We start from the raw sequence: 68,842 nt of genomic DNA, 5'->3' as shown, positions 1-68,842 counted from the left end.
GAGCGATCTCACGGGCCGACCGGGAGAGGAAGGTGAGCATGAGACTCCACAGAGGTGCACCTGCCAATGTCTCATCCTCAGACCTCACTGGGCGGCAAGAGGTCTCCCGGATTTCAGCCTCACAGGTGAGCTACCTCTTGCCAAGCATCACTGGGACATAATGGATCTAGCTATTCCTGGTGTTGATCTGACTTTATGGTCCCTTTCCTCCCTTTATCTTATTACCCCGGAGCTAATTAGCCCTCTTTCGTTGAGCAAAGTGAGAAACTGAGGCTCAGAGAAATAACCCAGCCCAGGAAGCGGTAGCACTCACCACCAGGACCCAGTCTGGGTAGGCGATGGGGGCCTCAGGAACATGTCGCTTGCACTCCCTGCCATAGGGAAGCCCACAGGAATTCCCATCAGCACTGATACAGCCAGGGATGCCGGAGGGAGGCAGGTCCTGTGTGGTGGCCCCTTTTAATGGCCACATTTAGACTCAGATTGGAGGGAAAGGGGCTTGGCAGAGGTAGAGCTTTGGGAGATGAGCCTCTGTGGACCCAGACCTGGAGTTGAACCACCCTTGGCCTCCAGTTTGGGTGTGGCCTGCACTGTGGCTTTGCTATGAAGCCAGGGGCAGGAGCAGCCTCCGACCCCTGACCCCTGAGATTATCCAGCCTGCCTTCGGATTGAGTACTCTGCTGTAGTAGGTGGGCTCTAGGTGGGGAGAGCTTTGGGAAATCACTGTAACCAGCTGCCTAAGGAATTGACTGGATTCTCCCCCTTCCCCCCCTCTGGTCCCTCGTGAAGACAAGCGTGCCATTTGACCACCTCGGGAAGTGAGGGGAGCCACACAGACCAGTTTTTGCTTAGGTGAGTGCTGGTGTCCACTGGGGTCCCTGGGGGGAGGGAAACCAGTGGCACGTGGCACTATTCCGTGGCACTGTGGACCATGGCACTGTGGACCGCCCCTTCCTGCCATCCGGCTGTGGCTTCCTACAAGCCGTCCTGAATCTGTACATTAACACTAACGGGGAACCCATTTTCAGCCCTGTTTCTTCTGTCCCCTTGGCTCCTTGGAGAGACCAGGGTACCGGCCACACGTGGGGCTTCCAAGGCTTTGGCCTAATTCTGTCTTCTGGCTGTTACATAAGCTAATTTGTGCAAAGCCAAAAGGGGGCCAGAATGTGGAAAGGGCCTTGGTGCTTTTATACCGAGAAAAGGCCCTCTGGCCAATGTGAGTTAGACTTGGACTGTCTGAGGCTTGTATCTAGTAAAATATCCATTAGCTTGGTTTGGGAGAAGGGGCCACAGGCTCCTTTGGTACATATTGAGGGGGCTCCTTGGAGAAAGGGGGTGGCAGTAGGCAGCAGCTCAGGTTAGCCTCGAACTCACAGAGATCCGCCTGCCTCTGCCTCTGCGGGGATTAAAGGCATGTGCCACCACCGCCCCGGCATGGGCATGCAGCCCACCCTTTAAGGGACTGGCTTCCCAGCAGGTGGCCTTAAACCGGAGTGACTCTGCAGAAATTCTCCCCGGGACAGCTAGTCTGTCTGTTCAGGCTGTGGGGTGGCTGGGATGGTCACTCAGCCCACCAGGACAGAGCTTGTTTGGTTCTCCCTCTTGGGACAGTGGAGCACTGTGTGCTGGACCTGAAACCGGACTCTGGGCTCCAGGAGAGACAAGGAAGGGATCTGGTGTCGGGGTAGACTGAGGCAGCCGGGCCCCTGACCTGTGGTCTGTGTTTCCTTTCTAGTATCTTCACTGCATTTTCTTTAAAAGACAAAATAAAACAAAGGGACAGACAGAAAGAACCAACCACTCAAATGATCAAAAAGGAAAAAAAGAGAAAAAAAACAACACAACCCAGCACAAAGTCGACAATGGATTTTGTTTCTTTGATTTATTTTTCCAATGGTAAAAAGACAAGCTGTCCTGATCACTGGGGACTCTTGTCCCCTTGCCTCGTCCACTGCTCCCAACCTGAAGGCTGCCAACACTCCTCTAATGACACTGGGTCATGCTCCAGCCACCTGTCCCTACCACCACCCACCACGTGCCGGGCAGCCGTTGGAGGTACCGGAAGAGCTCGCATCGGGGAGTGGTTTGGCCAGTCACAGACAAGTCCCAGGAGATTTCGTGAGCCTCGGATCCAAGGAGACATGCACAGCTGCAGCCCCTTGGTGGCAACAGTGGACAGCTTCGTATTGGGCTTTCCCAGAGTCCCCCTGAGCATCCTGGTCCCCCTTCACCCCCGCCCCCTCCATCACCTCTCTGCAGAGACCTTGAGGGGGCGATGAGGTGGTGGCCATGATGTCGTGTGCATGTGTGAGTGTATGTGTGTGTATGTGAGTGCGTGAGTGTGAGTGTGTGAGAGACACCTGAATTTTCCAGAGCAGCAGGTGGCCTGCTGTGCCTGCCTGGCCAAGTTTCTGTTCTCATCCCCCTAAAGTCAAGGTGGGGTGGACAGTGACCTCCACATCCCTCAGGGCATAGAGTCCTCCCCACCACCTGTTCCCAGATGCCAGCGTGTGGCAACCCCATCTTCCATACCTGATCTTAGGACAAGTTCACGGAGTCTGCTCCCAGATGGCGTCGGCTCTGACTTACCAATTAGTTCCCTGGTCCTGACAGTCACCTGTGGTCACCCCTCTTCCCAGGCCTGACTTCTGAGTAGGACCCTGGGTCAGGGCTAAGTGTTGAATTTACCCTTCCTGGTTAACACCTGGTTTTTTTTTTTTTTTTTTTTTATTTTATTTTTGTTTGTTTTCTCGGTGTGTGTATTTCCTAATTTATTTACCTCTTTTTCCCTTTCTTTTTTTTAATTAAAGAGCAAAACTTTTTATTACTTTGTAATTTAAAAAACTGAAAAAAAAATTACTGAAGAACTTGGGGGGGAATTTTGTACTTTTTTCCTGTGTAAATATTGGACTTTTTTGAGCTTTATTGTGGTTGTTAATTTGAAGTAATAAAGTAGAAAAGGACTAAGTGATGTAGGCCATGCTTTGTCTGCCTCTGTGCTCTGGGGTTCTGTCGGGACAGCACATCAGAGAGAAGCCATCAGCCTCAGGCAGCTGTGGCCAGGCCTTTGGGGCCTGCTGTCTTACACATCTGGGGGCCTTTGAGAACTCAAAGTAGCACCTGGGGGTCTTATTGCAGCCTCTGAGTCCATGGCAATGGTGGTGTATTTAATCCCAGAACGCAGGAGGCAGAGGCAGGTGGATCTCTGAATTCGAGGCTAGCCAGAGCTTCATAGTGAGACCTTGAAGATATATTTAAGAATACATACATGGCCAAGTGGCAGTGGCGAGCCGCCTTTAATCCCAGCACTTGGGAGGCAGAGCCAGGCGGATCTCTGTGAGTTCGAGGCCAGCCTGGTCTACAGAGTGAGATCCAGGACAGGCACCAAAACAACACAGAGAAACCCTGTCTCGAAAAACAAAAGCAAAACAAAACAAAGAACACATATATCAAGTAAATAAGTTGATTTCCTTGTTCTTAGGATGTTTCTGGGTGTGTTGTCAGAGTACAGAGCTCAGACGTGACTTGAAGTCATCCATTGTGTGGCTGTCTCATCAATTTTAATGAGTTACTGTTCCACCTCCCAATTTGGCTTAATTTATCTGGAGGTGCAATGTTTATATATATGAAAGTCACGTTATTAAACAACAACCCTAGTCAAAGCAAGGTGTGTTCTGGTGACAGGTACACCATGGTATGAACCTGAGGTGCAGGTGAGGAGTCCCCTGTCTCCCCAAAACGCAGAAGCTTAGACCCCAGAAAAGTTACAGCAGTATCCGCCCCGTCTGAAGCACCCTGCTCCTCCCCAACCTTGTCCCTTCCTCTTCTGTGGACTTCGAGGGAAGGGGAAGGGGCTGATGGGAGGGAAGTGACATTAAGTTGAGGCCGGAAGACACCTCCACCATCCAGTTAATTATGCAGACCAAACACACAAGCAGGAAGTTTTACTCAGACTGAGGGCAGCCATACCACTGGTGATTCACTATCACTCAGGCAGCCAACATAATGGTGGGTCAGAGGTATGCTGGCGGAGGTGGAGCAGGGTGCCCCAGATGGATTCCAGAGAACCAGGTGGCCCGCTCTGTGACCCCAGACACCATCTGGTACCTCTTGTGCAAGGTGAGCTTGATGATATCCACTTGTAAGAACTGTTGGGACTAAAGAGTGTAGTTGGACACAGTTCACAGAGGGCACCTGTGCTGAGCCATGACCCCCCAGCAAGGATAGCTAGTGTCTCAATCTCCATTTTGTGGATATCTACCTTGATCTCTACTAAGGCAACGAAACAAGTTCCTGCCCCACAGCCCAGTCTCTGAACCTTTAGTGTAGCTAGGCACCTGCACATGCTGGTCGAGGGCAAAGACTCAGGTGAGGAAGTAGTTCATCCTGTGCTGGAACATGCTGGGGGCTGGGATGTGTCTCAGTGGTAGAGCTGCCCAGAATATATGAGGCCCTGGGTTCCATAGACAGCATGAGAATCCTGTGAGTGGCCCCAGGTCAAGCAGGGCCTAAAGAAGAGGAGGTATATGGTATAGAGGAGATGCTACAAAGATGCTTGCCCTGGGCCTTGAAATGGGAGAAGTTCGCAGGCATTGAGTGGGAAGCATTGTTCCCAGCAGAGGAACAAGTGGAAAAGAGGCCTAGAGGTTTAGTCTCACTTGACATTGGTGTGTGTGTGTGTGTGTGTGTGTGTGTGTGTGTGTGTGTGCACAAATGTGCAAGCAGTTAACATGCACATATGTATGAACTCGAGGAGGCTAGAAGTGTCTTCCTCTGTTGCTCTCTATTTTCTGTCTGTCACTCAACTTGGACCTTTCTGGATGGCTAGACTGACACCAGCCAGTCTCCACTTGCCCAGCACTGGTGTTATAGGTGTGTGCTGCCAGACCTGACTTGGTGCTGGCCATGGAACTATGGTCTTCACATTCAGGCAATATGGGCAGCCATCTCCTCCAACCCTTTTCTCTCTAAAATTTTTTTTTCAAAGTAATGTATACATTGGAGTGTATGTACATGTTCATGCAGGTGCCCATGGAGGCCAGACAGAGTGTTGGATCCCTTGGAGCTAGAGTTACAGTGTATCTTTCTTTGTCTTTGTTTCTTTCTTCTTCTTTTGAGACAGTGTCTCTTTTATTTGTTTTGTTTTTTTTTTTGTCTTGTTTTTTTCTTTTTTCTTTCTTTTTTTTTTTTTTTTTTCTTTTTTTTTGGTTTTTTGAGACAACGTTTCTCTGTATAACCTCTCTGGCTATCCTGGAGCTCTCTTTGTAGACCAGGCTGGCCTCGAACTCACAGAAGTCCACCTGCCTCTGTCTCCCAAGTGCTGGGATTAAAGGTAGTGTATACCACGTTTGCAGGCAGGTGCCCTTGGAGGCCAGAAGGAGGTGTCAGGTTCCCTGAAGCTGGAGAGGACACTGAGAACCAAGCCCAGATCCTCTGGAAGAGCAGAATGGACTCTTAACCATTGAGCCGGTTCTCCAGCCTCTTAACTTTTCTTCTAATGAAAGGCCCCACACAGCTGTGTGCCCGTACACCACAGGCTGGTGGGATGGGATGGGATCCCAGTTTTGTACACTGCCATCCACACAGGCAGGCCATGCTCAGCAAAGAGCAGTTGTGAGGATGTTACAGATTCACCCCTGGGGCTGCAGGGAAGAACACTGTCCCTTTAAGGAGGTCTCACTGGAAACCCTTTCATTGGTTCTGGTAGGCAGCATCTTGGCTCCCCTCTGCCCTTTGGAGAATGCTGCTTAGGTAATTATACCTCCCAGGGGTTCTCATCCAGCCTAGCACCTTCAAAGCAGCCTTGATTCCAGTGAGCCCCACCCTGGCCTTTGAAGTCAAATCGTTCAGGTTTACAAACCCTGGGCAGCCGGAAGGCCTAACGAATCAAGGCAACTCTAGACTTGGGACACCCAGGCATTCAAGACTAGCCCCTCAGCTCCCTAGGTAGTGTCCTGACCTACAGGGGGACCTTTCCTGTATTAGTTGCTTCTCTTCCTGTTGGGACAAAATCCCAGATACAGCTTAAGGAAGGGAAACTTGATTTGGGCTCATCTTGTAGGGGAATAGCCTGTCCTGGTGGGGGCATCACGCGATTGGGAGGGGAAAGAGGTTGTCTACACTGCGTCCACAGTCGGGAAGCTGAGAGAGATGAATGCTGGTACTCAGCTTGCTGGCTCTTCAGTCCAGAGGACAATGCTGCCCCCTTCAGTTGAAGCTTTCTGGAGACACACCCAGAGGTTCTAAATCCCTTCAAGGGATTAGCCATCCACTTCCTTTCCCAGGGCAGCTGCAGTCTGGGGTTGTGTAGAAGGTCCAACCCTGGACCTGCTTCCCCGTTAGCATGTCTGTCGGTGCTGACTGCTTTTGCAGAGGGCTTCACCTCTCTAGCATTGCAGGGTCAGGGATGGGTGCAGCTGGGAGTTCTCTGGGTCTCCAACGTAGGCTCACATCACTGATTCATTCACACATCCTCAGATGTTCCCCAGGAGCAGCCTTGTTTCTAATGACCATCTGTGTCCTAAATGTCACCACAAATGTCACCACTTCAACAAGAAGGGTAGCCTGGGGTTTTTCTTCCTGATTTTCACCACCTCAGGTGATGGGAAAGTGTCCTAGATTCATTTCACAAATAGCCATTAGGCTCACTGTGCGCACAGCCACTCGGGGTGACTTTTGCAAAGTAACACGGAGAATTTGCCAAGTGGCAGTTACTGCTGTTTGCTAAGCTAACACAGCTTTGTGAATCTGTAGCTCCACTTCCAGGGGATCTGATGCCCTTTTCTGAGTTCAAGTCCCAACATTCACAAAAGGCGGCTGACAGCTGCCTATACTATACAGTTCCAGAGGACCTGAACCCTGTGGCCTCTGCAGGCCACTGCACATACCCACACACAGACACATGCACACGCACACAATTCATAACATATTAAAAAAAATTTTTTTTCAGCAGGCAGATCTCTGGGAGTTTGAGGCCAGCCTGGTCTACAGAGTGAGTTTCAGGACAGCCAGGGATGTTACACTGTCTTGTTTGAGACAGTATCTCACTGTGTATCCTGGCTGGCCTGGAACTCACTATGCAAACCAGGCTGACATCGAATTCACCCAGATCTTCCTGCCACTGCCTCTGGAGCTCTGGGATTAAAGGTGTGCCCATAAAATATCTTAAAGAAAGAAACTGCCTACCCATTTTAAATCACGTACGAGTTCTCACAAATGAGATGTGTGTTTTTATGAATAACATTTTTCCTTTTGTTAAAAACAATATTTGTGTGTGTGTGTGTGTGTGTGTGTGTGTGATGTACACAGGTATGTGTGGAGGCCAAAAGAGGATGTCAGAGTCTCTAGAATTAGAATTACAGGTGGTCAGGTTTTTGAGAAAAGGGCTCGTGTACCTGAGGCTAGCCTTGAACTCGCTATGTATCCAAAGTTGGATTTGAATTCCTGATCCTTCTGCCTCTACTTCTCAAGTGCTGATGTTACAGGCATGCTTTCATTTAACCAGACTGAAGCACTGGCTTCTGGGACAGCCAGCCAAGGAAGCAGAGGTTTCTTGGGGCTTATGGACTTGCCTAAGGTTGTTTCACCTGCCAGTAACAGAGCTGGGGTTCAAATAAGGTGGTTTGACCACTGTACAGGCTACAGGCCTCCAAAGAGCCACCCCATCCTGATGGCTTTGCCCTACTTACAGTTTCTCTGCTCTGGGTGAGGTTGCACCTCAGCCCCACCCCGCTCTTTTCTGGGTGACCCTAGGAAAGCGGCCTCAACTTCTTGATCTGCCCCACCCCCCTCCACCAGGCAGTTTCTTCCCCAGTGGCTCCTTCTCCCTCCAGCTGAAATACAGACTTTCTTCAGGTACTCACCATATCCCTCCTGAGAGCTCAGCCCACCTACTGTCTCTCAGGGCGGGACCTTCATCCAGGCCCGGCCCCTCACACTCACGGCATTTCCTCTCTTCAATGATTGGCTCAGAGATGGGACTTATCACAAGCTGGGCCAATCAGGCAATCCTGGGACAGACTGGAATTCTTGGGAAAGAGGTGCCCTCTCAGTCAGTGGGGTTAAAGACCAGCTGGGAATTGGGCCAACACACACACACACACACACACACACACACACTGGGAGAGCAAGCAAAAGACAGAAGGAATAAAGCAAGGCATGCTGTTGACCCTGTACGAGCCCTCAGATCCTCCACCTTGAACTGAAGTGAGCCCACCGCCCCTGTGTTTAGTTTACTTTGCATTAGACGCCAGTCTGCTTCAACCGGAAGGTCTGATCTGACAGGGCTTGAGTTGGGGGTTTCAGCAGCCACTGCTCTGGACACAGTAGAAAAATACTGGCAGGTGGGGAAACTGAGGCCCAGAGAACAAAGGTCATTCTGCTGAGAACCACTTCTGCCTGCTATTCATAGTGACTGGGCACCCACCCGACTGGATCTCCTCCAGTGTACTTGGAGACCCGAGGATAACACAGAGGCTGTGGGGGAGCCGGGCCCCTCATCAGCATGCATGCCAGAGGCTGCTGCTCTTCCCTCCATACTTCCCTGTCAGAAGCCAGGAGTGGACTGGAAGGTGGGGTAACCTTACACTGGACTCCGGTCTCCTTCCCGGTATCCAGTATCAGGGTGGACTTTTGTCTGTTGCTATTTACTGAGCCGGGATGGGAGGCTACAGGGACAAACGGACCTGCATCCCCACCCCTCAGAGAGCCTCTGTCTCCCCTGCAGACAGATAAATTGTGATGCACAATGAGAAGAAAACACAGATGGGGATAACACATCACTTCTGAAAATAACTCTCTGCTAAGTTCGAAGATCTTACATGCTTTGGAAAACAAATTTTGGGGAAAAAAAAAAAAAAAAACCACTACTCATAACTCTGCCACTTAGGAGGATGCTCTGAGAGCCCATCTGCTGTAGCTCCTGCCAACCTTCCCCTTTCAGCACCTTTAAAAATAGTGTTCAAGCCAGGCTGCCCCACAAACTTCCCCCAGCCTTCATCATATATTAGTCCTCATAATAATTTCCCTCATAGCAAAACTAATCACGTTGACAGACTATGTTTTCTGATTGTGTAATTACACACACACACACACACACACACACACACACACACACACACGCATGCACGCACGCACACACGCACGCAAGCACACACATGAGTGCCATGCCATGCAAGCCACATCAGCGGTGCTGGGGACTGAATTCCTGTTCTCTGCAAGAGTGGTACATGCTTTTAACAACTGAGCCTTTCTCCAGCTGCATTAAGAGACAATTTTAAGGGGGTTGGAGAGATGGCTCAGTGGTTAAGAGCACTGGCTGCTATTTTCAGAGGACTTGAGTTCAATTCCCAGCACCCACATGGCAGCTCACAACCATCTGTAACTCCAGTTCCAGGGAACTTGACACCTTGTGAGGGTACCAGGGATGGACATGCAGGCAAGACACCCATACACAAACAAATAATAATAATAATGAGGCTGTTATCCCAGCAGCTTGTGATGGTGCATGTCTTTAATCCCAGCACTCAAGAGGCAGAGGCAGATGGATCTCTGTGAGTTCAAAGCCAGCCTGATCTACAATTTCCTAAACAGCCAGGGCTACACAGAGAAATCCTGTTTCAAAAAAAAAAAAAAAAAAAAAAGAGGCTGTTTGAATATCTACATTCAGTGGATCACTCAATTTCTTCAATTTCTTTAACCTCTCTTCAGTGGGTCAGCCAGGTTGTTCTTAGGTTTCCGTAGGGGAAAATGAATTGAAGAAGTACAGGGAGCTGTCTTTAACCCTGGGAGGCTAAGGAAAGAGCATCACCCTAAATAGAGCCCAGTGTGGGTGGGCTACATAGTAAATTCCAGGCTGAACTGAGCACAGAGGGAGGCCCAAAGACAAAACGGCATGGCATGGCTCAGCGGTACAGCAGTGTGCCCTGCATGCCGAGGTCCTGGGTTCTAGTCACTGCCGCAGAGTAAGTAAACAAGGATGGAAAGAAACCAGAAGCCGGTACCTGCTGTGGTCCCCAAGAAAGCTGGTGGTTCCCAGAATAGAAAGGAGGTGGAGCTGCGGGTGGGAAAAAAACGTCCCTCCGTCATTGATGGGCAGGTGTAGAGGAGAATAGCCTAGAGGTTGAAGCCGGCTGAAGCAGGGTGGTGGCCCACAGATGTGGAGAGAAGGCTGGCCCACAGCTTCTTGTTAGACAGCCCAAGTGTTGAGGGGAGCTTTTCTTCCAAAGAGGAGCAACCAGCCCTTCCCCCGCCTCCGCGTGCCACCTGCCAAAAGCTCTGTTACCAGGTCAGGTGACTTTCTGTTTTGGGGGGCCTTTTCTGGTAACTGGTGCCTAAAATACCCACCACCTGTCTGTGCCCCTGCCAGATAAGACTTCTGTAAATTGAGAGCCATGAGTACCCCTGGGGTGCAGGGATTAACAAGCTCTGGAAGGGGGCGGGGGCTATCAAAGTCAGTCTAGTTTGTAAGTGGTGTAGTTGGGGGCAAGGGCTTTGCCCTAGCTGGGTAGCAAGTCTGGAGGGGGAACCAGGAAGTTGTGAACAAATGGGTATTTCAAACCTGGGTTGGGAAGACGTCTTTCTTTCTCATTATTTATTTATTTATTTATCTCTTGGATTTTCTCTGTGTAGTCCTGGCTGTCCTGGAACTCACTCTGAAGAACCAGGCTGGCCTTGAACTAAGACATCCGCCTGCCTCTGCTTCTCAAGTGCTCAGATTAAAGGTGTGAGCCACCACCACCTGGCTTATTTATTTATTTATTTGAGCGACTGTCTCACCACTTTCTGTGGCTAGTCTAGAACTTGCTACAACCAGGCTGGTATCGACTCACAGAGATCCACTTGTTTCTGCTTCCCAAGTGATACAATTAAACGTGTGTGCTTCTATTCCTGGCTTTTTTCCCCCTTTGAAAAAAATTTATTTATTTAGTGTGTGTGTGTGTGTGTGTCACTGTGTGTGCACATAAGTTAGAGGACAACTTGTAGGAGCTGGTTTTTTCCTTCAGTCATGCAGGTCCTAGGGGTCAAACTAGGTTGTCAAGCACCATTACCCCCTGAGCCACCGTGCGTCCTGCACGGGGTTTTCCCCTTCGGACCTAACTATTATAGCTGCATACGTCCCAGATACTTTCTGCGCATCTTTGCCACGCCAACCCCCATGCTGAGTACTGGTTTATGTCAGGAAACCAAAAGTCAGACATCTTTGTCTTCGCTGCATGCACTTTCCCTGGGGAGATGTGAACGTCTACTTGTTCCAGGTAAGACACCAGCCACAGAACAAAGGAATGATTCTGCCCAGTCTAACTGGTGAACCAGGGACTTGATTACAGCTGCCTTTAGGAGCAAGCATGAAGGGTTGCTTACGGATGCATGGATGATTGAAAAAAAAAAGAGCCGTGCCACCAAAAGGTTGCAATCCAGCATGGTAATGATCTCCTTATAGCTCTATAAGAGTCCCCCTTCCTTTCATTTTCTACCTCCTAAATACTCCAACACTCCCAGAGGCCACATGCAGCAATGGGAGATGGACATAGGACAGCTGTCAGTCACTGCTCACCCATGTGGCCATAAGTAAGCCCAATAAACTCATGGGTTCATGGAGGGAGATTCATGTGGGATCGCTGGTCTGTTGTGGGCACCCTCCTACTTGTTTGTTCACATCCCCAGAGAACATGTTAATGCAACAGTCAGCTTATCTTCTCCTGGAGGCAGATGAATAAAATACAAAAAACGATGTGCTTACAGGAGACCAGGGCTCTGTCGAGGGGTTGAATGCGGAGCGCATGGATGGGAGGGGCTGAGCAATTTTCCGGTAGATCCTTGTCTCAGAACAACACTGCCTCGGTTTCCCTAGTGTAGACAGCAGAGCAAGCCTTTGCAAGCGTGTCTGGGGAAACTGGGATCCCAGCAGGTGCAAAGGCATGGAAGCTGAATGCCTTCACCTGGCTGAAGGGACAGCAAGAGGCCTGTGTCCAGGGAAAGGAGGAGATGAGGTCAGCATGCCTGGGGGACATGGGAAGATGTTGGCTTCTATTTGGAATTTAGTGAGGAACTAACTAGTTGAGGGTTTTGAGCAAAGTGCTATAGTTTAACTTGGGTTTTATTTATTTATCTATTTTATTTTATTGTCGTGGTGAAGCAAACCCAGGGTCTAATGAATGTTAAGCAAGTGCTCATCAGCTGTTTTTTGTTTTGTTTGCTTGTTTTTGTTTGTTTTTTCGAGACAGGGTTTCTCTGTGTAGCCTTGGCTGTCCTGGAATTCCCTCTGTAGACCAGACCTCAAACTCAGAGATCTGCCTGGCTCTGCCTCTGGAGTGCTGGGATTAAACGGCTTAGATCCAGGCTTTAAATTCCTTCTGATTTCCACTTTGACACAGACTGGCAGAGGACAAGGTTGGAAAATCCGGGGCTGTCTTAGTTCACAATACCTGGGCAGAGCCTGGATCACATGGCTGCAGTGGGGTGGGGTGGAGGAGGTCAGAGTCTAGGATACAGGATGTCTTGCCCAAGCGGATAGGGGGGATTCAGGGATGATTCCAGACCTTCTGACCTGGAAGCACGGGTGGGGGAATGCTGTTAGGAAACAGGCGTGGAAGAGGAGGCGACTGAGCCCTCTAAGTAAGAGGCGCCGGTAGACAGTTGGAGCTGGAGATAAAAATAAACTTGGTTGCATATTAAGCATTTCAGTTAACTGAGTAAGACGTGGGGACCTCGCAAATCAAAATGGGGTGGGGAGCTGGAACGACACTTGCAGAATTCAGTTACCTAGGCGGCTTGGAACGAGGTGGGGCAGGACCCACGGGAGCTGGATGGAGTGGAAAGAAAAAGCTTCTTTTGGTGCTTCGCAGTTTCATTTTGCACAACTGCACAAAACGCTCCGTGGAAGTCCGTTCCATAGTCCCACACCCACCCTCCACGTCGCAAACGGCCACTAGGTCTTCCACCTTCAGCGTAGGCGCAGAAAAGGCTTCAGAGAATTGAAGCGCTCGCCATCCCGCGGGTGTCCAAGGCAGAATCTGTACCCAGCGTGTCAGTCTGTGCATCCCAGGGTTGTGGTGGGTGGGACTCGGAAATCTGGACCTTAGGTGTCTCCCAGTGCGTTTGCGAGTTGCGAGAGGACAGAGCCGTCCTCCTGACCCGAGACCCGCTCACGCGGCTTCCCAGAGCGCGCGGCCCCTTTAAGGCTCGGCGAGTGACCTCAGCCGCGCGCTGCGGCCCCGCCCCCGCCAGCGGCGCTCCCAGTGCGCAGGCGCGCCGCGGCGGCAGTCGGCAGGGCTCGGGACGCGCCAGCGGCGGCGGAGGTACCGGGCTGCGGCGCCGCCTGCTCCGCCCGCAGTCGCCAGCGCCATGGGCTCCTGAGGTACCCGGGCGGCGGGATGCGCGGGATGAGCGGGGGCCCGGCGAGGGCTACGTCCCGGAGAGAGCCCCACGCTGGGGGCTCCCCGCGGGGAGGAAGGGACTCACAGGCCCCCGCGGGGCCCGTGGGTGTGCCCGCTCCGCCAACGTGGCGGGGCCCTGAGAGTAACCGGACCTGCCCGTGGGGGAGCAGGGGTGGGCGGCGCGGGGAGTGCTGCATCCAGCCTGGCACGGCCCACCGGGGCGGGGAGGCGTCGGTCCCCGGTCCCCGGTGCAGTGGCCTTGACCTGGCCAGGTAGTCGGCCCTCCAGCTGGTACAAGCATACATGGGGGAGTGTGAGCGCCTTGCACACAGGTCAATAGATTTGGAGGGGGACACATAGGAATGCCGGGGCCCTCAGGATGTTGGTGTTCAAAGGAACCCTGGAGATGGTTTTGAGTGTGTGCGTCCGACCTGTGTGTTGTGCCTATTTTCCTGGGCACGCCCTTGGACACCTTGCTTGGATAAGACTCCACTTCTAAGGGGCTCCAGGCAGTGGCAATGCAAGAGAGTCTGGGGAATGGGCCCGAGTTTCTAGTCGGTATCCTTTCTGGGGGACTGTATGAGATCCCGGGCATCTCATCCTTCCCTCCCTTGCAGGCAGTGGTGGGGCAAAGCAGGTGTCTGCCTGCCTGATACCTCTGTGTGAGGTGAGGGGCCATGTATTATTCATCTGACTGCCAGGTGCTGTATGTAAGGAGAGAAGTAGCAATCTGTGCCCTGGAGGCTAATGCAGGGCAGACTCTGCCAACACACACACACACACACACACACACACACACACCAGCTGGAGCAGCATCAGAGGTGCAGGTCTTAGAGGTCTGGATTTCTTTTTACTTTTGTTTATTTTGTTTTTAAAGACAGGGTTTCTCTGTGTAGCCCTGGCTGTCCTGGAACTCACTCTGTAGGCCAGGCTGGCCTCAAACTCAGAAATCCACCCGCCTCTGCCTCCTGCCTCCTGAGACCTGGGATCAAAGGTGTGTGCCACCACAGCTGAGGTCGCCTTCTACAGGCGTGGTCCTGAACAGTTGGGCTTGAAGATTCTGTGTTGATTGCCAGAGTTGGAAGGGTGTGGGAGCCCCAGAAGCCAGGCTGGTGTTCACCAGGACACAGATGCGATGATCTAGGCATCTGGGAACTCTCAAGTGGTTGGGTAGAATCAGACTTGGACATAAGTCACTACAGGGTTTCCAGAAGCACAAGACAAAGGCAGAGGAGTGCAGAGGTGGGTTTAGTGCTGGGTAGGGGAGGGGGAACAGGCCAGCAAAAAAGACTTCAGCACAAAGGGATGGTTGAGCCCAAGCTGGGTGACTGACATTCCTCAGGGGCGTTTTGCTTTCCATGTCTGTTTTCCTAGTTTGTTCTCACAGCAGCCATGTGAGCAAAGTATTGTGCATAGTTGTTGGATGAGGAAACTGAGGCAGCGAGGGGCTTAGTGACTCACTTGTCGGTGTGATACAAGTAGGCTCCGGGGGACTCCGTCATCCTTGAGTCAGGGACTGTCTTGTCAGGTTGCCTTGTAACTAACTGAGCATCTAGCATCTACTGTGTGCCAGGCTCAGGGCTGTCTCCAGTCCTGCTATGCTGATTCTCTCCTCGTGGTCCCTGGGGTAGAAGACGAAGGGACAGGACCTGCTGCCTGCCTCTAGTCTGCTGGGGAGGTGGACACAGATGGTGACCCCACTGGCTAGTGTGAGTGGAGAGGCTCTATCTACCTCCCAGGGGCTGACCTGGGTGCCCTTCTGCAGTCCTGGGGGATGGGTTCTAAGTTGCTCCCAGGGTAGTGGGGTTGTACGAGCAAAGCCTAGAAGAGCTTCTAGATGGGAAGGATGTGAGTAAGCAGCTTGTCCTAGTACAGGGCATCGGCTGAGTTCTGTGGACCTGGACTCTTGTCTGGGGGTTGCTTTCTCCCTTTCTCTCTCTCTCTCTTTTTTTTAAAGTCCTGTGCACTGAATCGGGGCTCAGGCCCTCCAGGCAGGCAGTGTGCCACCAAGCTATGTCCTCAGCTCCCTCCCGTTCTGTCTTTGAGGTTTTGCTCCTGTTTGCTGGCCGGCCTGCCCGGTCCTCTCCCCAAGAGGGCTCGGTGCTATTTCCAGTCCCTGTTGTGCTCATTTCTCTCCCTCTGTTCCCTGGAGTAGAGACTGCTAGGCAAGGCAGGTACAGCCCTTTATTGTTTTGAAAGCAAGTAGCAGCAAATGAGACTGGGGATTTGGTGCGAGTGCTGGGAGGCCTGGAGCCGGGCTCTCAGAGTTCTTTGTGGGGTCTGCCCCAGGACCTTGGCTGAGGCTTTTGGGGGGCAGCAAATACTTCCTGAATATCTCCTATGTGCCCTGAATTTGCTGGCCATCAGGGAAGTGTGGCCGGAGTCCTGGGTTGCCCCCCCTGTCAAAGGCTGTGCTTGGCTGAGGTAGCCCAGCATGTAACTAATACGTTTGAGACAGTGCTCTACCTGTGGTAGGAAGAGGGCTCTGATCGGGCCCAGAGGAAGAGAGACAGTGGCTTGTTTCTTGAGCACTTACTGTGTGCCGGGCCCAGTTCCAAGTGTTCTCATGAGTTATCTTTTCATCATCCATCGGCTGAGGTGGGGCTCACCTTTCAGATCACAGGTGAGCTTTGCGCGCTCTCTCTCTCTCTCTCTCTGATATGGGGTGTGCTGAATGCCTTCCTGGTCCTGAAGGACTGGGGGTTTGGTACTGAGGAGGAAGAGGAGAGCTCTAGGTAGCAGGAGCCCTGAGCAGATGTGGAGGCCTGTCATGCTTCCCCTCTCAGAGGGTTTTGATTTGATCCTGGTGTGGTCAACAAGGAGCCTTTGAAAGTTTGAGAGGAAGTGACCTGCACAGTCGAGTATCATGAGGCCATATTGTCAGCCTGCAACTTGCTTCCTTCGTTCTGGTGAAGAACTCCAAGATGACCCGCCTCCTTCCTGTTTGCTGCCCCTTTGGTGCCTGGTTTCTTCTTTAGTCTTTGCTTCTGTTTGTTTTTTGCATCTTCTGGGCTAAAGGTTCCTGTGCCCCAGGTCAGGCCTCTGGACCCTCCCTTAGAGTGTTGCCTGCTCTCCTGCTGGCCTCTGCTGATTTCTGTCATTCGGCTCCACTGAATGAAAACTTGTTTTTTTTTGAGCAGGGTCTCATGTATTTCAGGCAGAACTTGAATTCACTATGTGGCTGAGGATGACCTTGAACTTCTGATCCTCCAGCCTTTACCTCCCAATGCCTAGGATCACAGGCATGCCCATCTGCACAGTGTATGCACTACAGCGTATGCCGGGGAGGCATTTTATGTGCTGAGCCAGCCCTGAACTTGTTTTCTTAAGAATTGAACTCCTGATTCTCCTAGATCTCCTGGGGTCATAGCTTCTCAAGTCACAGATCTCAAGTGTCCTTGGGAGGTAAGGTCTGTCACCCACTGTCCATGCTTGGAGCACTCGACTCTGAACGCAGGCAGAAAGGAGCAGTGGATAGAGCCAGTATTGGGGCCAGGCAAGCTGGATGTAGCTGCAGGCTTTCCTCTGAGCTCTGTGAAGACATGCCTGCTCTACTTTGCCAGGGGCTTCCCTTCTCTGGTCAGCGGTTATGAGATTTACATACTCCACTAGGAGGTCTTTGCAGAATACTGCTGTGTGAGGAGGTGGGGGCTAATGGGCTGTGGGATGTGAGCATGAGAGTTGGGGGAGAATGCCCAGTTGAGTGCCCTAGGGTAGGCAGTTGAGAGTTCAGGAATCTAGGCCAGTGCGATGGCCCAGTGGGTAAAAGCACTTGCTGTGCAAGCCTGGTGACCTGGCTTTGATCCCCAGGGCCTATGGTGGAAGGAGAGAACCAGCTCCTGAAAGTTGTCCACTGACATCCACATGTGTGCTGTGGCATTCCTGTGTCCACATTCTCTCTCTCTCTCTCTCTCTCTCTCTCTCTCTCTCTCTCACACACACACACACACACACACACACACACACACACACACTAGTAATAATAAAACTGAAGTTTAAAATTAGAGACTTCGTAGGTGCATTGGAAATGGTCAGTGCGAGCAGGAGAGAGGGAGCTCATGAGCTGAGCCGTTCTGGCGACCTGGAAAGAGAATTAGGAATTGCAGGTCAAATCCCTGCTTTTATTAGCACCGTGTCCTTGGGCACGTTGCTTACCAGGTGTAACTCATGGTTTTTAAAATAAAGGTAGCCAGGCATGGTGGCACACACCTTTAATCCTAGCACTCTGGAGGCAGGGGCAAAGCAGATGGATCTCCAAGTTCTAGGCCAGCCTGGTCTACATAGCAAATTCCAGGACAGCCAGGCTGCATCGTGAGACTTTGTTTTATTGAGATGATGGTCTGTCTCAAACTAGAAAGCAATAAATTAGATAAATAAAGTTAAAGTGATAGTGTTATTACACATTAGGTAATCTTACTAGTTGGGAGGATGAGGTCAAGGCCAGCCTGGGGAAGGACAGGAGCTGCACTTTGCTTCACCTGTAGAGTACAAGTGCCAAAGCATAGGCATTAGAGGGCTGTCGTGACCCAGTGTTTGCATCAGTGCACGGCATGCACATGGGAGCTGGAGGTCAGCCTTGAGTGTTGCACCTCATCCACCTTGGTTTGTACCGCAGCTCTCTCTCGCTAGGACCTGGGCTCTCCAATCAGGTTAGGCAGGCTGGCAGGGAGCCCCCAAGGACTTGCCTGTCCCTGCCTCTCCAGTCTAGAATAACAAGTATTTTACGTAGGTGCTGGGGATCGAACTCAGATCCTCAGGCTTGTGTGGTTAGGACTTTACCAACCAGGCTATCTTTCCTGTTCTTACCAGATTTTGCTGTTTGCTTGCAGGCTGTTTAATTTCTTCAGGTATCCTGTGTGTCGGCAGTTTGTGGGGAGCTGCATCCAGCTAGGGAGAGAGACACCAGCTACAGGGCAATTATAATTGTCCTGGATGCTTTGAGGGTATATTCTTGCCTGGGCAGGTGCTTTTCTGATGAGGTGACAGTTAGGATGTCACTGTGTGGAAAGGTGAAGAAAGTAAGCTTCGGGCAGAAGGAGCCGCTTATCCAATGATCTGAATCGATGTCACAAAACCAACCCTGTGACCCTACAAATCGGCATAACCTTATAAATAAGTACCTAGCAGGACTGTCATTAATGTTCATTGAAGGTGATTTCTGCCTCAGAGAGACCAGAAAGGGGAGAAGCAGAGTTGGGAGCATCATGGAGGGGTCTGGGTGGGCCCCTGGTTTTAGGTTTTCTCCTGAATGCTCCTGTGCTGTTTCTGGTGTGTGGACTGTGGGATAGATGTCTTGCCCAACACACACTGAGAAATCACTGGCAGTGGTTTTTTTTTTTTTTTTTAAGATTTATTCATCTTTATTTTGTATGTATGAGTGTTTGCCTGCCTGTGTGCATGTGTACCACATACTCAGGGAGGTCAGAAACCAGTACTGGATCCCGAAGAACTGGAGTTACAGATAATAGTGAGCTTCCATCAGGGTGCTGGGAATGGAACCTGGGTCCTCTGCAAGAGCTCTTAATAATGAAGCTATCTCTCCAGCCTCTAACTGGCAGTATTCTCAACAGCCACTACTGGAACTCTGCTTTTTAAGGCCACATGTGGAGGGTGTTCAGGAGCTAGGCTTAGCCCCAGCACGCAGGCACCGTTTGCTCACATCCCTAGCTGCTGCTGGGATAGTGTGGTCCCCGCTGTGGCTTGAGAGCCACATAGCCAGCTGGCATGCAGCTTCCAGTGGGCATCTTCCTGCCTTCAGTTAACAGCAGGAAGCGTACACCCAGGAGGTTCTGAGATAGTTTTGAGTGAGCAAATGGGATAGTGGAAGGTTAAGGGCACTGCTGTTTGGGATTATCCTTGAAGTATGGTGGTTCCTCCATGGTGATCAGGACAGGGTTGTCCTGTTTGTTTCCTTGACTTACCTATATTTTGTTTATTTGTTTTGTTTTTTGAGATGGGTCTGTCTGCATAACCCTGGCTGGCCTGGAACTCTATATGACTAGGCTGGGCTTGAACTCACAGAGATCTACCTGTCTCTGCCTCCCAAGTGCTGGAATTAAAGGTGTATACCACCATATCTAGTTTGTTTCTTTCTTTGTTTGAGGCAAGGTAGCCCAGGCTGGCTCACCTTCTGAGTGCTAGTATGTACCACCATGTCCAGCTCAGAAAAGGTCTGTCTGTTAGGACTGAGGTTGCATCACTGGGGCGAGGGAGGTCTCAGGCTGGCGAGAAGGCAGGAAGCCCAGCAGACACCCCCCTTTCCTTCTCTGGAGTGGAAACCGGAGGGGAAGATCCCACCCAGAAAGCCTTTGTGCCTGACCCGCATCACTTCCGGTTCTCCTGTGTGTTAGAGTCACACACAAAGATAGAAACACCAACTTAGTGTGAAGGTCTGCCGTGTGAATCTGGTGCTGTAGCCTGTGCCCTGCTGGTGCTAGTGAGTAGCTCCTGCTGATTAAAGCCACCCTGGGCCACAGGAGACCCCAGTTTAACCCCTCCATACTTTCCCATAAAAGAAGGAATTGCCGTTGAGTTTGGTGTTGAGTTTGGTGTTCATTCTAAGTAGGAGCTTACACCGCCTCACTGTTTACCGAGTGTGGGGTCACAAGCATTTGCCTGGGTTGTTAGGAACAGGTAGAGAAGAGCAATGGCCCCGATGCTTTACTTGCAGTTCTGCGGGAAAGAAGAGGTCTCCCGCCTCCATCCTGGCCAGTGCTGTGGCCTGAATGATGGGCAGGGCATCGGCAGAGCTAGAAACTGGCGTGACCTTGGGCAGACCACTTGCTAGTCCTAAGCTTTACTTCACAGTGGGTTCTTAGCCCTCTGCCCACCTCCCTGTGCCAGGTAGGTTCCCAGGTCAAAAAGCCTGGTCACCGGGATAAGGATCACACATAATTTGGAGGGTTGACAGGTCACGTGATTGTGAAGAAGGGTGTACATATACCTGTTGTCTCTGTCACAACCTGAAGTCTGAACAGTGATCTTGTGAATGAAGACTCTGTTTCACAAGTCCTTCATGCTGGTGTCATGGCCTGTTCCAAGATGGCTATTCTCCTCTTTCCCTTCTTCATTGGGCTGATTGCATCTGTTACTCTGAAAGGGATTTCCAGATCAAACGGCTTCCCCACCCTGAGGATACAGCACCTGTATTCTTCTCCTGGTGAACACCTATGGGCAAGATCACCAGAAAGGGCCCAGTCCTATGGCAAATGGCTGAGGACTTCCACTCTGCAGGGTGCAGCTGTTCTCCAAGGCCCATGGGTCGTTTGTAGAAAAGCTCTGAAGGCGCTGCTGTAGCTTCTGGTTTGCATCTCTGTTTATCTCCTGTGAGCAGTAAGTGGAGGATCCCAGCAGCACCCACTGTGGGTGTCTGCACAGCACTGTGATGGGTGTTAGCAAAGGTGTGTGTGTGATCATTTATTGTAAATATTGCCATGTAATTACCCTAATTCCATCCTCAACATGATTTGTGTAGGGCCTTGCAAATTCCACTTCCCAGTGGCCTTGGCCCTGGGAATCATTTTTCTTATTATGTGGATGGAGAGGCTGAGATTCAGAGGGTGAATTGCCCGTGGTCCTAGGAAGGAAGCACCAGGCTTTCTAACTCTTCCTGGCCTGACCTGAGTGTCCACCAATGTTGCTGTCCCCCAGATAGCTTGCAGCCTCCTGGGAAAGCCTGGAATACCAAGTTGCTAGAGGTGGAAAACGGATAATGAGGTCCTGGTTGATCTGTGGGGACCCAGGAGGCAGCAGCAGTCCGCTCTGCCTAGGGTGGGCTGATGGTCAGTTGAGCCAGAACGGTAGCTAGTTGGAGAGGAAGGGAGGACCTTTGGATGGTGGGGCCATGAGGAGCACACACAGAGCTGGGACACAGCAGCTGACATAGCACTGAGGTGGAGTGAGCCTTCTTGTGTGGTTTGGGGTTCTGCCTCACCCCCAGGAAGGCACTGCGTGATGCATGAGTGTCACAGTGTGGTTTAAGGAGCAGGATGTGACAGTTGGGATTTGCCTCAGCTGAATCTTTGCTCTGTGAAGCAGCCACCCTGGTGCAGTTAGGGACCGTGGTGTTTGGAGGGGCTGGGTGTCTCTGTCCGGTGAGGGCCCGTGTATGGAGACAGGTGCACTCTCTGGCTCTCTCTAGAGGTCTCTCCCGCTCAGCTGGGGACAGGAGACCTTTCCTTTCATCCACACTTTCTAGTAGCTGGGCCTGTTTTAGGGAAGGGGAGGAAGCCCCGTCCTGCTGTAACACATCCTCGGTTGCCCTCATTCTCGGGGAGGATACTTGGATTCCTGCCTGAGACGGCCCCCACCCTCCATGACTGGCTGGCTGGAGAGCGATGCTTAGGAGGGTGGCTGTTGGGCACATGAGTTATGTAACAGGTAGTGATGGACCGGGGGTAGGGAGGAGGGTGAGTGTCATGTACTGTGAGTGTTCACATGACGGTAACGTCCCCACAGCTTTGGCAGGAGGTGTGACAAGAGGTGCTTTTCTCTCCCTTGGGGAGGCTAGACTGGCAGCTCGAGACCCTCGGTTCTGTCCCACCTGATACCCTGCTGCATACTGGGACCTTCATCCAGAGACATCAGTTATAGCTGTCCGTCAGGCCATCAGAGCTGGAGCTGGGAAGGGACGACAGTCCAGGTCTGGTCTTTTCATTCTTCCATTTTGGCAATGCTAGGGATGGACCCTGGAGCCTGTGCATTGCTAGGTAAGGGCTCTACCGCTGAGCTACACCCCCGGCCCTGGGTCTCCCCTTTTATGTGTAGGTGAGAAAAGCGAATACATAGGCAGAACATTGAGCAGGTTGAGTCTGATCTAGGCCCAATACCATCTCCGCACCCTTATTTGTTGAAAACTCAGCTTTTCTCTGCCATTTCTTCCCCCACCCCCCACCTCAAGTGTCATTCTCAACACCAAGATTTGTCTCTAGGTGAACTGAAGTGTGCTCCACCTCTGTCTGAAAGGTATGTTTCTGATCCTCCAGAAGCTACATGAGGAATTAGCCTACAGAAGTGTTACCATGAGAGAGTACATTAAAGGGGAGACCCAGGCCACCCCTTCATGGGCAGCCAGCCTCACTTAGGCCCCCCGACCTCATCCAGTAGAAATACACACCTGGTTTTCACAAAAGGGTCTGAGAAGGAGGATGTGGGGTTCCTTAGGAAATAGGACCTCCAGCTCCCCAACTGCTGTTGGTTGAGTTTAAATCCCTGCTTTGGTCAGCTAGCTTCTTCTGGAGCCTCCAGGGCTTTCCTCATGGGCAGCTAAAGCCCTGGGTGTCTCAGACCCCCCTCTAGTGGCCCCTTGAGCCATGCTTGCTTGAGAAGCTGCTTTTTGAACTCCTGTCCCTGGTGCCCCAACTCCATGCCTGTGCTCACGCAGCTCCTTGGCTACCCTCCTTCCCTCGGTAGCCACCCTAGGTTCCAGTTCAGTGTCTAGAGTGTCTGCTCTGCACTGCCCTCTGCCCTTCCCACAGCCATGTCTACTCCCTGCTGCTATCACATAGAACTTTGGACATTGTCTCAGGTACCCCATTCTTCCCTGGGCCCCCTTGTGGTCATTTACCCTCTCAGGTAAGAACTGCTCACAGCAGTTAACCTGGGGGTCATCTGCCTGGTTTGAGCATCTGGTGCCTGGCAGTGCAAGTCTCTGGCGCCTGGTTCTCCTCCCTCGTGTGTCAGGGAGGCCGTCCAGCTCTGTAGAACTGGCCTTTGTTCTTTTGTGCTGCTGTGGATGAGTCCTCCGGCTGAGTTTGAGGCCGTTTGTGTAGCATTCCCGTGCGGACAGGCAGCTGGCCTGGGACCTCTTCTGCTCTTGCCTTGAGCCCTGCGCACTCTGTTGTGTATGCACCAGTGTGGGTCGCCTGCTCCCTGCACATTGGTGAATGGCGTTTATTGGTTGGGCTTTGCCACCTTCTGATCCTGGACTGAAGTGAGGCTTCTGCTGACAGCATCTTAGGGAATGGGCGCCTGCATCCGTCTTTGTTTAGGCAGCCTGCTCCCAAAGGCTGTGGGCTGTCGGGGTTCAGGATTCTGCAGCCACATGCTCAGTACTAGATGGGGTATTAGCTAGCTTTCATTTTAGAGAGGCTCCAAAGCTCAGCCCTAGAGGCTGCACATGGATCTGCTTGTTCTCAGTGTGGAAGAGAACTGAGTAACCAGAACTCAGCCTGGTACTATTGAAAACAAAAACCAAAAGCACTGAGTTTGCTGGGCATGATGGTGCATGCCTTTAATCTTAGCGCTCTGGAGACAGAGGCAGGCATATCAGAAACAGCCTGCCTTGTCTACGTAGAGTTCTAGGTCAGCCAAGGCTGCATAGTGAGACCCTGTCTTAGAGAAACCAACAACAGAACCAAAAAACCCCACTGAATTTGGGGCTGGAGAGCTAACTCAGTGGTTTAGAGCACTGGCTGCTCTTGCAGAAGACCCAGATTCCATTCCCAGCACCCACAGGGTGCTCACAACCATCCTAACTCCAGTTCCAGGGCATCCATTTCCCTCTTCTGATCTCCACAGGCACTAGGTATGCATGTGGTACACAGACAGAACATGCAGAAGAAATATTCACATACACACAATCAAATACATTTTAAAAAGTAAACAAAACAACAGCAAAGACCCAAAGCAAAAGCACTGAATTCACGGCAGGCAGTTATAAGTAATCCCTTACTGAAGGACGTGATTCCAATCTTGTTGCCTTTCACTTCAACGTCCCCACTCCCCACCCCCCAGACCCCCCACCCCCACCACGCAAGCGGCAAACAGGCCCAGATTGGATAAGTTTTCCTCTCTGCTTCAGGGAATGTGGGCTGGGAGAAGGGGGTGTGGAGCCTCCACAGTGGACTGTCTGGGGGTGTTGATGGGGAATAGCATGTGGGAGAGGTGGACCCCTGTACTGTCGTGAGGCATGTGACCTTTTTCAGAAGGCTTGCCAGGCAAAGCTGCCAGCTGCTGGCCAGCCACTCTTTCCTCTAATCCCCTCTGGAGAAGGGCCAGCCTGTGGCTGTTGTCTGTCTCTGATGTGGGTCAGCCTCACTCCAAAGGCAGCCACTGGAGGTGATCAAGCTGAGCAGCTCCCGGAGGCCAAAGGGTTCTGCATTCCCAGGCTGTGGGCTCAGGAGCAGGGAGCCCCTATGGGGAGAGGACAAGGCGTGTAAAAATGGATGCTCCTCCAAGGGATAAAACAAAGAACCAAACTCTCTCTCAGGGTATGTGTATTCACATTCCAGAGAAGTGCCTGCCCACCTGTTGCCAGTACAGCCTGGCCTGTGGGCGGCAGCTGCCTGAGCGGGCATTCCAGGCTACAGCTCACAAGGGTTCAGATCTGAAAGGAATGAGCAGATATCTGGCTGGCTGTTGTGGCTCATGCTTAACCCAACATTCACGCTGAGGCAGGGGGATCAACCTGAGTTCAGGCCAGCTTGGGCTACAGTGAGACCTTGTCTCAAAAAAGAGGGCAGGGCTTGGTGGGTTAGAGTGCTTGCTGCATGTACACCCGTGAGGACCAGAGTTTGGATCCCAGCACCCACTTAGGCTGGCTGTGACCTCAACATGCAGTTGTGATCCCAGTGCTGGGGCGGGGGGGTCTGAGCCAGGAGGATTGGTGGGCTTTGCTGGCTGCAGCCATAGCCAAAACACATGAACTCCAGGTTTAGAGAGCGCGAGCTTTCCTCAGTGGAATACCTGACACCTAACTGTCTCTGTTTGCATGTGTGTAATACATACAAAGACAGCACACATGTACCGTATACATACATACACTACACACATACACCATATTCACATACCACACAACACACACACATATACCAGATACACCATAAACACACCATGTATACCACATAGACACCATATACATGTACACCATATATACATAGCCCACATATACCACATACACACACACCCTGGGCATATGCAATATATAGACACACACACACACACACACACACACACACACACACACACACACACGGGATTTGAATTTGAAGAAGACCAGTGACCAGAGGGCCAGCCTGGGCTCAGAGACTGATAGGAATATGACACCCCACCCCACCCCCATGATGGAGGATGTGGTGCAATGACACCAGTAATAGTAATGGTGGCAGCATGTGGTACCTGCATCTTGTTCTTTCCTGAAAGCTCCTCTGACTTGGGTGTGACTGTGCCCTTAGTGCCAAGCAGGGAGAGGTTGCATAATTTGTCTCTGACACACAGCAGACCTTGGAGCTCCAAGGCTCGGGGTTGAAGAAGGGCCAGGCAGTATGATGAGGGCAGTGTGGAGAGGGTGTCCTCACAGAGGGACCAGTGCCCTGTCTCTTCCTTGAGGAGGCTGCAGATAGGGATGTGTTGGTGGGGGGGTGTTCACTGAGTTGGTTTCAGGCTTTGACATAGTTCATTGGCCAGGGCCTGGTTGAATTTTATTCAGACCCTCCTTCCTGTTTCCCACCGAGTCTGTGCTCTCAAGCCTCTTCTGGCTCGGATCCAGCTGCCTCGGCCCTCTGATGAACGGTCGAGGGGACACTGTGCTGGCTCCACCTTGTTTTTGAGCTGGGTTTGCTCAAGCTCGCTTCCTCCTTCCCATTAGCCCCAGCACGAGCCCTGCCCTGTGTCATGGTGGTCCCTCAGGGGCTCTGCCCGGCACCCACGTCTGTCTGGGTGCTCTGGCCAGATGAGCTCTAGTCACATGTGGCTAGAATGCCATATGTGGCCTCTCACACTGCCTTGCACTGCCCGTGTGAGGCCTTCTTGCACAAGCCTGCTCAAAAATCAAGAGGACACAGGCTAGCTCCACTCCATTGTCCGTGCTGTGACCCCTACCCCCAAATCAGTGTTCAGCAGTTATTTCTAGCCCCCACACCCTTGCTGTCAGCCAGCCCTCAGGGCTATAGTCCCTGCTCTCATGGAGCTCCTCTCACTGAGAAGGCAGGTGTCGAGTGACCAGATAGCATCATAGTTGAAAAGACTGAGAGAAAAGACCAGGCCAGCAAAGATGTGACACCATGGATGTCATAGAGGGTGGCGATGTGCAGACAGTTGGGGACAGAGTTCTTCAGTAAAAATGGTAGAACATTCCAGTCCCCAAGGTAGGTGCTCTAAGACATGACCTTTGACCTCTCCCAGAAGGTTGCAGTGTTGTCGTGGAGAAGGCAGGAGGGAGCTCACCTGTGGTCAGTGTCCCTAACTCAAGGAACTTCCTTACTCCAAAAGGAACTAGCCCTTTGCTAGAGTGTTCACAGATTCACTGTCATGTGCCCTACCAGGCTGTAACAGTCCTTTGCTCTCCTTGGTGTGGCCTTTCCAGGCTGGAAGATGGGTGTGACTCAGCTTCCATCCTCTGCCCTCTCCATACCCTCCCTCCAGCCACACACTCGGGTGCTCAAGCCGGAAAGTGTCAGCAGTGCGGAGGGTCCTGGTGACAGCCCACAGAGCAGGCTCTCCGTTGCTCAGTTGCTCACACAATTGCCTTTTCCATGTCCCTACTGCATGCCTGGCATCATGGGCCTAGAGAAGTCGTGAATGTGGGAGACAGGAATCAGGCCTTTGCACTGAGCACAGCCAGGTTCCACTGGAGTGGGCTGGGCCTAGGGGTGGTGGTGATGTTTTTGGTGAGGTGAGAGTTGAGGTCTTGAGACCATGAGGACCAAGGCAGAGGAGAAATACACTCAGACGTGCTCACACATGTGGGGTGATAGGGTCTCTGTTGCTGGTGCTCAGATGGGAGGCTGGGAAGGAGGCCAGAGGCCTGGGCCGCTGAGGAGCCAAAGACTATGCAGTACTGAGTGGACATAGAAGTCAGTCCTTGTAGCTCCAGGGCTCCGCAGCCATGCCCCTTCTCCACCACGGCAGACTCTAGATCTTGCAGAAACCACAGATGTTCCTCCTCAGTCAGCAGCAGACTCATTTCCCAGCAAAAATCTGACCTGAATTGATGTGAGGCTAATTATAACCTTTAAAAAGATTGTACCCAGGTGGGTGAGCTACATTTTTCGCTGTGGGAGTACTATGCATGGGAGGTTTGGGGTTTGTCTAGACCCCTGTGTGAGTGTCAAACCACATGTAACACTATAACCTATTTATTTACTTACCTATTTAATTTTGTTGCAACAGTGTTACACACCTCAGACTGCCCTCAAACTCACTGTGTAGCCAACAGTACTGTTAAGTTCCACCTCCACCTCTAGCTCTGGGGTTACAGACATGAGCCACCATGTCTAGTATATAGTAGGGATGGAATCCAGGGTGCTGTGCACGCTCAGCAACCATTGTAACCACTGAGGTATGTCCCCAGCCCAAAGACCCTTTTAAAAGTGTCGATAATTCTGGTTTGCTAAGCTCATTGGCTCAGAGGCCATGGCAACAGGGCAGTACACACCTTTGCTCTGCTCCCAAGATAAGAGCCTGCTCACTTGTTCAGGTCTAGCTCAGGTGACAGCACAGATTCCATCCAGCTCAGCTACCCAGGACTCAGGATCTGGGACAAAGTCCCAGCTTGAGGCCTGGCCTCTTCCGAGTTGCAGGCTGGTGGGTGAGTGGTGGATAGTGGGGTGACATCACAGCTTGAGGCCTGGCCTCTTCAGAGTGGCAGGCTGGCAGGTGATATTGGGGTCCACAGAGGTTTCCTAGTGAAATCTGAGCTTGCTTTACACAGCAGGGCTGCATAAAGGGATGGAGTGCCCACATGCTTGGTTACCAGGTGTTTGGAAAGGTCTACACTTGCCTGTGCCATGCCATGTTCTTTGATCTAGCAAGGGGAGGTCTTTTGCTCCACCCCTTGGGCATTCCTTTAAAAGCCCTTTAGCAGAGACAGAGGGCACCGGTGGGTTTTGACCCATACCCTTCCAAGGCCATCCTATGTTTCTGTCTGTCTCGCTCCCTTCTATATTTCTATCTAAATATTCTCAAGAGTACCCTGGGGGAGCAGTGGGAGCAGGCCCCCCACAAGGTGAGGGGTGGGTGACAGGTGGCGGTACCACTGGCAGGTGGGCCACTGGAGGGATCCAGCACGTGCTTGGCTCTAGTTCCTGTGTGATCTGCAGCCTGGGACCAAGGGGGCTAAGGACTGTGCTAGAGAAATGAGGACAGAGACCTCTGCAGAAAGATGAGCCATGCAAGTGACCTCTGCTCGCTGTCCTTGTACACTTTTATCAGCAACAGAAGCCCCAAACTTGCCATGCTTCTGATCTTAGCACTCCAGAGGCAGAAACAGGTAGATCTCTGAGTTCTAGGCTAGCCGAGGCTGTATAGTGAGACCCAGTCTCAAAACAAAACAAACAAAAACCAAAAACCAGATGTGGGCTGTAGGATGGCTCAATGGATAGAGAGCCCTTTCTGTTTCAACCATGGGGACCTATTCTTGGTTCCCCAGCACCCATATAAAAGGCCAGATGTGGCCCTGCATGCCAGTTACCCCAGCAGAAGTGGGGCAAGACTGTTGAGACTTGCTGTCAATCTAGCCAGAAAATAGTGAGCTCCGGGTTCACTGAGGGACCTGTCCCAAGGGAATAAGCAGAGAGCAATAGAGGGTACCTGACACCCTCCCTCCTCTGCACAGGTGCACATGGGTTCACACATAAACAGCACACGTACACAGATAGACAAATACCAGGCTTTTTGAGCATGCACCTCCTATATTTGGGTTTTGATGTACTGAGAAGTATATACAACTTGCCCTTCCCTTTACATTGTAACTGTAAGACCCATTCGACACAGAGGTCAGAAGACAAGCTGAAGATGTCATGAGTTTTAAAGTTGGTGTCACTGATGGGTGCAAGCCCTCTGGCTTCCTAGGCCAGTGCATTCTGGGAATGTGAGCTCTAGCGCAGTGAGGAAGCCTCTGGAAGGCCCGACTCTGCCATCCATGTTTCCATGCCCAGTTTTCGTGGCTGCCTTCCCTGGCAAAGCTCCCTGCCCATGCCGCTGCGTGGACAGTGCTTTTCCCTGGGCTCTTCTCAAATCAGGTTGTTCACAGCCCATCTCAGCCACTGACCACAGTGTAAAGGAATCGTCAGAATTTAGCTGGAACATTTCCATTTCCTGTCAGTCAGGTGTTTTTCATACACCAAACAGGCTTTTGCTTCCAGGTCTCTTAACACAACTAAGATTCGCTGGGAATTTTTTTAATCAGCTAGAAAATTCTACTTCATAGTATCTTAAAATTTCAGATTTAAAAACTTTTTAAAAGTTTTTTGTTTTTGTTTTAAATCTGTGTGAGATACAGCTTTAGGTCACAAAACCCTGCACCAGTAGAGCCTTCCATGCTTGTGGCCTCTGCAGGTGGTGTCATAGGCCTCTTAAACCACAGCTCTTTCCCGGTGAAGGAGTGTCACAAATGTGCCTGAGGGCGTTTTGAAGGCAGTTCTAGGAAGCTCACCTCCTGCAGCAGCCAGTGTAGAACTAAGTGTCCACACGTGGGACAGTTTGCTCTTTCTTTTTGGTGTTTAAGATGGAAACACCTGACATCGAGTCCAGCCTCAGTTTCCCTATTGTTAGGTTTGGCCACTCAGGGTGCTTTCCTGCAAGGAAAGGAGACAGTTTCTCCCGTAGGTGTTTCCATAGTCACTTGATTTCAGCTTTTGTGGAGGTTTTCATGTTCTGCCTAGTGAGTGTTTCACTATGGAAAATTCCTGACCTGCTGCAGAGCCTGTCTCTCCCGCCCCACAGAGTCTCAGCAGTTACTCTATATGATCTTAGTCCATCTTTCTCTCTTCCAAACTAGATGCTGTGCTCAGGCTTTAGGGGCCAAGGCAGGAGAATTTTTTTTTTTTTTTCCTGTTTGAGACAGTCTCATGTAGCCCAATCTGGCCTTGAACTTGCTAAGTAGCAGGGGACGATGTTGAACTCTGTCTCCCAAGTGCTGGGATTCCCAGTGTGTACTACCATCCATTTCTGTGCAGTGCTGGTGGCTGAACCTAGACCTTCAGGCACGTTAGGAAGGCGCTTTACCAACTAAGCCTCACCCCAGCCCAGAGGACCCCTTGAACACAGGATACAGAATTTAAGGCCAACCTTGGGCAATGGAGATGGGCGTGGGATATAGCACAATGCTATTTTTTTTTTTTAACCCATGTAATAAGCCAATATGCATCTCTACATTTTGGAGACTTTAAAATCAGAATAGAGGTGGCTCAGCAGTTAAGAACACTGGCTGTTCATCCAGAGATTCTGAGTTCAATCCCAGCAACCACACAGTGGCTCACAACCATCTGTAATGAGATCTGGTGCCCTCTTCTGGCATACAGGCAGAACACTGTATACATAATAAATAAATAAATTAAAAAAAATAAAAAGAACACTTGTTTCTCCTGAAGAGACCCAGGTTCAGTTCCCAGCACCCACACAGAGGCCTATAACCATCAGTAACTCTACTTCCAGTGGATCTGGCACCGTCTTGTGGCCTCCGAGGGTAGAAAGAAACCTGTCTGTACAGTACAGCTTCTCACCATCCCTGGCCTGTGCCCTCTGCTCACCTGAGCCCCCTTATAGCCTTGTCACATTGAGAATGGTCTAGGAATGGCCTCAGATAGTTTCTGACTTTTGAGATTGGCTACTTTGACTAAGCATACGTCCTCCAGGCAACCCCAGTGCTGTGTGTATCGATACTTTCTCTTTTAAAATTCCTTCTCTTGGCTAGGTTTCCAGTACCAGGCATGACTTCACTTTTCTCTTTTTGAGCAGGTCATAGTTCAGTTAGAGAGCTGTTGGTCACTGCCACAGTATTTGGGCTGCTACTGCACCCCTAGGTGCCACCCTGGTTGTGGTGGCTCGTGGGCCTCATCGTTGGGTAGGACACTTTGAGGAGGCATCAGATTAGTTCGACCCAGGGTCCCTAGGCCTGTGTCTGAGGTGCATGGTGTCTTCAGCAATAGAGGTTAACTTCCCCTCTGGAGAGCAACCAGGGCAGTAGTAACAGGCTGAGTGTTTTAGGATTCTCTTGTATAGCCCTGGTCAACAGAGAGAGCTGCTTGTGCCTAGTGTTGGGGCTTTTGTTTTTCTGGACAGAATTCAGTCTGTCTTTAGACCAGGCTGGCCTTGAATTCAGATTGCTGTGATTAAAGGCATGTGCCGGCACTGCCACCACCACCAGGCAGACTTTCTCTCCGTCTCTCTCTTTCCCTCTCCCCCCCCCTCCCTTTGGTTTTTCAAGACAGGCTTTGGAGCCTATCCTGGAACTTGCTCTGTAGACCAGAGCTGGCCTCGAACTCAAAGAGTTCTGCCTGACTCTGCCTCCCAAGTGCTGTGCCACCACGCCTGGCAACTTCCTCTTTTTTTAATGCTGAGTAGTAGTCTGAGATCTGGATGTAGAGATTTTTTTCAGTCTTCACCTGTTGATGGACATTTGGGCTATTCTCAGGCTTTTGAAGGGAGAACGGGCTTTTTACGGCTCCCAGTTCCTGATTGTAGTCCATTGTGGTGAGGAGGTCAGGGCATCAGGAACTTGAAGCCGCTGGTCAGCACGACATCTTCGGTTGTGAGTGCTTGTGCTCAGCTTGCCTTCTCCACTGTTAGACCGGTCAGGATGCCCTGCTTAGGGAATGGTGTCACCCACCATGGGTAAGCCTTCCCACCTCAGTTGACATAATCAAGAGAATCCCTGCAGCATCCCATCTTCCAGTGATTCCAGATTCTGTCAAGTTAGCAGTTAATTCTGACCTTCACAGTGGTAGTGAACTCCTGAGCTCAAGTGATCTTCCTGCCCCAGCCTCCTGAGGGTTGGGATTATGGGACTGTATAAGAAATGGCCAAACCATATTCTGCACTATCTCCATACCAGTGTGCATTCGAGGTACGGTTTCTCTGCCTTCTCGCCCGCATTGGCATCGACACTGTTTCTCATTCTGTAGTTCTGGGGTACCTCACTGTGGTTTTCATTTTTTTCTCCATTATCTTTTGATGTTGTGTTCACTGGCTGTGTATCAACTTAGCCAAATGCTCTTCATGTCTCTTGTCTCTTTTCAGATTGGATGGTGTAGTTGAGCTTTTAACTGGTTTGTTCTGCCCCGATGCAGCGCATCATTCACTCCCTTTCTTAATCAGAAAGGTGGAGTTGATTAAGGAAAGATACTTTTATCTGGCGGTGGTGGCACACACCTGTAGTCCCAGCACTAAGGAGGCAGAGGCAAGTGGATCTCTGAGTTCAAGACCAGCCTGGTCAACAAAGCGAGTTCCAGGACAGCCAGGGCTATACAGAGAAACCCTATCTTGAAAAACACACGGATGAACACCTCTCCCCTAAAAAGAGAAAGAAAGAAAGGAAAAGGCAACCTGCTAGAGCAGTTGGAATTTGGAGTGTTGTCTTGTATATCTCCTCTTACCTTGAGGAACATGGATTATATTTAAAGGGGGGCCATAGAGACCACATGGATTAGCGGGGGATGTACCAGCTGCAGTTGTCCCAGCAACAGTCAAGGCTCAAGTGCTGAGCCAGGCCATGCTCTGTTTGTTACTGGTTCTAAGCTAGCGAGTGCTCCGTCCCAGGGAAACATCTGTACTAGGTATGGAACAGTGGAAGCCCGTATTTCTTTTCTCCTATACACAGTGTGAAGAGTGGGACCCAGGGTCTGCCCCTCCTCCTCCTTTGTACACAGTGTGAACAGTTTTCAAGCTTAGTGTGTTGTGGACTGGACTGCAGCTGTCAGAAGCCTCCATGTGGGTCTTGGGTCTGGGTGGAGGAGCTGCTACACCTGCCTTTCAAGGGGACCAGAGACTAAATGTTTATGAGTGAGGGCATTGCTTTAACTGTTATCTGAGAGAACGTTCTAGAAATCTTCAAATCATTTGGTAGGGGGCTGAAAGCCAAGTTCCACATCTTTTTTCTATTTCCAAGATGTAGATAATGTCACTTACTTTAACGTTGCCAAGAGAGAAAATAAACATGAGATAGTATTTGGGGGACATGCTGGCGATTGAGGGTTATTTGTTCGTGTTTTGCCCACCCCCATGTTTATTCTTTTAATCTGGGGTGACAGGCAAAGACGTTGATTTACAGTGAAAGCCTCCCCAAAGAAGCGTCCCAGGCACTAGCTCTCAACTTGGCAGCCGTGCCCACAGCAGCTATTATTAGGCTGTCACAGTGTCTTTTTTCCAGAACTTGCCACCAGTCTTTATATATAGACACCTTCTCCGTTTTTGAGTTTCCCAATTTAGGTGTCTTCTCTGATTTTGAGTCTTGGATCTGTCTTTTAGGCGTCGGGTTAGGGATTGTTTATATGAAAGAAAAGAGCAATAAAGGGGCTTTGCCTGGTCCAGTGCTCTGCAGGAGCTGACAGGTTAGAGGGGAGCCGGGCAGGAGGTGCGGGTGGACAGCAGGCAAGTGTGGCTAGCTAGGTCCTAGGGCAAGCGTGCATTGTTTGGACCCCACAAAGACCCTGGAGACTCTTCTGCAGGTGTTACTGCATTCTGGCCTGCATGTCAGCTGCCCAGTGTCTCTGATGCTCACTGTCTCTCCATTTATTCCTCTCGGCTGTCTGTGCCCTGGTGCAGGGTGAGTCGTGGCCAGAGTCCATGGTTTGGGCAGTTGGCCTTCCAGGTCAGCTGATGGCGGATGGTGCTGACTCTTGCCAGTAGGTGGCAGTACTGAAGAGGATGAGGCTCATGGGGCTCTGAGCCGCCCTAGAGGGCAGATGGACTTCTCCTCTCCAGCTGCTGTAACAGAATGCTAGAAACTGGCTTGTTTCTCACGTTTGTAGAGGCTTGGCAGTTGAGATACAGGCACCGACCACACTGTCCAGTGGGGCCCATTTCTGATTCCTAGGCAACTCTTTTTACTCTGTCTTCAAGTGGCAGGAAAGGCAAAGGGTCTCATGAAGGTGCTAATTCCATTTGTGCGGGCCCCACCCTTCTGACCTAAGCACCTCAAATACCCCACCTCCTAATGCTATCACTTTGGCAATCAGTCTGGGCATCAACTCCTAAGCGCACATTCTGGATGATCCTGAAAAGCTTTGTTCTTTGAAAGTGACTCTGTTCTCTGGCCCAGCCTCGGCCTCCATTGGTGAACATCTTGGGCCCCTGACAGCATCTTTTCTCTGGACCATATGGGAGCTACTTCTCCACGTCAAATGGGACTCCATCTCTCTGCCTAGGAAGGTGTTGTTCCACAGAGATGCCATCCACTCTCAGCTTCGCTTTCCCACTGGAGATTCCCTTGATGTCTGTTTGCTCAGTTCTGCCTTGTTCCATGTTTGTGGGCTACCTTACTCATATTCTCTTTGAATATGGATTGAAAGCCAGTAATGAAGTTGAGCATTATAAAGGGCCTGGGTGCTGGGCTTGGTGGTGGGTTCAAAGACAGGAGTAAGGTACTGCTTCTGAGCAGGCAGGAAGGTAGACATATGTTCCAGAACAGTAAGGGTGGCACATGAAATGGATTGGAGTATTTGTTGGGAAAGTGTATCGGCAGGGTTTCAGGAAAGAACGTTTTTATGCTGAGTTAGAAGATGATTTTTAGGGGGCAGCTGTGTAGATCAGTGGTAGAGTACTTGCCTCACATGTGTGGAGTCCTAGGTCCTATAGTTCTATAGTTCAAAGTTTGAGGGTGCACAATTGGGAAGAGCCCTAAAGTCTCGAAGATAGCTTAGCCAGGCCCAAGGGATGGACGGCTCTTGGCCGTTAGGGAAGTCAGGAAACTCAAGTACCAAGTCCTTCAGATAGAAGCCTATGGCGATAAAATGGTTTTTGCCAGATCAGGGTGGTACATTTGTAATCCCAGTACTCAGGAGCCTGAGGCAGGAGGATTATGAGCCCAAGGCCTGCCTGGGCTATACATAGCAAGACCTTGCCTCTAAAGGGGAGTAGCAAGAGGACCCATGAGGCAGTTGTGTGTGCCGTATGAGGCTTCAGCGTGCAGCAGCAGTACTTGGGGACTGCAGGGTAGCAGGTGGGTCAAGCTGTTCATGACAGTTGTGGAACGGCACTCTTCTGGACCTCTGCATTCCCAGCCATGTTTTAGTCTCCTAACTTGGACGGGAGCTGTCGGGGACTTTTGGCGGACAAAGGTCCTGGTCTGACTAAAGCTGTTATGTGTTGGCCTAGACATGGCAGGACCAGAGCAGTAGGAACATGGCTGGGGCCAGAGTGACGTGGACCTCGAAGGGTATTTCCAACCCCAGGACTCACCCGGATTTCTTTTCTAGGCCAGCCGTCATTCCCTGCAAGAGATTCTCTCAGGAAGCCTGCTGCTGCTGCTGAGCACCATGACAGTGAGGGGTGCTGTGCTGGCCCCAGACCCAGCATCGCCCACCACTGCGGCAGCTTCACCTGGTGTCTCTGCAACCCCCGAGGGCAGTCCCACAGCCATGGAGCAGCCTGTGTTCCTGATGACCACCGCCGCCCAGGCCATCTCCGGTTTCTTTGTGTGGACAGCTCTGCTCATCACCTGCCACCAGGTGTGAAGGGTGTGAAGTGTGAAGAGGGAACCTCCATAAGGGTCCCTCGTGGTTTCTAGTCCAACAAAGCAGACTTTAGGCAAGAGGCAAGCCGGGCTGTAGCAGTGAGCATGCTCTGCTTCCTAGGTGATTCCCCTCCACACCCCAGCTCAGCTGAGGGCAGGTTGTGGCTCTGGAGTTAGCTGCACCCCTAACAACCAGAGCAGCAGGAGTGTGAGGAGACACACGGACACTTGTCTGCCTTGGTCTAGAAGTGACACTGTTACTTCTGCTTAGTAGTTATTGGCTATGCCCATGCCTAGCCGAAGCCACAGCACTGTACGCGTTAGAGACGCCTTTGCGAAGGAGAGACTTGAGAACCCGAGGCGGTGGCAGAGGAGCTGATCACATGTATGTGGCTGGCAGCTCAGGGAGAGAAGTCAAATCTCGTGTCTCCTGCACTTGTGACCTCAGGGGAGGTTGGGAGCTCAAGAAGGAGACTGGATGAATGCCCCGTGTAGGCTGGTTGAGTCTGCTCAGGCCCCGGCAGTCCCTCACCAGCTGTCCTGTCTCAGTCTCTTTTAGTCTATCAGTGTCCAAGAGATCCGCTCACAGCAGACGGGAATATTTTGTCCTTTTCCTCAGCCAGGGCTGGGCTGGGCCGAGAGTGATGTCATGAGAATTGGGAGCAGGCCCTGGGGCCGGCTCTTGGCTCTGCCTTCCTCTGCCTCCCCGGGGACAACAGTGCTGCCTGGGTTCAGCAGATTGCGGATCAGGGCCTGGCGTGAGCACACCACTGTGGCCACATGGCCGGGAAGTGTGTCTGGGTCCTCCAGGGTGAAGCTCCTATCTGTCCCACCCTTTCTGGCATCTGCCAAGGGACAGGGCAGAAGGGTCACGGCCAGAGGGCCTCGATTTGCCCTTGATCAGCCCTTCGGTTAGCCCAGTGCTGCTGCTGTGCGGCCCTGGGAACTTGGCTTTGGGAAGACAGGATGATCGGGAGCACACATGGAGGACCACAACGTCGTCGGCAATACCACGGCCTTACCTAAGTCCCAGCTAGCCGAGAGGTGGCCTGTAGATGCTGCTCACACCAGCTTTTTGAGACAACTGATTTTCCTGAGCAGGACTAAGTTGGGGGGGGGGGGTACTTTATATCAGGCCGTAAACAAGAAGGGCAGAGACAGGAGTCAGGAGCTGCCCTCTTCCCCTGGAGCAGGGAGGCGGGTTGGTGTCAGTAGGCATTGACTGACCCGGTGCCCTTCCCAGATCTACATGCATCTGCGCTGCTACAGCCGCCCCAACGAGCAGCGCCACATCGTGCGTATCCTCTTCATCGTGCCCATCTATGCCTTCGACTCCTGGCTCAGCCTCCTCTTCTTCACCAACGACCAGTACTATGTGTACTTCGGCACCATCCGTGACTGCTACGAGGGTGAGGACACAGTGTGGAGGGGACTGGAGGGGGGGGCGGGCCATGGGAGCAAGGGGCGTGCACTCCTCATTCACGTGTTCTTCCCTGGAGTCCGGACCTCATGAAAATCACTGTGGATTCCTCTTCCCCACCGGGCTCTCCACCGGTCCCCAGTGACGAGCATCCCCTTACAGATGAGCTCCGGGGTGGGGGATCCCAGGACACTCACAGATGCCGGAGGCAGGAGCTCCACCTCTAGCTCGTTTTTCTTCTCAGTTCTGGCTTCTCTAGCTGGGGGGCAACTTGTAATGGTCCATCTGTGGGTGGGAGGGTTTACACAGCTGGGCCTGCAACTCCATGTGTCCCCATGTGGTGCTCTGTTGGGTCTCAAAGGAAAGGACTGGCACCCTCTCCTGGGCCTCGGCTCCTTAGCTCCTCCCACCACGCCCCCCTCATCTCTCTTGCCTCCTCCACGCCTTCTACAGGAGACACAGCAGCCTCCATCCCAGCTGGAGCAGTAGGTAGTTTCCTGGCGTCGGGAGCTGGCATGGTCTGATTTTCCAGCCCTGGGTGGGCCTGACCCTCATCCTGTCTCTTCCCCAGTCTCAGGCCCTTCTTGTCCATACACTGTCCGCCTCTGCAGTGGATGCTGCTGAGTGGCGGCTTCACTCCGTGGAAAACACAGCCAGGCACATGACAGCACATGACTTCCTCCCTTTGAGACAGGATCTCATGCAGCCTAGGCTGGCCTTCAAACTTTTGGGGGGGCAGTGTCAGGGTCTCAATTTATGGCTCTGACTGGCCTGGAACTTACTGTGTAGACTGGTCTTAAACTCACAGAGATCTGCCTGTTTCTGCCTCTCGAGTACTATAATTAAAAGGTGTACACGTTATATTCTTAGTCTGTGTGTCTGTCTTTTATGTGTATGAATGTTTGCCTGCCTGTAGGTCTGTGCACCATGTTTGTGCAGTGCCGGAAAAGGCCAGAAGGTGGGTTGGTGGTCAAGCCAGGATGGATCTGGAAGAGCAGCCAGTGTTCTTAACCGCTGAGCCATCTCTCCAGCACCAACTCCAAACTCTTTTTTTTCTCTTGAGACAGGGTTTCTCTGTGTAGCCCTGGTTGTCCTGGAACTTGGTCTGTAGACCAGGCTGGGCTTGAACTCAGAGATCTTCCTGCCTCTGCCTCCCAAGTGCTAGGGTTACAGGTGTATGCTACCATACCTGGTTTTATGTGGTGCTGGGCCTGGAACTCAGGACTTTCTGGATGCTAGGCAAGCACTCTACCAACTAAAATAGATCCCCAGTCCATTTGCATGTTTGTGTTGGAGGAGTGGGGGCTCACACAGGTCAGGCATGTGCTTTTCCTTTAAGCTACACTTTTTGACTAAAGAGACTCGCACTGTGAGCCCTATCTAGTCCTCTGTAGCTGCATTGTTTCCCAGGCGCCCTTCTCCTGGCTGATGCTCTCATAGATTCCTTCTGAGAGAGAATATAGAGGCAGATGGGGACCTGCTTAGTGCTGCATTGTGCTTGATATTCCTGAAAGCAGAAAATCCCCCAGGGAAACCCCTGACTGGGAAGGGAGGAGCTGGGCACCCTCCTCCCTGCAGGTGCCAGCCTCACATGGTACAGCTTCTGCTCACCTGGTTTTTTTAGAAGCAAAGGTTGTTCTTTACTCTGCATGTGTCTTTGTGTGTGTTTGTGTCTGGGTGTCCTGTGTAGTCTAGGGGCAAATGTAGGCTTTCTCCTTGGTTTGGCTCTGAAGATGGGACATCTAGCAAATGGTAGGGACATGGGGGAGCTACCAGTCTGTCCTTACTCCACACCCCAAAGTAGCAGCAGATGGTGGGTGGCACCTCCACTTCAGCGGCCTCTTTGTTTCTCCCACCTGCCCCCAGCCAGCCTCCCGGCCTGTGGAAAGGTTGGCTCAGGAAGTCTGCCTCTCATCTCCTAGCAACACTGTTGTCTCTGACTTCTCATCTCCCAGGGAGTTAGAAACAGCACAGAGCACCTGGAGCTGAGGCTGTCTGAGGTCACTGGCCTTCACTCCCACCTGGCCCTTCTTCACGTTTTTTTTTTTTTTTTTTTTTTGCTTCGTGACAAAATTAAAAAGTGCACATACACACACCCATAAACACTTCTCTTTCTTCACCTTACCAGGGAGACTGGACTACAATTTTTTTCTAGTGTTTGTATTTTATGTGTTTAAATATTGTTCAAAGCTGAGCCTTGCACTGTGCTACACTCCCCTTCTCTTTCCTTTCATTTGGTTGTGTGACTTGCTCTGTGTGTTTGCTCCTCCTCCCTCCCTCCCACAGTGCTGGGATTAGAGGCAGGATTGTAGCTGTGCCTCAGGCTGGTCCTCCCTGTCCTTTACATGTGGAAGTCTGGATTTTGCCACAGGTACTAGCTACTTGTTTCAGTTTGGGAGTTGTCCAGTTTCCTGTGCTTATCATTCACTTGTTCCTGAATGCTATAATTGGATTTTAATAACCAGCTCTGCTTTCCCCAAGGTGGCGATGTGCGACTCTGTCACTACTGGCTTTTCCTTTGTCCGCATTTCTCTGAAGTCTGCAGAGCTTGCTTGTGAGGCCTCCTCTGCTCACCTGTCACCCAGGCTCGGTCATTCACTGTCCTTAGACAGTGTCGGCTTTTCCTGTGCTGCGTGGGCCACCTGTCCCCATTTCTCCTTCGTTTGTGGTTTCTTCTCTCTTGTTGGTCAGGGTACATCTTCCTCCAGCCTCCTGAAAAAGCAGGTGCCTAGGGTGCTGGTGTGAAGTCCAAAGTGTCATTGATTGCCCTGTGACTGACATCCCAGGAAGGGACCACACCTCGGGGTTGGGTCCTGCAGGCCACCTCTCACTGCTTCGGTTCCTGGTACTGCTTCTGGGAAGTCTGTGGGATTCTGATCCTGCCTAGCTGCTTGCATATTCTTCCTAGCTTTTAAGTTCTTGTTTTCAGGCCAGGCGGTGGTGCACACCTTTAATCCCAACACTTGGGAGGCAGAGCCAGGCGGATCTCTGTGAGTTCGAGTCCAGCCTGGGCTACAGAGTGAGTTCCAGGACAGGCACCAAAGCTACACAGAGAAACCCTGTCTTGGAAAACCAAGAAGAAGAAGAATTAAAAAAAAAAAAGGTCTTGTTTTCAACCTCCAAGTTCTGGAGTCTCATAGAAGATAGACTAATAGTCACTGTGTTGGGAGACCTGGTAGGCTTGAACACTGCAGCTCAGGTCAGGACCTGAGACCTTTTCTTGTTTGTGTCTTTGATACTTTTCCTTTCCTTTTAAAAATGACTTAATTATTTAAACTTTATTATTTAGTTAGCAACTTGGAAAGAGATAGTCACACCAGGGCTCAGCAAGGTTGGGTTTCAAAACTACCCAGGTTTTGCTTAACTTGAATATAAAGTGTATAATAGAGTTAAAGCAAGCCAGAACCACCCTGCCACTAGCCACAGCCTGCCTAATCTTTGTGGCCAGGTCCCTCTTGCTTCATCCAGAGGCCTTCACGGCTTTCTGAAGTGTGAGCACTCCTCTTGGCTGTGGGCTAAAGTGTCCGTTTGGTTGGAGGTTTGCACAGGTAGGAGCCATAACCCATGACCTTGGTGAAGTTACAGTCCTGAGTCTTCGGCTGGAGGACAGCCTTGCTCACGTGCTCAATGTAGGGGATTTGAGATCCCTGTGGGCTGGACAGGGATCAGCAGCCATACCTGGGCTTGAAACACTTCTCAATCTTCAGGTCTTCGGGAATGTCCACCCAGGGAGGGTGTCTTCATGGTTCAGAAGCTGTCCCACCGCCCAGTCCCTCAGAAGCATCCTCTCTTTTCCCTTTCTTCCTCCTGGGATTCTGCCCTGGGGATGCGCTCCTGGACCAAGTCTAGTGTCTTTTCAGTGTCTTGCTCTGTCTCTGTTGCTCTTCAGGGGCTGACTGTTTTTCACTTCATCATCTATGACTTTCTTTGCCTGTTTCCCTTCAATTCTCATTGTGATGTGTCAGCTGCTCTTCTCTGCTGTTCTTCAAGCCCCTTCTTCTTAGTGCTCTAGAGTATTCTCTTCTCTAGGGATACTAATTATGATCCCCCCACCGTGTGTGTGTGTGTGTGTGTGTGTGTGTGTGTGTGCGCACGCGTGCAGAGGCCAGAGGAGACTGTCTGGTGTCCTGTCTATCACTTTCTGCCTTATTCCTTTAGTTAGGGTCTTTCTCTAAACCTGGAGCTAGACTGTGGCCAGAAAACCCTAACAATCTTCTGGCTGTGCCCCTGAACATTCTCTGCCCCCTCACCAGCTTTGGAGTTACAGGTGTGCACATGTGACCATGCTTGGCTTTGGTCGGGATTTGAACCATGTCTCTATGCTTGTACAACAGTGTTCTCACCACTGAGCCATCTCTCTGCCTCTGCTGTAGTTTTTGGCCTTTCTGTTAGAAACCATAGCATCACCCAGAGCTCCTGTTGTCTGCCAACAGTGGCCCCATTGATTGGCATCCTTCCTGCCCCTGATAGTTTGCTTCTTATATGAGGTCAGTTCCAATTGTGTGGTTGCATTTTAGAGGGAAGAGAGGGGGCAGTTGTGTGTTTCACTCAGGCAGTGTACATCTTTACTCATGTAGATGGCAGGGTTCCCATTCTCTGAGGCAAAGGCTGAGCCTCAGAGATGTTGGGTACCTTTCCCAGGATGCCCCAGCTCTATACAGCACTCATCTGATGAGGGCTGTAGTTCACACAGCACTGGGATAGGCCACATGGCTGGGGCGAGAGATGATTGCTGTACACATTTTGGTGTCTGATTAGGTTTGGGGTGAGGTAAGTGCCTGGGAGTGTCGGTGACCAGAGGTGGCCATGCAGCTTCCTCTGCTCCCTGCACTATGTAGTGTTACAGATGTTTATGAGGCATTCACAGTTTGCCCCAGGTTCTTCAGCATCCTTAGCACATTCTCACCTCCTGTTACCAGGTGGAGTATGTATCACATACCCATTATACAGTGTGAAAAGAGAGTGGCAGGGAGCTGCAAACCTTGGCCAGAATGACCCCATAGTGATGGAACGCCAGGTTCCTACCTGGTTCTTTCCAGCCAGGATTTGCTAGGTGCTGGGCTTGGTGAAGGAGAGGAAAAGACCATTGTTTTCCCCCAGAGAAGTATGAACTCCCTTTGAGGAAGAGTTTACATGCACAGGAGGAATGCAGTGTCCTCTACCCTATTTCTGAGTTCAGATTCTTGTTTTTGAGCTACGGTCTAGAAATGTAGCCCAGGCTGGCCTTAAATTCATGACCCTCTTGCCCCAGCCTTCCTTGCGCCGGCGTCACAGCTGTACAGCATCACACCTAGCCCCAGAGGTCAGGTTGTAGGTACACTGAGTCTTGACGTGTGGCCCCAAATGAACCATCTTTCTTGACAGAAGGCACAGTGAATGAACAAAGGACCATAGGCCAGGGGTCAGTGAGAGAGCTCAGCCAGGAAAGATGCTTGCCGCCAAAGCTGATGACCTGACTCCTGCAAGTTCTCCTCCGAGCTCCACACCCGTGCTGTGGCACATATGTATTCTCACATATATACAAATGAATAAATGGATGTAATTAAAAAAAAGAAAAAGCCATTGGCCAGTTTGCTGTTAGTAGGTCACCCTGACGGGTCACGGTGCCATTGGCCACAGCTCACAAACAAGACGTAGAGCTCAGTGGCTAGGAGGAAGGGAGAGAGCCGATGGAAGAGGGATCTGGAGCAGCATGTGGGCTGCCAGAGCAGGGACAAGGAGGGTTCACAGAGGATGAATTCACAAGAGAGGAGGGCTTAGAGCAGTGTAGAATTGGGGACATTTACTTAGGGGAGGTCCTCTCTCCACCAGAGCTGGCTCATTGTACTGTGATTGCCTAGGATGGGCACATAGCCCCGAAATTCGAGAAAGAACGTTCTGAGTCTCAGTGTACCAAGCAGAAAGGACTTCTGTCCAGAGCAGGGACATTCAGTTTTCCAGACATATCCTCAGTTATCTGGAATGTCCCAGACAACTTGGGCTTTCCAGATCAACTCAGCATTTCCGTTTAGCAGAGGCAGAGACCAGCCGAAGATATTCAAACTGGACAGAGCGTGGAGCAGCCAGCTCCACTTGGAACCATCATCTCTCCGAGGTACCTAGCATTCCTAGTAGTCAGTGAGTGTATACTGGACAGCGTGTAACTCCTACCTGGCCTAGAGGACACTTCTGAGCAGGTTCTCGCTGACATCCTGAGCTCCCAGACTGTGCGTTGTTTGCTTATGGGGCTGACAGTTGAGAGACTGAGTGGGCCGTAGTGATTTAGACTAACCTTCTGTCCAGGTATTTACTTGCTAGAGAAGGGACCCCCATCTCTGCCAAGAGGTGCCTGCCTCTGATGCCCTCTGATGCTTGTGTCTAATGGCCATCCTGGAGCTCACAGCTTCCTTCTCTGATGACAATGCTCATAGAAATGTTCTTCCCACTGGGCGATGGTGATGCACGCCTTTAATCCCAGCACTCAGGAGGCAGAGGCCAGCCTGGTCTACAGAGCAATATCCCAGACAGGTACCAAAGCTACACAAAGAAACCCTGTCTCAAAAAAAAAAAAAAAAAAAAAAACAAACAGAAAAATAAAAACAAAACAAAAACAACCAAAACAAAAAAGAAATATTCTTTCCAAGTCAGGTGTGATGGCACTTGCCTGTAATCCAGCACTTTTGGGAGACTCTAGAGGCTGAAGGCTCTCTGCCAGTTTGGGGCCAGCCTTAGCTACATGATGAGCCCCTGTCTGGAAAAACGGAGGGAGAGAGGTTTGTTCATTCTGTTAAGCTGAAGTCCTCCTGGGATCTGAGACCGTGTGGCTCCTGTCTGAGTGTGGACAAGCCTCCATAGTCCTGTTCTTGATCCTCTTCCTCTTCCCTGATGGCAGACTCCTGTCTGTAACTTGAGATGTGCTATCTAGAATGGAGCAGAAAGTTCTAGATATCCAACAGTCCAGGGCAGGAGTAGGAGAGACCATCACTTCCCTCGGGACTGTAGGTCCCTGGTCATTGATGTGTCCTGGGGCCTAGCACACAGTCTGGCATATAGACTGTGGTAGGTATTCAGGATGCACAGGGGCCTGCCTAGCGACCAGGTCTGGAACCATTTTGAGAGTGTGGCAGGGTGACAACCTGCTGCCTGAGTTACCACTCCCCACCCCCCCCCCCCCCCCCCCCCGAGGTCACACGTCAGCCTCTCTCTGTTCTGTTTCTGGCCTGTATAGAGGCCTCTGGTGTAAACGCTATTGCTGGGTGTTTGGATCTATTCTGTGTGAACCTGTATTTTTCCTAGAAAGGGGATGGATTTTTCCAGATGGTCAGGGGCTGATTTGACCAAACAAATTGTGTCTAAGGAGATTGTCTCTGGTCCCCTTCTCTGAGAAGTGATGCAGTCCATTGTTGACTCCCTAATGATTCAAGCAGTCCTGAGTGCTTGTTTGAGCAGCCCAGTCAGAACTGGCTGTGACTCAGGCTTGACCAGCAGCCCAGGCACACGCTGATACAGCTTACAGCACAGAATGGGAAAGGGGTGAGCTTGGTGGCTCTCCTCCTCAGGAGAGCATTCCAGGGCCTGCTTGGCAAGAGGTGGTGATGATGACCATGATGACGATGGGCCCTGTGGCTTTTCTGGAGGATCCATCGCAAGGAAGATTTCCTTCCTGGCCTGCCAGAGGGAGGGTCCTGTGAGAACCAGCCTGTGAGGAAGCCTGTGGCCTGCCCTGGGCCTTGGTGGAGATGCTCCAGGGCTAGGTGGTCCCCATCCATCCCCTTGACTTTGCTTCCTTCAGTGTTGGTTGTGGATGCAGGGACCAGGGCTTTGGTTGGTACTGGAGGTAGGACTCAGTCCCTACCTGCAGTGTGTTCACAGTCTGGAAAGACTGCAGGGCTAAGTGTAGCTGGGGCTCAGCTCCTTTCTTGTTGTTCTAGTCCTAGCGACCATTCTGCTGACCTGACTTCTTTGCTCTGGATTTCTCACAGCCTTTGTCATTTATAACTTCCTGAGCCTGTGCTATGAGTACCTTGGAGGAGAGAGTGCCATCATGGCTGAGATCAGAGGGAAGGCCATCGAGTGAGTATGACAGCTTCCTGAACCCCACGTGGGCCCCTCACAGCCCTGCAGATGGACATACAGACCCCCTGTGCCCTTGCCCTGCTGTGCCTTGCTCCCCAGCTGCTCTCTGGTCCTCTTTGTCCTTTCCTGTTGGCGTTTCTGCCTCCTACAGCTTTTCCTTCAGGGTTTCTGGCCCCACCCTGTGCCCTGGCTTGTTTGATGAGGGGGGCAGCCTTTCTCACCCCACCCTTCCCAGCTCCTAGCCTGCTACTGTCTCTCCTAGGTCAAGCTGCATGTATGGCACGTGCTGCCTCTGGGGAAAGACCTACTCCATCGGATTCCTGCGGTTCTGCAAACAGGTATGTGCTTAGCAGCAGCCCCAGGTCTGGAGGACCAGGCTAGAGACACGGGTGCAGACCTGTGTCTCAGAGGGCAGTTCCTGTTGCATGCTGACCCTACCTGTGGAGGTCCCCTGGTCCCCAGCTGTCCCCAAGCTGATCTGGAGACACTAGAGTTCTAGACTGTCAGTTTGAAAACTCATCCCTGTGTCTGGGCAAGAGGGTCTAGGCATTAAAGATACATAACAGACAGGACTGTGTGGTCCCTACCCTTGTACATTCCAGTCGGCAGTGCCACGGCCTCCTCTGGTTTCCTTGGCTACCACCTCTCGGCTTGTCTCACTACGTGACCTCAGACCATTTGCTTAACCTCTCTGAGCTTGTTTGTCCTTTTATAAAAATGGGGGTGGCGATACTTATCTCAAGGGGTGACTAAAAGGAACAGATGAGGCAGTGGATGTAAGCCTTTAGTCCAGCTCTGGCTCATTCAGGGAGATAGAATCTGAGGGTGCCACACCCAGTCTTCATGACTGTCCTGGGCCCCTGCCGGCCCTCTGTCAGCCCCTCCAGCATGACCAAGTAATCAAGAGAGAAATGCCCACCCCGCCTCCTGCCGGGACACCAGCCTACCCTAGGGCCACCCTGTTTTCATTTTCTATGAGGCTCCTGGTCACAGCATGGCTACCCAACACAACAGCATAGACATGCCGGGGCTCCAGTTCTGCTATTGGTTCTGCCTCCCTGAGGGAGCCTCAGGGGCTCTCTCCTGGAGTGGCCCAGAAGGGGTTAAAACTGGCCTGGTCTAGGGTGGGGCTTGCAGAGCCTTTGTTTACATGGTTCAGCCACCCAGTCCAGGCCCAGCTGACTCATAGCAGCTTTTGATCACTACATTGTCCTCAGAGTTCTGCTCTCTAGAGCAGAGGAGAGAGCAGAGGGAGCCTCCCAGCACTGTGAGCAGGTACAGATCATTCCCTGCCCCGTGGGCTCGGAGCTCCTCTGTTGAACCTTGACATGGTGCTGAGAGGACAGTAACACTGGAAGGCTCCCAGCAGGCGCCCCCCAGCGTTCCTCATGTCTTCATTCCAGAGCCACAGGGTGGGCCAGGATGTCCTTGGGCCCTGTGCCCAGGGACTGAGTTTTGGAGCACTTGTTAGAAGTGGAAATTCCTGGGCTTGGGCTACAAAGTGGTGGAAAAGCCGTCACCTCGACTGTGTGAGGTCCTGGGTTCTGTTCCTAGCACTGCCAATGAGGAGGAGGAGAGGAGGAAGGGCAGAGGCAGGGAAAGGAGAGAGGAAAGGAGAGAAGTAGAGACTTTTGGATCAGTGACCCCTGGCCCAGCCTAGCAGAGTTCTAGAAAGGCCTGCCCGCCCGCCCGCCCGCTCCTGGGGCTGACATAGCACTGACATCTAGCCTGGTCTGTGAACCTCAGACTGACCCGTGTGTAGCTGGACCTTTGACTCTGGGGCCTGCTGCCTCGGACTCCAGTGCCGCGTCTGCCAGTGCAGCGCTTTGCTCGGTTTCTTCCTCCTCCTCGAACTCCTTCGGGTGGAGGTCTGCAGCCCAGGGGTTCTGTGGGGATTCCTGGAAGCAGCACGCAGCTGTTCCTGTCACATGCTGTCTGCCATGGCTCTCCCACAGCACAAACCAGGTCATCAGTGGGGCAGAGATGCGTTCCCAGGCTGCCCTTCTGCCAGCCATGGGCCCTGTCCAGAGCCACACTGGCCAGTCCACATGGCTGGAGTTTCATGTGCCCACTCCTTTACTCAAGGCCTCTGGCTGAGGAAGAAGACCTAAGTCAGTGGGAGTCTGTGGGGGGTGCAGACACCCCACTGGATTACAGGAGTTGTAGAGCTGGGCTTAGCACACCCTCCCAGGCCTGAGCGAGTTGGAGAAAGCCTGACTGCACATAGAATAGGCAGCCTCAAGAAGACTCTGCTGTCCAGCTCTTCATCCCATTTTTGCAACCCTGTGCCGTGGGCATGGGTTACGTTAACATTTACCCTGATGGCTACCACTTGGGAGACCAGGTGACTGCCAGAAAGTCTACAGTCAGTAGCTGACTAGGCTTGAATTCCCATGTACCTTTTGGGCCTCCTCCCTTGTCCTCACCCGCTGCTCCCTGTGTGGCCAGCTCCTCATTAGAGCCCACTTGTCCAGAGCATGAGGTCCAGGCCTGCTGCTCTCTCTAGTACCCACTCCCCGTCCTTGTCACACTCTGCCCTGGGTGAGCCTCAGCATGACCTGCTCCTTTATGTATGGATGCATTTCTTTCTTTCTTTGTTTGTTGTTTAGTGTTTGTGTGTGCGGGTGCAGGTGTGACTTGCAGGAAATTCCTTCCTTCCACTGTGTTGTCCTGAGGATCAAACACAGGTCAGCAGGCTTGGCAAACGAGTGCCATCCCACTGGCCTGGAGCTGCTCCCTCTACCTCGATCCTGCCTTCCTCCATCTTCCTGAAGGCCCCTCATCCTCTGAGCTGTCTCTGAGGTGTCTTCTACTCCTGGTCCACTGGGCCCTGTGTTCTTAGTCCTTGAGTCCCCATGTCTCCTTATACATCCTGCCTCTCCCTGCACACAGTTCCCTTCCTAGCAACCAGCGTAGGCCCAGCCGTCAGAACTGGTGCTTTCCCACACCCTACTTCACCCTGTCTGTCTGTCTCCCAAACAGGCCACCCTACAGTTCTGTGTGGTGAAACCACTCATGGCTGTCAGCACCGTTATTCTCCAGGCCTTCGGCAAGTACCGGGACGGAGACTTTGAGTAAGCGGGGGTCCTCCCTGGGACCTATGGGTGTACTGGCACACAAGTGGGTGCCCTACCTTACAGAGCCCATACCTGTGATCTTCCTCCCTGGATCTCTGAGCCTGAGCCTGGCAGTGGCCATTTTGACTTGGTCCTGATGCCCAGCTCTTATCCAGTCCAGTTTGTACTCTGGATGTGTAGTAGTAACCATTGGTGAATCTCAGAAGGTGGCGTCTGCTCTAAGACAGGTTCTAAACGTGAAAGCCCTGGGAGGCAGTCTTCAGCCCGGGACATAGAGACCCCACTGTGTAAACTGGTCACACCTTTTCATTTGTGGGTTGGTGAAGTGGCCTTACACCTGGCCCTGGGCTGTGAGTTCTTTTTCTGCCTGTAACCAGCACCACAGCCCACCTAGGTGGGTGGGCACACCGAGGTCAGGAGGAGAGAGCAGAGTGAGCTTAGGGGTACCCCACTCTGACCTGTGGCCTCCAGCATAGTCCTGGCTTCCCTCTAGTGCCCTCTATGAGGAATGGGTTCAGAGCAGGGCCACTGTGTGAGTGAGTGAATTGGTAGTGAAAGACTGGCCTGCCCATCGGCACACCCCTATAGCACATTCCCAGTGTCCCCCCTTGCCTGTCCTCTCCCTCCAGTGGTTCACTGTGCCTCGCTGGAGAGCATAGCTGTGACCCATGGGAACAGGTTGTGGGCAGGGCAGAGGGGGGGCAGTCTGCCCTCGTATGCACACAGCATGCCTGTTCTGCAGTGTCACCAGTGGGTACCTCTATGTGACTATCATCTACAACATCTCGGTCAGCCTGGCCCTTTACGCCCTCTTCCTCTTCTACTTCGCCACACGGGAGCTGCTCAGTCCCTACAGCCCTGTCCTCAAGTTCTTCATGATCAAGTCCGTCATCTTTCTCTCCTTCTGGCAAGGTGAGCCTCCTCTCAGCCTGGTGATCACAGCCTGTTTCCACCTCCGTTTGAGTCCATCTCTGCCCTTCATGTTCCCAGCACTGTGGGTCCTTTATGTCCTGCCCTGGAACTCGGAGATGCCTTGGCCACTGGGCATTTGGGAGGGGTGAGGCTTGCAGGAATCTTGAGTGCAGCCTTGTCCAGTTAGTGATGTCCCAGTGTTCTGATGGACAGGTAGCTGAGAGAACTGGGTTTGCAGAGGCCTTGGCTGTATGTCACCAGCCTTGCCTCGAGGAGCAAATGAGCCCTGGAGTGTGTGGCGCTGCCGGAATGAGGGGCATGGGAAGGGTCCAGTGTGTGACCAGACAGTGCCTCTCCTTGTGCAGGCATGCTACTGGCTATCTTAGAGAAGTGTGGGGCCATCCCCAAGATCAACTCAGCCCGTGTGTCCGTGGGCGAGGGCACTGTGGCGGCTGGCTACCAGGACTTCATCATCTGTATTGAGATGTTCTTCGCAGCCTTGGCCCTGCGGCATGCCTTCACCTACAAGGTCTACGCTGACAAGAGGCTAGATGCTCAAGGTATGAGCCAAGTTCCTAGGGCAGGACCCCAGCCTCATGAAGTCAGCTCCAGAACCTCCCCCCACCCGACGTCTTGTAAGGGTTGACTCTGTTTGTTCTGAAAGGGAGCTAACATCAGAGAATAGGGGCTGTCAGAGCCCAGAGGGACCCCCATTTGTTTCTGGAAGCTAGGTTCACCCTTTAGGTCCTAGTGTGGAGACCCACAGATGGTATAGAAAGGTGTATGCCTGTAATCCCAGCATTCAGGAGGCTGAGGCAGGAGGGTTACTGTTAGTGTGAGAAAAAAGAACGAGAAAGGAAGTTGGGACAGAGACGAGTGAACAGACTGTGCAGAGTCTGCTCTGTCCTGTTTGCTGAGTGAGAGTCTTCAAGGAACACAGGACAGAAAGCGGCTTCCCTGAGAGAAGCACAGTCAGAGGCAGTTGCTAGAACTTGCTTTTTACACCGCTAATCCTTGTTGAAGAGGATCCTGCAGCCCCTGGTGTACAGAAGAGCACCCTAGAGAGACCTCAGTGGGTCGGGCCCACCCTGGGCACTTCTGTGATTGGTTAGGACGCATAAGCCTTGAGAAGCTTTCTGGTGACTGGAAAGGCAGTGGGCCAGCAGGGCAGAAGCCAGTTGCTGAGGGGAATGCCTGAGGCTGGCATCCACAGTGAGAGACTGCAGGGCAGAGAGGGAGGCTTCCTGTCCCAGCATCTGTCATCGGTTGCTGTCAGCTTTTCCCTAGGGTTGGAAGCCAGACAACCTCCCTCCCTGGGCTTCAGTGCCCACCACAGGTCCCTGTGGCATGGAGAGTCTTAGAGATCCACAGGCACAGGACTCCCTGCCTAGTCCCTCTGTTGCTCCTCTTCTGGTTGGGAAGAAACCTTGAAATGCCTCTGCTGGCATGTGCTCTCTGCCACACATGGTGCTCCAGATGCCACCCTGGTGGCATCCTTGCTCTGTGCTGAGCCACTTGCTGGCTGGTGCCCCCTGCTTCCTGCTGGACCCTAGTGGGAAACATCTGATAACACTCATCTCCGCCCCTTAAACCTGGTTTAACAGGCCCTGGGGCCTGGAGCCAGGCTGCTTGCAGGAGCAAGCTGGGTTATCTGTAGCAGAGGGGGGCAGTGTCGTCACGGCTCTCTAGGAATGCCTTACTGGTGACCCAGCTGTCTTTTCATGTACTACCCTCAGACTGCACCACCCTCCCCCATTAGATGCACCCTACCCTGCAGAAGAAACAGCCCACCCAGGACAAGCTTCTGTGGGTGAGGGCTGCAGTCGATCCTCTTAACCGGGGCACCCAGTCCCTCCCAGCTTCAAGTTAGGCTGGGGTGAAAAGCCAGCTCTGCTCTGCAGTCATTCTCTGAGCCTTGATTTCCCAATCTATGCAGAGGAGTGAGCTTTGCGAGGCACAGGGCTCTGTGCAGGCGTAGCTCCAGCAAACCCTGGGAGAAGTGGGAATAGAGACCTGACTCAGCTGTGGGATGGGACTTCCACTGCCATCGGGATGACCCCAGTTCGCATGAGCACTGTCCTGCAGCAGCGGCCAGAGCAGCCTGGGTGTCTGGGGACAGGTGGGGGGTGTCACTGGGCCTGGGGTGGGCGGCAATTTTCACTCAGCTGTCTCTTGTCTTCTCTATCCCTTCGGCTTCTCTCCCTGCCCCTTTACCCTGCATTTGCCCTGGGTTTGGCCTCGGGCAGTGCTGACATACGGCCCATACGGTAGGTCTGCTCTCTCCTCTGTCTGCACGTCTGTCCTGCACGTCAGTCTGGTCCTGTCACTGGCATGTGTTTCTGTAGCCTCCTCTGTGTACCCATCTCCTCCCAACTGGCACTCCTGGATAAGAGCCCTGAGCACCTACCTAAGGGGGCTGCCCTTTGTAGAGCTTGGCTGCCTTCATTTCGTTCTTTAATTTTGAAATACACCCTGCTAGGTTCTGGGACACAGTGCCCACTAAAGAAATGGCAGGACCATTTAGCAGTGTTTCTAAGACAGAGCACCCAGAGAGTAGGGAGACTGAGAGTCCTGAGTCCTGGGCCCAGGCTTGAGTTCATCCCTCCAGCTTGCCTTGGTGGCCTCTACTGTGCTTCCGCCCCCTACCCCTGATCCGGTAGGGCACATCTTCCGATGGAGGAGTTGGAAGCATGCCAAGGGAGTGAATTCTTGCCCTTTTAGACGGATAGCCAACAGGCCAGCCTGCTCCTGTGGGGCCTCTGGTACCTGGTCCAGCAGCCCTCCCAGGTAGAGGCCTGGCACTACCGTTTGGGGTATTCCAGGTGACTGTCTGCAGCTTTCCCAATCCTGCCCAGTCCCTTCGCACCTGTGGGCATCATTCCCAGGGATGGTTTGCCTCTTCCCCTTCGTCTTCGCTCCATTCATGGCTCCCGGTGTTCACTCCCTGCTGTCCTGTCCTCTTTCATGTCTCAGGGGGAGCAAGTGAACAGAGCATTGGGGACTGATCAAGCTTCCCTCTTCCTGCTCTGGCCCTTGCCCCACCTGCCTCCTCCCTGCAGGCCGCTGTGCCCCCATGAAGAGCATCTCCAGCAGCCTCAAAGAGACCATGAACCCACATGACATTGTGCAGGATGCCATCCACAACTTCTCCCCTGCCTACCAGCAGTACACGCAGCAGTCTACTCTGGAGCCTGGGCCCACCTGGCGTGGTGGCACCCACAGCCTTTCCCGGTCCCACAGCCTCAGTGGTGCCCGTGACAACGAGAAGACTCTGTTGCTCAGCTCTGATGATGAGTTCTAAGTATGGGCTCTGGTGGGGATGGAGAGGTACCTCCTCCAGCCTCCAGCCAGGCCAGGGAGCAGCCAGCACAGTGTTGCTGTTGCCCCTTTATTTATTGGACCAGAAACACTCACATATCGCTTCCAGAGGAACAGGCCTCAGGAGTGTGTCTACATGGCCAACCCTGCGCTATCTGGGGCAAGAGCAGGGGACACTGGCTGTAGCTGCCACACCCTCTGCTGCCCATCCTGTACTGGGGACACATCTGGAACCAGCCATGGCTGGGCCTAAATGCTTGTGTGTTGGCCAGAAGCTGCATCCTCAGCCCCCTCCCAACAAGATATCTGCCGAGGCTGTCAGGCCCAGCCCACCCCACACCGTGCAATACCCAGACCTGACCTGATCTTCCCACCTGCCTGCCCCTCCCTCTTCATCCTTGTCCAGTGTGAGATTTGTCTCATTCTGGGCAGGAGGAGGAGATGTGAATGTCTGTGGACCTTCCCCTTCTCCTAACCTAGGCCTGCCTAGCATGCTGCAAGGATCAGAGCCAGACCCCAGGAGACTTGGGGCCCACCTAGGAAGGATGCCTCTGTGCCTACGGGCCCTTTGGTGACATGTGGGGCTCTGGGCCCTTGGGTGTCCTCACTGTGGCCATTTGGCTTGCCTTTTGGCTCTTCTGGCCTTCTGAGGACATCCAGCAGCCCATACTGCTCTCTCACTTGGGTCCAGTTCTTGATAGTTTGGGGCAGAGCCCCCCTATACTTCTGACTGTGCCAGGGCTTGCTCCTCCTCAATGGAGAAGTCAGACTCCTGCTAGGTCCTGGTCTCTGCCTGGGGCTTATCCCTCCTGGGTCATGGAAGAAGTCTGAGTCTCCACATTCAGACCACTTCCAGAGGGAGGCTGGAGGGATGGTTATGCAGCGGGGTCAATGTAGGGGTGCCTACCCCTGGGTCCCCTGGCTGTGCAGGGCCTGGTGTTCTGCTCCCTCTGGCCCCTGGCCCATCTCTTCTGTGCCTTAGTCACATATGAAAGCCCCTCCGCAGTCCCCAGTCTGTCCCGGCACTTCTTGGTGAGCTGCTGGCACTCAGGACTCTAGGTCAGGTGTCCTAGTCAGGGACCACTCCTTCTCTCCCCTGACTCCCTCTACAATCACATCCCAGCTCTGCCACCAGGTCTGGACCCTCGGGGGTGGCAGAGGACCTGGGGAGTGGAATCCAGGCAGCACCTGAGTTTTGGCTGCAGTAGCCTCTTGAGGTGGACAAAGTGATGTAGAAGGAAGAGCCCTGCCTTGTGGCCTTCACTGGAAGCCTCCCTCTGGTCACTTCTGGAACAAACAAGTTCCTTCCCTAGGGTCCACGGGGAGGGACCTCATGGAGCTGTTGCATCCTAGCAACCTTCTTACTCTCCTCCCTTCCTCATGGCCTAGAGGCCAGCATGTGGGGTGCCAGAGGGCAGCTCTCAGCCCCACCCAGTAGGCCTGGCCAGCTGGTCCCAAGCTGCCCAGGAAGGCAGCTGGCAGATGGGAGCTCCTTGGGGCGTGGCCATGGTCCCCTCCTGGGGTTACTTCTACCAGTCTGTTCTCAGACTTTCCCCTTCCTTCCAGGCCAAAGGATGTTGCTGGTTTCTGTCCCCACTGGTCCCCACCCACCCTGGCACTTGCCTGTTGGCATGGTAGGCGAGGTGTGGGGAGCTCAGTGGCAGGAAGCTTGTGGTCTGTGGGAACACGGGACAGGAACCTGGACTCGACCGCCCCATTCCTTCTTCCTAGGATGCATAACCTATCTTGTCTCACTTATTTTTTATTTTTTCCAGATAGAGTAGCTCTTTGTACATAAAAGAAAATACTTGAAAATTAATTGTATGATGTATGAGAAGACAGAGCCCTAGTTTTGTATCTCGTCCTGTGACTGCCTTGCCTTCCACCAGAAAGCCGCTCTATTTTGGTCTCTGTGATATTTTAAATGCGTGACAGAAGCAGCAAATAAAGTCAGGAAAATATACATGAGAGCATATAGATTGTACCGAAATTCCTCTGCCTGCCAGTGAGGGTTTTTCCTGCCCCCTTTGTCTGGAAGAAGTGTAGTGGCCGTGGACGGGGATGTCCACCCTCTTCCTGTGTGCTGTGTGTGTGTGTGTGTGTGTGTGTGTGTGTGTAGGTCATGGGGGGTGTTTATATGTCCGGAACTAAAATCAGGGTCCACGTCCCTATTGGACAGTTTCTTCTTTCTGCACAGACGCTGACCACAGAGTGTTCACCCTCTCCCCATCCCCGTCCCCTGCTTTCTCCAGAGGTAAGTGGTGAAGTTTTTGTTGGCCAAAGGCCTGCCTTGACTTCTCTGAGCCCATCCCCCATCCTTAGGAACCAGGAGGCCTAGGGCAAGGGTACCAGGCCCTAGTACCTTTCCTGCAGGCACCATGCCCAGGCACTGTGCCTGTCTAAGGTCTAGCCTGTGGCTGACAGGCATGGCAGGAATGCGTGTGGGCAGGGAACTTCTCAGGCAGCCTGTACTGTGAAGGTAAAGGCTACATCATCATCTGTGCACCCTCATCACTACCTACCACCCCTTCCTGCTGCCAGGCCTGAGCTTAGTCTCTCAGGAAGGAGTACTGGCACAGCCCCAAATTGAAGGGGAGGCAGTTCTGTGGGTCCAGTCACATGATCTAGCTCTTCCCCACATTCCAACTCTACCCCTTTCCTTGGCCCCTCTCCCTCCCTGACCAGCCACAAGCAAGGTCCTCACCCTAGTCCTAGGGACCGTCATTTGTTACGCTTTTAGGACTAGCAGCCCTTCTGGCTTTTCTATACCATGCCTCCTCTATAGCACCTTCATTTTAAAGGAAACTGGTACAGCAAGAAGCTAGTCAGTACCACCCAAAAAAAACCAACCAACCAACCAAACAAACAAACAAAAAAACCACTTGGGTTCAAACCCATTTCCCTGGCTGAAGACCAGAGTATTCCACTCCTTACCAGACAGGACAGAGTTAATGAGTGGGTATCCCTTCCCACTCCCTCCCAAGATGGAAGATTAAGGCTGAGGCCTGCTGGCTGGAACTCAGCAGTCTACTTCTCTGGGCCTTCAAGTCCACAGGATAGTAGTTTCCACTGGGCTGTAGAAAACGAGACCTATGTGAAAGTGGTAGAGAGTCTGAAAACCCAGGACTTCTCTCTGCCTGGGACTGTGTACAGACTGAGCACAGCCCTTCCTCACCCAGTCTCCACCCACCCCTGCTTGCAAAAGGTAGCTGTGGGACTTAGCCTCCCATGACCCAAAAGTGGTCTCAGGCCACTCACTCAGAGCACACACAGAACACTCCAGGATATACACTTCTCTGTGGAAAAAGAGAACTCGACTTTATTCAGAAAGTCTACAAAATACTCAAGGCAGATAACTGGCTCACTTTAAGTCAGAAAATAAATAACTCTGGGAGCGGGGCAATTTTTAAAAAACCTTTGTTGCCATCCAGCTTTCCCTAAGTATAAGATTAAATGTGATTTATTTGTAGATATAAAATATAACGTCCAGCCCGGGGCCCACATATTTCCCAGGGAAGAAAGCTGGGCTCTGCTGGTGAGAATAACTTAGATTCGTGCAATAAATAAATGTGGCGGGGGGCTCAGCTGTATACAGTGTTGGGGAGGTGCCAGGGCCAGACTTCCCAGGGAACCAGTGGTCAGCCCCCACACCACCACGGATACTCCGGACCAAAGTGGAAGCCCTAATTCCGAGGGACCCCCTTTTCTCCACTGCCTGCATCAGGACTGTAGTGTCTGTCCCTGCCCACCGCAGAGGTCATCTCCGTAGCCCCTCCTCTGGCTGGCCAGCTCCTCACCTCGTCCCTTACGTCACCTCCTCCCTCCTTCAGCTTCTCTTCCCCACCTCCTAGACAAAGGTCTCCCAGGCAGAGAGGTCCCTGTGTGTTCCCCGTGAAGTCGATCCGTGGTTGGAATGTTAGGACAGGAGTGAGAAGGCCCCTTTTGGGGTTGCAGCTCAGCCAGGCGGTTCTGTGTGGCCTTGGTCCGTTCGCCTGACAGCTTCCCCATCTGTCAACCGAGCTCCACCGGTCCCTTCCAAAGACTCTCAGCTTGGGGAAGCCTGACATTCCTAGGTCCCAAGCAGAGTTGGGCGGTCTCTGGAGTGCTGCTTCCCAGCAGGGCAGCCCCACAAGGCCACACCTAGTCCTAAGTCGTGTGTGGGAAGTTCGGAAGGGCATACTGGTACAATCCAAAGCCTCTCCCCGCCAGCTCTTCTCCGGGCCATCTCTACACCCCCTCGCTTCCAATCTGAAGACGGACTTTCAGCCCTGGGAAACCCAGGACCCCAACGTCCCCCTCACACCTTAGCAAAGCTGCCCCTCCCCAGGGCCGTCAGGTCCCAGTCTGGGGGGCCGGCAAGAGTTAGAAAGAGCCCAGGAAAGGAATGTGAAGTCATCACACTGGGTAACAGTGGCAGAGAAATGGGACGGGAGCAGGAGGCGCTCGGGCACTTGGGGAAGGGAGTCGGGTCGGAGGGGCGTTGGTCGGGGGGAAGGGGCGGGTACTAAGAGCAGGGGGCGGGGTCAGGCGCGGGCGAGGGGCCGGGCGCCGACTTGACGATGGTGATGACGCTGGCGGGCGCCACCAGCGCCGCGGGCCCGCGGGCGGCGGCCACCGAGCGCGCGAAGCCCTGCAGCGCCTCACACTTGCCGCGCAGCGCGTCCAGCTCCAGGCGCATGGCGGCGTTCTCGCGCGCCAGCTTGTCCACCTCGCGCTCCAGCTCGGACTTCTGCTTCTGCAGCTCCTCCTTCTGGCACACGCGCTTCACACGGCAGCTGGCCGCGTAGCCGCGGTTCTTGAGTGTGCGACGCCGCTGCTTCAGCCGCGCCACCTCCTCGGCCGACAGACCGCGCAGGTTCCGGTTCAGCTCGCGCACCGACAACCCCATCAGCGCCTCGTCCGACAGGTGCGGCGTGTTCTCGCTCAGCTCGCGCTTCACCTGCGAGCCGTGGGGGGACACAGAGGCACGTGGGGGACACAGAGGCACGCGGCCCGTGCTGGGGATGCCGCCCCACTTCCCAGTGCGCCCTCCCTCCCTCTCCATTAGAGCTAAGACCTTGAAGGTGACCGGGACCCCCACATCAGCACACTGGAGGCCACCAGGGCTCCAACTAACCAAGCTGAGAAACCCAGCCTGGAAAGCCCCTTTTCAATGGGGAAAGCAGGCGCAGAAGGAAGTGACCTGCCCCTGAAGCCCCGTCGCTGCTTAGTCCCCTTGGGGGCTTCCAGGAAGGAAAGGGGAATTGGGATGTCGCTGCTCTATAAGGAGCAGCAGCAGAGAGACCACAGAAACTAGTGTGGTCCACGGAAGCTAGCTCACCTTCAGGGCTTTGCTGGATAAGGGATCCACAGACATTTTTGCAGAAGGTGCCCTCTGGGCTGGAGACCTAGGAGAGAAAGAAGTTCAGGGTCATCTTAGCTGGTGTCTTCCTGTTTTACTTGGAGTAAAATCCAGTGTCCACAGCCTGGGCATTCAAGGCTCCGATCTCAGAACTGAGACCTACCTCCTCTGATCCCAGCTCCCCGGAGTGACTCACTATCTAGGTCTTTGGTGAATGTCACCTCTTCAGAGAGGTCCTCTCTCTGACCACCGTCCATCCTGGCTGGTGGTTTGTCCCTCCCTCCCTGTTCTCCAACCAAGAGTCAGTTTCACCACAGCCTCCCCACGCCAGAGTTGGCACCGCATACATGAAGTACTTGAGAGACGTGAACTAAGGGAGTGGGCACTCCTCCCGTTGGCCATTCTCCCATAGGGATGCATGTTTCGCTGTTTCAACTGTGTGGAGGTCAGAGGATAATTTCCAGAGTCAGTTCTCTCCTTCCACCTGTGGGTTCTAGGGTGTCCACCTACGATCCGTAGGCTCGCCAGCAAGCTCACCATGTAGCCCAGGCTGGCCTCAGACTCCCTATCCTCCTGCCTCTGCCTCTTGAGTGCTGGGATTACAGGCTTTCTGCAGAAGTGTGCCCAAATGTGTGCAGGCCGGTGAGTCTCCAAAGTCCATCCTGTACCCCATCAGGATAGAGCATGCAAGTGTCTTCCCAGAAGCATTTGTCCAAGGCCATGTTTTGGGAAGATTTCCCCAACCGCTTGAGGTCTGCACACCAGTAACTAACTCTCCATGGCCCTAGAGGGAACAGTAGCTGTCCCTAACCTAAAATGAGCCCACTGAACCCAGAGCCTTCCCCGTGGGCCTGGAAGCCTTCATCCCTTCAATGATCACCTCCTGAATAGTTAGTTTGCCATGCACCTGACATGGGGAAAAGTGAACCCAGCATTTTTGTCCCGGCATTTGAGGTATCGAATCGAGAAGGACTTCAAGGCCAGTGGTGGCCACATAGCAAGTTTGAGGCCAGCCAAGGTTACATGAGACCCTGTTAAACAAGTGCTCTTAACCACAGAGCCATCTCTCCAACCCTTTCCTTTCTTTTTACACTGGGGATTGAACACGTGGTACACAGACAAAATACTCATGCACAGGAAATAAAAAATAAACATTAAAAATTTAAAAGGGCAAGTGAGAGGCCCAGGGTTTGGATCCCTAAGACCCATGCAAATGCAGGGTGAGTGTGGTACCCCACCTGTAATCCCAGAATGGGAGTGGGTAGAGATGGGATCCCCATAGCAAGCTGGCTAGCTAGGCTTGCTGAACCAGGAGCTCTGAGTTCATATGGGGCTACAGCCATCAAGGAGGATGCTCAGCACCAACCTCCGGCCTGCACACACACTGCTCACACAGCACACACTGAGTCTTTTACCACACTCACATACATGCAGCATCTTGCTCAGTGTCTGTCCTGTGAGGATGTCCCCTCTCCAACAGCAAGATCCCTGCTGAATCTTCTGTGGCTTACCGCAGGGCTTAGAACAGTGTCCGGCCAGAGAAGAAGCTCGTGTGGTAACTGTGGAGTTCTCAGCTGTGACTCAGGCCTTGGTGGGGACAGTCTGGGGCTTCTGAGCAACCCTCACTGGGTTAGGGGTCGGTGGAGCAGCTCAGAGATCAGGAAGGAGTGGGGCAGGAAGGGGAAGTTGGCCATTCAAGACACTTTTGACTGGCAGCTACTGTGGCCCCAAGGCTGGGGGGGGGGGGCTTATGGGGCCTGCAAGGGAGTAGAGGCACAGGGCAGGGAACCTAGCATCAGCAACAGACGGGAGGGTCCGAAGTTCAGGTCATCCTGTTAGATCATGAATTCGGAGCCACCCTGGGCTACATGAGACCCTGCCTCCAACAAAACTGAGACTGATAAAGAGCCACAAGGTCAGGCATGACACACACCCTGCAATCCCAGGGTTGGGGAGGCGGAAGCAGGAAGGTCACAATTTTGAGTCCATCCTTGGCTACATGTCAAGGTCAAGCAAGATCCTATCTCTACAAAACAAAAGTCACCATGCCTCTTACAATGTACCCAGAAGCTGCACCTGTGGCCCAGACCAGGACTTGGGCCGTTCTAGACTTCCTGTGCTGATTCTGGTGAGGGGGGTCTCCTTGATTTCACAGGAGAGCCTCGAACTTGTGATCCTCCTGCCTGTTACTTGAGTACTGGGATTACAGGTGCAGGCTACCATATCTGGTTGCGGTGGCATTTTTTAAACAGTCCCCTGCCTGAGCTACACACTGTGGAGGGTGGGGGGTGGTATCTATCCATCAAGAAAATCTGACATGCCATGGCCCACATGGCACCCTCCATGGGTCCCACTGATCCCTATTAGCCAGAAGACCAGAGTCCAGGCACCATGTAGTGCTCCAGACAGGCCCTGTGCCCAGCCCCACCCTGCTTCCCACTAGCCCGCCTCCATTCTGCCTCCAGCCTGGAGGAATCTTTTTACTTCCTTCCACCTACCAACCCTGCCGCCTCTCCACTTTCCTCCTCAGTTTATCTGCCAGGGTCCTGCTCACTCTCTGTCCCAGGGTAGGAAGCCCTCCCTGACCCACAGGTCTTGCCGGGCACCCTCTGTCCCCCAGCCCTAGCCTTTCTCTCTTGGTGGGGTAACCATTTATTTCCTTGTTGTCCCTATACCAGACAGCTGAGTCAGCCCAGAGCTCAACAGGGGCAGGGAACAGGCCGTGGGGGTGGGTGTGGGTGGAGTTTCTGTCACGGTCACCCAGCTGGTCAGTGTCCCAGCCAAGTTCCAACACTAGCATAGGGGAACACAGTGTGAGTGAAACCTGCTAGTTAGCCTCCACGTCCTTCTCCTTGTCATCTGCCTCGTGAGGCAGATGTCACTGGTGCCAGGAGAATTGGAGCAAGCCTAGGGACCCCACCCATGTGACCTTGGGCCCAGATCAGGGTTGGGGAGACAGGGAAAGGGGCACTGGCTGAGAGGCAAGCCCAGAGTTTGAGTTCTGTCCATGTTTTCTCTAGGCTGTGCAGCCTGAGGAGAGCTACTTCACATCTCTGGCCTCTACTATCCCATCTGTAAAGTGGGACACTGTCTTCCACAGTTTTAGTGGAAGCTGGTGTATAAACATAGAGGGACAGAGGTGGTCAGGACAGCAGTAAGCTCTGGGGTCTTGTTCTGAGTCAGCATAGCCAGCCAGGGTCACCACAGAACTGCATGTAGGAAAGGCCTAGGAGCCTACCCCAAGAGGAAGGAGTGACCCAGGGAAGCACATCGCTTGCTAGAAGCCACACAGCAGCAGCCTGTCGACAATACAGGCAGAATTCTGACCTTTTTTTTTTTTTCTCCTTCACTTTTTCAAGACAGGGTCTCTCTGTTGTAGTCCTGGCTGGCCTCGAACTTACAGAGTGCTGGGATTAAAGGCGTGCCCCCCCCAACAGGCTCAGGACTGACTCTTGATTCCTTCCTGCCATCATCTTCGTAGTCTTCCTGATAACACTGTCGAATAATGCCCAAAGAGGGTGACAGAGGGGATACAAGCCACAGAGGGCAGAACCCAGGACTGAAGCCACACTGAGCCAGACACCTCCTCACAGTGTGCCTTCAGTATAGCCTCCTCCTACGAGCCCTGTTTCCTCATTTCTGTGACGAGGAAGCCACTTCACCTGTGGTGTGCCTGGACCTCGGTTGGCTAGGGATGGGGTAAGCAAGTGACACCCAATATGCGGGCCTTCTTGCCAGTTATGTGGAGCTGGATGGGTGAGGGACACTTGCTTAGTCAAGGGACCTAATGGAAGAAGGGGTCTCTCCCTGCATAGGTTAACTAAGGACCTGCTGGGTTCTGAGTGCTGGGTGCTGTGCCTAGTCCAGAGCCTTGGCAGCAGAGCCTGGCCCCTCACGGGTCAGTTGTCTTTTTCTAGTCTCCTTGAGTCTTAGATCAAGTCAGGATTGGACTGGGCACAGACCACTCGAACCAGGCACTTATTTCCAGTCAGATGAAACAGCCCTTGAATGTTCCCAAACCTCAGGTGGTGGTGCATGCCTTTGATCCCAGCACTCAGGAGGCAGAGGCAGGTGGAGCTCTGAGTCTGAGGCCAGCCTGGTCTACAAAGTGAGTTCTAGGACAGCCAGGGCTACACAGAGAAACCCTGTCTCGAAAAACAAAACAAAACAAAACAACCCCTAAAACCTCAGTTTTCCACTGAACCTTCACATGGCCTCAGAATCCTCGACACAGCCAGCCCCCCCAAGAGAAGACAATGAACATTCTACCCTAGGAAGGCTAGGACCTGCCCATCCTCCTCCATCCCTACAACCCCCACTCTAGCCTCAGGCCCCTCAGTGGCATCCTCAAAGTCCATGGAGGCCCACATTTGCCCAGGAATGTCCTAGCTCAGCAGTCAGCTAGTCACAGAGAGAATGTCCCAACACGAGAAGGGGACAGATTTTCCCATCCCCTTTGGCTTTTGGTTTCTAGCAGCAGGCTCCAGTCTCTAGGTCACAAGGCAAGGAGATGCCACTGCCACTAGTCTGCCTGGCCCAAGGTGCCCACCCTCAAGGCTTTTCTTCTTCCTGGGGAAGCCAGCAGGGCCAACTCCAGTTCTGAGGTTCCTAGTATTCTTTAGAGACCCAGGAATGAGCTCATTCTTGGGGACATGACGGCTAACCAGCCAGGGGCCATGGCCTTCCTGTCCCTGTCTCTGGCCCCTCGCTGTACACCCGAGACATCCTGCAGACGGTCCACCCACTGGCATGGGCTCCTCTCTGGCTGCTGCGCCGTACCGCTTACTTAGTGAGGACAGAGGGAAAAAATGTGTTTGCCTGGGTCTTGGCAGTAAGCATGGGGCGCCTCCTCCCTGCTGGAAGAACCCAGCAGTGCAGGGAAGCAGCAGCCCCATTCTGCTACCCACTCTCTCACTGTGTGACTTCAGGTTGTCACTCCCTTTCTCTGGGCCTGGATTGCCCAACACGCCCAGCCTCCCCCGAAGTCTAAGGTACCACCCAGCAATGGCAATGTCTGAGTTTACACTGTCAGAGTCTGGCCCAGGGTAAAGCTCCAAAGCCTCCATCCAGCAGGGTGGAGGCCCTGGAAGAAAGGAAAAGAAACCAGGGAAGGCCTCCTGGAGGCAGAAGCATGAGAGCACAGGCAGCCAGGCTATGAGGCCTAACCTCCTTTCTCCTCCACCTGCACAGCTAGGGGCCACTTCCTCTTCCAGCCAGGCCAAGACCACAATGGCCTCACCACTCACTGCCTTACCCCTTCCTCTGCCTCCACCTCCAGTAGCATCAAAGGGGTCACTAGAGACACAAATGTACGAACTTGACCATGTTTGGCATGTTTCGAGACCTTGTGCTAGTCGGGTGTGGTCACGTCCACCATGATTGCAGCCCTCAAGAGGCAGACTAGGAAGGCAGTTCAAAGCCGTCTCCGGCTACATAAGGCCCTGTATCACAAAACATAACAAAAACAGGGCTGGAGAGATGGCTCTGTGTTTAAGAGCACCTGTTGCTCTTGCAGAGGACCCAGGTTCTGTCCTCAGTAACACATCAAGTGGATCATATCCTCCTGTAACTACGGTTCCAGGGATCCGACACCCTCTGGCCCCCACAGCCAGCTGCACACATGTGGTACACATAAACTCACTAAGGCACAAACACCTATGTAAATAAAAAAGGAACTTTAAAAAAATAATCCTTGAAAAAAAAAAATGGAAACCACAGATCCCATGCTACCAGCTGCCCCAGGCCACAGAACATGTTCCCTCCTCCACTCTCTCAACATTCTTTTTGTTAATAACCAACGAATGAACAGATTGGATTTCCTAACGACTATTGGCCAGGAGGAACACAGCCTCCTGTGTGTGTGTGTGTGTGTGTGTGTGTGTGTGTGTGTGTGTGTGTGAAGGAGGAAGCCACCCTGAAGGACCTGCTCATTTGAGGGAAATTCCTCCAAGACCCCTACAGTCCCAGTCTCACGTTCTGCTTCCCTGGACCTATGGTCCTCTTTCTGTCTGTGTCGCTGAAGCCCAAAGACATGGAGCCATTGCCCATTTCTTCAACTACCCACATAGCCAAGAAGCACCCACTGTATGCCAGGCCCTGTGTTGAGCCTGAAAGCCCAGCAAGGGACCATAGCCCTTGTCCTCTGGGTTCCAGAGCCACTGAATCATCAGACTCTACTCCCCAGGGAAACCTTCCATGACTGCCCTGGCTAAGTAGGAGCCCTATTACCACTTAGGCCAAAGTAACTTCCCCTTCGTGGCACCTATCACAGCTGCCGTTTTGTGTGTGGCTCTTTGACTTTGTTTCCCAGAAGGCAGTCCCTGAGTCTGTCTGTTCACCGCACCCCGAATGTCTAGCCCAGCCGTTGTGCAAGGCTGGGTACAGCGATGCTTCCCTGTGCACTGAGATGGGAGCCAGCAGCCCCACACGATCACGGCCACAGGTGAACTGGTCTCACCAGGCCTTCCTGCATAGTGAGCATTGCTCCTGAAGAGGAGGACCCAGACTTAGTTCCTAGCACTCACATGATGGCACACAACCACCCGTAACTACAATTCTCAGGGATCCAAGACCCTCTCCTGACCTCTCCTGGCACCAGGCACACATAGGGTGCAAACACATACATGCAGGTAAAACATTCATTTTTTAAAAAGTGCCAGGCAGATCTCTGTGAGTTTGAGGCCAACCTGATCTATAGAGTGAGTTCTAGGACAGTCAGGGCTACACAGAGAAAATGTGTCTGGAAAAAAACAAACAAACAAACCCAAAACCCAAAGTGCATTATCTAGGGATCCTGGGCCCTAGTGGATCCCTTGGGATTCAGAGGAAATAGAACCTTTCAATGCTAAATTTCCATCCATCAGTGGCCAGTTAACCTCTTCCCCTCACCACTGACCCCCAGCCCCACGGGGAATGTTTCTTGATCAGCTTTGAGGATGGACTCACCTAAGTCCTGTGGCCCTGGCTGCTAGCCTCCAACCACCAACTCTACATACACCTCCAGCCGCGAGCCTTGGGCTTGGCTCTGCTTTCCCAGTTTCCCCTGGTAAACAGGCTGTGCATTACAGCTGCCAGAGATGGGTCTCCTGCCATCCTGCTGTAGATGGAGACACTGGGGTCCTCACAGTGGTAGAGGAACTCCCTGGGCTCAAAGTTAAGGTATCATTGATTCTGCCCCCTACCAAGCTCAGTTGCCACCTCCCTGGATTCCAGAACCCTCAGGTGGTGGGAACAAGAAGGAAAAAGTCTGAGTAGGATCATGGGGTTCCCAGAACCTGCTATCCTTCAGGTTGCTGGCCTAAGCAGGTGTTTTCTGGCAGTGTTCCCTTCCCACATTAACCCCCGCTAGAAGACCAGGGATTACATACACTGCCTGCTGATCTTGCTGGTCCAGGGTGGACTTTAGGTGTGCCCATCTTTAATTAGCCCTGGGGTCCAGCAGTCCACATGTAGGTCCAGTCTAACGAGTCCCATCTGAGAACTGAAACTACCAGGAGCGTGGCTACCAGCCTCACTCCATCCTTCAGGATCTAGCAGGTGCAGCCTCAGAAATCCAGACCAGCCACTGTAGCCACTAGAGTAGCCTGGGAGTCTTGCCTTCCCCAATCTTTGCCACGAGCCTTTCTGGCCTTCCCTATTTCTCCCGAGACTGGAGAAATGGGACAGTCCAGGGATGAACAGTCCATACTGAGCCAGATAACCTAAGGAAGGACTTCCACGCACTTCGTTACCAGATCCAGCAGGTGGCCAGGAGAAGGCCGGCTCGCTCACCTCTGCTCTACCTAAGGCTGCAGGCACCCGCGCAGGGCGAAGAACAAACACTGATGTCACATGGTTACAGCCAGGGGAAACTCCAGAGACAACTGGGGCCGGGCAGTCCCGGCTGGTGGGAGGGGGGTTGGAAGGCAGAGGGTGGAGAGGAGAGAGAGAAAAAAAAAATTCCAGACCTGGTGTAACCATCGGTTGGGCCAGTTCCTTCACTCGGGTCCTTATTCCGCATTTGCTCCAGTGGACACCGGTGCTCACTCACTTGAAAGTACACCCGGCTAGTGTCAGTCTCCGGGGAGCGCGTCCGGCCAAAGACAAACACACACACCCCGAGGTACACTGTGCGCACTCAGCCCGCAGGACCCAGGGCACTCCCCAGAGAACACACGCGCATGCACGCCACCGGGGGACGTAAACAAACCGCGCACACACGGTGCCGGGCGCGGCTCCAGGGACTGTTCTCACAGAGTCACGTACGTGCACGCCCCGCCCCCGCCCCCGCCTCCGCCCTGGCTTCCTCCCCGGCCGGCGCACCGCCTCCTAGCCAGCCCCAGTGAGGCCCTTCGGTGGGCAGATGCACCGGGGGCGCCGACAGGACGGCCCCACGCGCGGCCCGGGCACGACCTGGAGCGCTCACCCCTAGCGCGATCCCGATCCCTGACGCGTCCTTACCGCTCTCCGCCAGGCCCGGCGCTCCGCGCGCGCGCTGGTCGCAGCTGTCCCCGCCGCTGTCGCGGTGGCGGTCCCAGGCCGCGCTCGAGCCCCACTCCTCTCCGATCGGGACCGCAGTTCCCTGGGTACCCGGCTCCGCGCCGCGCCGCTCCGAGTTTTGTTATGGGGCGGGCGGCGCAAGGGGCCGGAGCCGCGCGCAGTTGTAAGGCGAGCTTCCCGGAATTACTCACGCACAGGATTCCTTTCATTCATAAAAACCCAGTCATGCACTGACGTCATCGCCCCGGCCGCCGGCCGGCCCCCGGAGCTGCCGCCGAGAGCCAAGGCCACGCCCACGCCCAAGTGAGGCCCCGCCTCCAGTAGGCCCGGTTCTAGGGGCCCACAGCCAGGGAGCCTCCTGGGTTCTCAGCCCCACACCCGGACTTGGTCCTCTCTGCATTCACGTGACACCTCTCGAGAATGGCAGTGGCGGTATCGCTGCTTCACTTTACAGTTGACTGTCTGGACTCTTCGATCTACACACACCCTTTGCCTGGATGATCTCATGCAGTCTCGTGGTTTTAAATGCCATCTCTGTACCTGTGAGCCCTAGGTTTATATTCCCAGAGCCACAGCAACTGCCGACTCCAGTCTTCAGCTGCGCCTCCACTCGCCCCAGCGACGCCTGCCTCCACCATGTGGATAAAGGGGCTTATCACTGACTTAGGGGACAACCGACTCCTGAAAGCTGTCCTCTGATCTCCACATACTTACGGTGGCTTGTGTGCACTCACACAGAGACACATCATAAACGGATTTAAGGTGAATATAAAAGTTATAAATAAGAACAAGAATGTTTAAACATTTTAACTCTAGCTAAACTCTAGTTAACTCTAGTACACAGTCTAGTTCTAGAAAGTACACAGTCATGAGTTGTCTATCCTGTTCATGCCCACTTCCCTACCTTTTAAAGAGCTGAGGCCATGCCTGGCAAATAGTAGGTGCTCAGCTAGTGAAGGAATTCAGTAGACTTGTATGACATGTGGGAACCCACGTGGCTAGAGCCTTTGGCCTCATCCCCAGCCTAGGAGCACAAAGGAGTGAGGCTTCAGCATCCACACCCTGATGCTCTTAGAAATCAGTCTCCTCTTGGCAATGATCAAATGATGTGCAATGCTGCATTTAAAAGTGGGGTTGAGCTGGGTGGTAGTGGCACACGCCTTTAACCCCAGCACTCTGGAGGCAGAGGCAGGTGGATCTTTATGAGTTTGAGGCCAGCCTGGTCTACAGAGCGAGATCCAGGAAAGGTGCAAAGCTACACAGAGAAACCCTGTCTCAAAAAAACAAAAACAAACAAACAAAAACAGAATAAAGGTGAGAGCTGGTGAAGACGGGTCCTCCCCATATGCTATCATGTCGGATTCAAGGACTGGACACTGTTGTTCTGTCTACCAAACTCTGGACCACAGGAGGAAACAGACTACAACTCTTGGACCCAGGACCTGTCAATCCCCCGAGTTCTTGCTCACTTGGGATGAAAGACCAGGCTGATTGAGGATGTTACCTCCATCCCCTTTGACAGCCCCCACAGGAAGGAAGGTCACTGTGGTCACTGTCTGTGGACAGGACTTCTCAGGTTATTTTCTGTTAATAAATTGCCTTCTGTAAGCTAAAAAATTTTTTTTTTTTTAAATGGGGCAGGGCTCTCTAGCTTAAGGCAGCTCTGACTAGCTAAGTCTGCGACAACTTGGGCATTAAAATAGAGTAACAAAGGATCAATACCTATTAAGTAAGAATTATTGAGTTTACACTGATAGAAAAATATAGACGAAAGTGGGAGGGGGGGTAATCCCTCAAGTTGAGAGAACTACAGCATGAGAGAATGACCATCATGCCACCCCACTGTAAGAACACATTGCCACAGGGATCAGTAGCAGGAATTTGGGTTTGACAGGAAGCAAGATATTCACATAGTTTGGAGCCAGCAAGATGGCTCAGCAGGTAAAGGCGCTTGCCACCCAAGGATGCAAGTCTGACAACTCAAGTTCAAGCCCTCAGCACTGACCTCACCAAGTTGTCTTCTGCCCTAACCTAGACATGGGTCACACATACACAGAGAGAGAGAGAGAGAGAGAGAGAGAGAGAGAGAGAGAAGAAGAAGGAGGAGGAGGAGGAGGAGGAGGAGGAGGAGGAGGGGGAGGGGGAGGGGAGGGGGAGGAGGAGGGGGAGGGGAGGAGGGGAGGAGGAGGAGGGGGAGGGGGAGGAGGAGGAGGAGGGGGAGGGGAGGGGGAGGAGGGGGAGGGGAGGGGAGGAGGAGGAGGGGGAGGGGAGGGGGAGGAGGGGGAGGGGGAGGGGGAGGGGGGAGAGGAGGGGAGGGGAGGAGGGGGAGGGGAGGAGGGGGAGGGGAGGAGGGGGAGGAGGGGAGGGGAGGAGGGGGAGGGGAGGGGGAGGGGGGAGAGGAGGGGGAGGGGGAGGAGGGGGAGGGGAGGAGGGGGAGGGGAGGGGAGGGGGAGGGGGGGAGAGGATTGATAAAAT

The 68,842-nt window shown here is 52.8% G+C and overlaps 3 protein-coding genes across 7 annotated transcripts in view; 2 read left to right on the top strand and 1 right to left on the bottom strand.

Moving 5' to 3' along the window:
* The window catches only part of LOC118596937 (casein kinase I), a 24,831-nt gene extending 22,000 nt beyond the window's left edge, over positions 1-2,831 (top strand). For 2 of the 3 annotated variants that reach the window (XM_036208031.1, XM_036208032.1), the window contains exons 9-11: positions 1-125; positions 790-852; positions 1,736-1,765. The exon at positions 1-125 is cut by the window's left edge and continues 15 nt beyond it. In XM_036208031.1, the coding sequence (XP_036063924.1) occupies positions 1-125; positions 790-822 (158 nt within the window). In that variant the 3' untranslated portion in view covers positions 823-852; positions 1,736-1,765. Of the gene's footprint in view, positions 126-789; positions 853-1,735; positions 1,766-1,968; positions 2,119-2,149 lie in introns of those variants that run through there. The other variant, XM_036208034.1, reaches the window with a different exon arrangement.
* Positions 2,832-13,244: 10,413 nt separating this feature from the next.
* Positions 13,245-54,516, top strand: Tmem184b (transmembrane protein 184B). 2 transcript variants are annotated; one of them, XM_036208258.1, is made up of 10 exons: positions 13,245-13,357; positions 35,510-35,761; positions 37,010-37,175; positions 45,148-45,238; positions 45,504-45,579; positions 48,224-48,315; positions 49,061-49,230; positions 49,596-49,790; positions 51,477-51,497; positions 52,290-54,516. In XM_036208258.1, exons 2-10 carry the CDS (start codon positions 35,570-35,572, stop codon positions 52,529-52,531), a joined length of 1,245 nt encoding a protein of 414 aa, XP_036064151.1. In that variant the 5' UTR covers positions 13,245-13,357; positions 35,510-35,569; the 3' UTR covers positions 52,532-54,516. The 2 variants fall into 2 exon arrangements, with proteins under 2 accessions (XP_036064151.1, XP_036064150.1); XM_036208257.1 differs by lacking the exons at positions 13,245-13,357; positions 51,477-51,497 and having other exon boundaries at positions 35,514-35,761.
* A 2,532-nt stretch (positions 54,517-57,048) lies between these two features.
* Positions 57,049-66,615, bottom strand: Maff (MAF bZIP transcription factor F). Of its 2 annotated transcripts, none has more exons than XM_036208467.1 (3): positions 66,329-66,615; positions 57,869-57,935; positions 57,049-57,487 (listed from the first exon to the last, which is right to left on the bottom strand). In XM_036208467.1, exons 1-3 carry the CDS (start codon positions 66,574-66,576, stop codon positions 57,053-57,055), a joined length of 750 nt encoding a protein of 249 aa, XP_036064360.1. In that variant the 5' UTR covers positions 66,577-66,615; the 3' UTR covers positions 57,049-57,052. The 2 variants fall into 2 exon arrangements, with proteins under 2 accessions (XP_036064360.1, XP_036064361.1); XM_036208468.1 differs by lacking the exon at positions 66,329-66,615 and adding an exon at positions 65,836-66,083.
* Between the last annotated feature and the right edge of the window lie 2,227 nt (positions 66,616-68,842).

The sequence above is a fragment of the Onychomys torridus genome, chromosome 16, assembly GCF_903995425.1.
Source record: "Onychomys torridus chromosome 16, mOncTor1.1, whole genome shotgun sequence".
Classification (NCBI taxonomy): Eukaryota; Metazoa; Chordata; class Mammalia; order Rodentia; family Cricetidae; genus Onychomys; species Onychomys torridus.
This window is presented reverse-complemented; position numbering and strand designations above follow the sequence as displayed.

Coding starts and splice junctions, on each gene's coding strand:
- Tmem184b (XM_036208258.1), top strand. CDS start 35,570: ATGACAGTGAGGGGTGCTGTGCTGGCCCCAGACCCAGCATCGCCCACC. Junction 35,762..37,009: donor TGCTCATCACCTGCCACCAG/GTGTGAAGGGTG, acceptor TGCCCTTCCCAG/ATCTACATGCATCTGCGCTG. Junction 51,498..52,289: donor GCTGACATACGGCCCATACG/GTAGGTCTGCTC, acceptor TCCTCCCTGCAG/GCCGCTGTGCCCCCATGAAG.
- Maff (XM_036208467.1), bottom strand. CDS start 66,576: ATGAAAGGAATCCTGTGCGTGAGTAATTCCGGGAAGCTCGCCTTACAA. Junction 57,936..66,328: donor GCCGGGCCTGGCGGAGAGCG/GTAAGGACGCGT, acceptor TTTCTCTCCTAG/GTCTCCAGCCCAGAGGGCAC. Junction 57,488..57,868: donor TATCCAGCAAAGCCCTGAAG/GTGAGCTAGCTT, acceptor CACGGCTCGCAG/GTGAAGCGCGAGCTGAGCGA.